Genomic DNA, 72089 nt, shown 5'->3' with positions numbered 1-72089 from the left:
CTCGCCAACATCCCGCTCTGACACCATGTCATGTTTGTTCCTTTAATAATGACAAACAGGGTGTAGGTTTATAACCTTTATTAACAAACGTAAACTAGCTAACCGGATACAACTCAGGATTACCATACCGAGCTCAGCTCCCAGGTTAGTAACATATCCATGTACGTCATTACCGCACTGCATACCGGGAACTGGAGTCCTTGTTATTAACACATAACAACACAACAGTGATTGTGACTGGTGCAGTATTTATAATCCGGGTTGGATGCTGGCTTGACAGCGACAGTTCCCGGTTGTTAGCCATCTACTAATTACAAAACAAACACTATTAATACAAAACAAAACACTCACAAAAACACGAATCCGTCTGTAACCATAACAAAAGGAACAGATTGCTTGGCCACGTCTCCACGTGGAAGGAACGTCTGACAAAACCTACCTTTTGAGGACACAGGCCAAGTCCTTGTTGTGTTTAAACAAATATTAAACAGTCATTATTGTTTTTTTAAAACAAACTAAAGCGGGCTCCTGAGTGGTGCATCCAGTAAACGCACAGCGAATCCAGGCAATGTCATTGCCGATCGTGACCGGGGGTTCCTAGGGGGCGGCGCACAATTGGCAGAGCGCCTCCGCGTAGGGAGGGATTATGTCAGCAGGGGAATCCACAGTCCAGCGCGCACCGGCGACCCCTGTGGCTGATAGGGCGCCTGTGGGTCTGCAGTGGAGTCACTCAGATCTGTGTGGTCCTCCGGCACTATACGTCTGGTGGCCTCGCTGTGGATCCGCAGTTCGAAAAATAACGGTTTGGCAGAAACACATTTCGGAGGACGCGTGTTTCAGCCTCCGTTTCCCGAGTCGCCGGGGGGTTGCAGCGGTGAACTGGGATAAAAACAATAATTGGGCATTCCAAATTGGGTAGAAAACCAGGGTAGAAAACCAGGGTAAAAACCATTGGCGATGTCTAAATTTATAAAACAAACTAAAAGTGCCCAAATATTTTGTTTGTTGTTGACTTTCACCCTGTGTGGAGTTTTGTTTGACTGGAGTTAGGAATAGTAAATAAAAATACAGTGAGTCAATGCAAAGTCCTCATAAACACTATAAACAAACGTGTGTGTGTACTCTTTAAAACATGTAGATATATTTTCCCCCAGACGAATGTACGCTAAACGTAAAGGGTTACCCACACAGATATAGAAACACGAGATAGGACATTAAGTCATTTTGGTATGTAAAGAGAGACGCCATCTTGCCTAGGTATAAGTGCAGTCATATATGAGTGCAGTTTTCAAAACCACTTCACATAAGAACATAAGAAAGTTTACAAACGAGAGGAGGCCATTCGGCCCATCTTGCTCGTTTGGTTGTTAATAGTTTATTGATCCCAGAATCTCATCAAGCAGTTTCTTGAAGGATCCCAGGGTGTCAGCTTCAACAACATTACTGGGGAGTTAGTTCCAGACCCTCACAATTCTCTGTGTAAAAAATGTTCTGTTCTGAATGCCCCTTTATCTAATCTCCATTTGTTACCCCTGGTCCTTGTTTCTTTTTTCAGGTCGAAAAGGTCCCCTGGGTCGACATTGTCAATACCTTTTAGGATTTTGAATGCTTGAATCAGATCGCCACGTAGTCTTCTTTGTTCAAGACTGAATAGATTAAATTCTTTTAGCCTGTCTGCATACGACATGCCTTTTAAACCCGGGATAATTCTGGTCGCTCTTCTTTGCACTCTTTCTAGAGCAGCAATATCCTTTTTGTAACGAGGTGACCAGAACTGAACACAATATTGTAGATGAGGTCTTACCAATGCATTGAAAAGTTTTAACATTACTTTCCTTGATTTAAATTCAACACTTGTCACAATATATCCAAGCATCTTGTTGGCCTTTTTATAGCTTCCCCACATTGTCTAGATGAAGACATTTCTGAGTCAACATAAACTCCTAGGTCATTTTCATAGATTCCTTCTTCAATTTCAGTATCTCCCATATGATATTTATAATATTGTGTGCGTGCAGTCCCTTACACTTTTCTCTATTAAATGTCATTTGCCATGTGTCTGCCCAGTTCTGAATGCTGTCTAGATCATTTTGAATGACTGTTGCTGCTGCAACAGTGTTTGCCACTCCTCCTATTTTTGTGTCGTCTGAAAATTTAACAAGTTTGCTTACTATACCAGAATCTAAATCATTAATGACCCATATTGATTCTGCGTTTTTGTTTTCTTCATCCAGATTTAACACCTGGGCTTCAAGACTATTTCTTATGTATAGCGCTACCCCTCCACCTCTTCTGTCCTGCCTGTCTTTCCTATACAGTGTATACCCACTAATATTATATTTGTCTCCACCACCCTCAGACAACCAAGTTTCTGTAACACCTATCATATTGTTACTTGTTAGTGCAGTAGCTTCAAGTTCTAACATTTTGTTTCTGAGACTTCTAGCTTTTAGATAAATACATTTAATGGCTGTCTTACCTGAGTTATTGCCCTTGTTTTGATGTGGTCTCCCTTCTGTTTTTTTTGTTTTCTCCCCCTTCCTTTCTAGTTTAGATGCTTCTGAACCTCCTCAAGGATCCTTTCTCTGAGTAGATCAGTTCCCTTTTTATTTAAGTGCAGTCCGCCCCACATATATAGATAGTCCTTGTTGCAGAATGCGCTCCAATGTTCAAGAAAGGTGAAGCCTTCCTGTGTGCATCACAATTTCAGCCATGCATTTTGATTATGTATTTCCAGCTGTCCGTATGCTCCTTTGCAAGGTGCCGGCAGTATCCCAGAAAATACCACAGTTTGGGTCCTTCCTAGCTCTCTGAATTTTTTTTGCAGGGATCTTGGCCTGTCTCTTCCAATGTTGTTTGTACCGATGTGGACGACTACTACCGGGTTGTCTCCTGTTTGTTCTAGGAGCCTGTCCACGTTCTCAGTGATGTGCGTGACAGAGGCTCCTGGAAGGCAGCACACTGTTGTAGTAAGGGGGTCCAGACTGCAAACTGAACTTGCTGTGTTTCTCAATATGGAGTCCCCAACAATCATGACCTCCCTTCTTTTTGCTGCCTGGCCAGCACTGTTTATAGGGTCCTGGATGTTGTTAATTTCGTTCTCTTGATGTTGGTTTTGATCATCTATATTTTGAAGTGGCTCAAATTTGTTGGATCTTTTGATTTCTGGTGGTTGTGTTTGACAAAGTTTTTTTTTTCCCTGCTTCTGCCTATCTGAACCCAGCTGTTTTGACCCTCTTCTATCACCCTGGTGGCTTTCAGTCTGCTATGGGTGCAGACTTCCATGAATTGTGGGTGTGCCAGCTCCTCAAGCTCATGTTTCTGTCTCATTTCCTGCAGCTCCATTTCTAGCATACTTACTAGTTTAAGGAAGTCCTGGATCGTGCAGCACTTTACATACACTTGGTTTAGCGCTGCTGGGTTTTCTCGGATTTCCCACATAATGCATGTGTCACAGTTTACTGGCTTGAAGAGCATGTTCATTTTTTTTTTTTTAAGTTTAGTTTAGCTTCTGCAGCTGTCAAGCTGCTTTCAAACTGCTTCTAACTGCTCTGTACTTTTCCACTACTATACTACTCCCACTCTGTCACTTCCACACGCTCCAGGTATGTAGGTCTTGTTTTTATTTTTAATTTTTGCATGTTATGTGTCTTCTAACGGTTAGGAGTGTGTTATGCCTCATAAAATACAAACCTTATTTACGTCGTTTTACTATGTGCAAGACATACACTACCGGTCAAAAGTTTTAGAACACCCCCATTTTTCCAGTTTTTATTGAAATTTAAGCAGTTCAAGTCCAGTGAATAACCTGAAATGGTACAAAGGTAAGCGGAAAACTGCCAGAGGTTAAAAAAAAAAGTTTAGGTTACCAAAAACTGAAAAATAATGTACAAATATAGTTATACAAAAAGGCCTTTTTCAGGGAACAAGTAATGGGTTAACAACTTACAGCTATTCTGCAGCAATGGAAGTAAATTAAGCCTTGAAAGTTGATGCTAACAATTCCTACAGGTGTCCCAACTTTTGTTGATTACTTACAAACCCTCTGTCTGTATAAAAGCAGTGTTGGAACAGACTGTGTTACTACACCCTCTTAAGCATTATTTGGACAGTATTGTACTGCAGGAAGTAGTATATTGCTCTCATAATGGCGAGAAAAAGGCAATTAACAAAGGAAGACAGACAGACCATTATAACCCTTAAAAGTGTAGGTCTTTCCTTTAGAGAAATTGCAAAGAAAGCCAAGGTGTCAGTGAGTACAGTTTCCTACACCATCAAAAGGCACTTGGAAACTGGAGGAAACTCTGACAGGAAGAGGTCTGGCAGACCCAAAGCCACAACAGAATTAGAAGACAAGTTTCTGAGAGTCAACAGCTTGTGTGATAGGCGGCTCACAGGACAACAGCTTCAAGCACAGCTTAACACTGGTCGAAGTAAGCAAGTCTCAGTTTCAACTGTGAAGAGAAGACTTCGAGCTGCAGGTTTGACAGGTCGAGTGGCAGTAAGAAAGCCATTGCTAAGATTGCAAAATAAGAAAAAGAGGCTTGCCTGGGCCATGAAGCACCGCCAGTGGACTACTGAAGACTGGAAGAAGGTCTTATGGACCGATGAATCAAAATTTGAAATCTTCGGTTCATCACGCAGGGTTTTTGTACGCCGTCGAGTAGGCGAAAGGATGGTTCCTCGGTGTGTGACGCCAACTGTCAAACATGGAGGAGGAAGCGTGATGGTCTGGGGCTCTTTTGCTGGATCCAGAGTCGGCGACTTGCACAGAGTGTGTGGCACCCTGAACCAAAACTGCTACCATAGCATTTTGCAGCGCCATGCAATACCCTCTGGTATACGCCTAGTTGGTCAGGGGTTCATCCTACAGCAAGATAATGACCCAAAACATACCTCCAGGCTATGTCAGAACTACCTTAGAAGAAAAGAACAAGACGGTAGGCTTCAAATCATGGAATGGCCAGCACAGTCTCCAGACTTAAACCCCATCGAGCTGGTTTGGGATGAACTGGACAGAAGGGTGAAAGCAAAGCAACCTACAAGTGCAACACATTTGTGGGAACTTCTGCAACAGTGTTGGGAAGAACTTTCCGAAGAATATTTGATTTCCATTGTAGAAAGAATGCCACGAGTGTGTTCGGCTGTTATATCTGCAAAAGGTGGCTACTTTGATTAGTCAAAAATTTAGATTAAATTGTGTTAAACAAAACGATTCCATGATTTCTTTTTTTTATCTCCAATTGTTTATTTGTTATATGCTTTAATTTCAGAGTACATTGAGACATTAAACTGCGTAAATTTCAATAAAAACTGGAAAAATTGAGGTGTTCTAAAACTTTTGACCGGTAGTGTATATTGTAGCGTTCTCGGTTAACGCAGGCAGGTGCATCACACAGGGTTAGGCAATCCACACACAGGCGGAGGACGGGCGCAAACCAGGGAGTTCTCGCACTAAAGCATAGCGCTGATACCGCTGTACAAAAGAGCCGGCTCCATTGCAAGGAGCATATAATGGGCTTATGGCTTTGTGTGTGATTACGTCACCTACCAGCCCTGCTGCTGCCTTCCCCCGTGCACGCTACACTCTCCCCTGCCAGCCTCAAGTCCAACTCGGACTTGCTCACCAGGCTACAGTCCGAATAGTGCGTGCCGGGGTACCTGCATCCCACTTCTAAAACCAATGTAGCGCTCTCGGTTAACGCAGACAGGAGCATCATACAGACCTAGGCAATCCACGGTGGAGGGCGGGCGTGAACCATGGACCTCTCGCACTAAAGCATAGCGCCGATACCGCTGTACAAAAGAGCCGGTTGCCTTGCAAGGAGCGTATATCAGGGTTATTTCTCCGTGTGTGATTATGTCACCTACCAGCCCTGCTGCTTCCTTCCCCTGTGCACGCTAAAGTATATATAGACAATTGAGTCAATTGAAATGTCTAGGCTACAACGCTATGCCATATTAAGAGTTAATAGTGTGAAAATTTATAAAAACAACAATATATGTTATTTTTTTTTGTTTTTGATGTGAAATGTTTTAATATTGTTAGGTTTCCGAATAATCCTTTTAAAAGAAATCAATGGAGAATCGCTGTCCGTCGACAGGCTTCTGACAAACAACTCTGGGAACCGACAAAATACAGTGTTTTGGGCAGCAAGCATTTCAAAGATCTGTTTGACAGAACTGGACACACAGTTCGACTGTACCCACGGAATTTTACTTTCGAGGAGTGAAGAATGTAGGTGTTGTTTTAATTTGCAATATAGCCTCTGTGCTGAAAATGACGACTCTAGCTAATGCATCTCAGCATTGTTTGCTTGGAGTCAGGCTTTTATGTTTTGATCACATCTAGAGTTTGCTGCAGAAGCCACGGAGGGTTCTCAAGCAGAGAGACTGTGAACTCACAGTAAAAGTGATTTATCTCTGACAAGGTAAAATAATAACAGGTAATGATGATGACAAGTACGACAATGCATATTTTTCATGTAATATAACTGGAAAATCCGATGTACACTTAATCGGATAATGATACAGTAATTAAAATGACAGCGTGTTTTTTTTATTTAACAATCAAAACAAATATGTTTTTGTAAATCAATATTTTCACGTAATATTTGTAGTTTTAATATATTACTGTTTTGAATAAAAGTTTAAACAACCATTAAACACCTATTTTGTATATCTCCGCTTCTATCTGTTGCCAAGGGAATGTACTTCCGTCCCTTGGCAATATGGCCGCCGGTTTGCATTTTGCCACTCAGAGAGCTTGTATAGGCCTGTCCTAGCTATTGTTTGTATATCTATGGTTATCCTCGTTCGGCGTATGTGACGTGACTGCTTTTGAGAATAACCCTTAACCTTTTAAACGGCGCCGAGCACCAGGGATGATGAGATATATAAAACTAACGATTTTTTTTTAAAGATATAGAGTAAGTTTTTAAATAAGATATAATAATCAATAGGACAATTTTTAAATATACATTTTTATTGTTTTAAAAAAAACTAATATTGGCAGATGCGCATTGCCGGTATAAGAGGCCGTGGGGGATTTGGCGGTAGTGAGAGTTTGGAGAAGAGGCAGACGGAAGAGGTGCTATTGTGTTAGTGGTTTTAAAGGTAAATATGCATCATAAAACTACTCAACGGGTAATTTACGAAAGATTTGAGGAGAAATAATACATTTTCTATGTCATGGTAAAACTAAAATATGTAATTATATTTCATACAATAATAGTGATCGCTAGCGAGCTGAATGCCGGTATGATTTCATAATAATAATGACGTTAAGAGTTTCTAATTCTTTATCAAACAAGTCCTGTTTCGACAAACTGTCTTATAAACTTTCAGCTTATGCTAACAACAATATCAGATATAAAGGAATTGTGTATTGAGAAGAGGCTAATAAAAATATGCAGGCTTCACAGTACAGGCTTTGGTCTGTGCATTGCGGCCGCGTATCGCTACATAGACTTGCTGAAATTTAAAATGAATGTAATAAAGGTTTTCTCTATAGTGCATTATGAGCTCAACTCTAAAAATAAACACTGTTAATTGAAAGTAAATATACTATGTTCGCGTTTTGTTTTTAGAAGGGGGTGAAACTATTTTAATATAACTGTTGGGGGAGGGGTGGTGAATTCGTGCTATATAGAAACCAACAGGGTGGCAAATACGAGCCGTGTGCTTGCATTTTGTTAACACTGCTGTTCTGTACGTTTTCCTAAGGGTACGGTTAGTCAGGTTTTGTTACTTTTATGTAACAGAGTAAGATTGGTTCGGTTGTTGCGCATGAATGTCCACATACAATATTTTCTTACGCATTTACATGGCAATGCAGTAATATAACTTAATGGTTTGGCGATCTGGAATCCTTTTTTCTCTGTCTCGTAATTGCTTAAGTAGATCTCGACTTGCTGAATTGCAAACACACAAAAGCACGCAGTCCTTGTAGCGCATCCCCAGTGTTTAACGTGCGTTTGGCTTTACGGTATGGAGAAGCCTCTGCGGGTTTTATGACGAAGTTGTTGTGTTTTTATGTAATGTTTACCTATGTGGCAGTCTTGTACAGTATACAGTTATTTTGACTTGACTATTACAATAGGTATTTGGGACTATATCTGGAATTTTAGTGGGCATTTTTAATTTCTAAAAACGTGTGTTTACTTAACTTGTCTTAATAACAGTACACCCTCGGTATAACGACACATTGGGGTAAATTAATCTGAGATGTAGAATTAAATGTACCTGTTAGTCTCGTGTATGCAGTATTCTGCCTTTTTATCCTATTCGTTAAATTAAAATGCAGTACAAAAATCAAGTCCCGAATTAAAACTGAACTTTTATTCAAACGCAGTGTGAAATGCATCGCTTCATATTGCACCAAATCTTAATCTAACATGCAAGAATCCCAAACTGATGTTTTATTCCAGATCGACCCGACATGGGAAGTTAATCTGGTCCTCGAGTTCTTTAATCAGTTTTGCTTTGCAGCATGGTTGCTGAAGAAGCCAAAAGAATGCTTTTTGACAACCTATATTTTCACGAGACATATATGCCTGCATTACACTTTTTTCCCCCCAAACGTCAACATTGTTTACAGCTGTTGCAAAATAAAATTATATTCGTTACGGAGGCATAGTTACACAGCGCGCGCGTTTTAAGACAAAAGAGTTGACTTCACTGCAGCGGTTGCATCCAGTGAGTACAGACCGGGATGGTGTTTGCATCAGTAATATCGGACTATGAATGTGTTTTAATGTTATATGGAGTGTGGTAAATAGCTGTGTATTAAATAAATAAGCAATTGTGACTTTTTTTTTTAAATATAAATATTACTCCTGTCACTGTTAAACAACGTGTGTGAATCTACTCATTTTTTGTCATTCACAGACTTAATGTCAAGGAAAAAGCTAGGTTTTGAGGCAGACAGAATGCAATTATCAGCCATTATGACACCTAAGCCACAAGGTAGTCAGAAATTGCCTGGAAGCAAACCTTCAAGTACTCAACAAAATGCGTCTTTTTCTCAGGTAGTGTTATGAAGTAAATATGGTGGTTTTCAACACATGTTTAGAAAGGAGCAGCCTTGTGAAATGTACTTGCACAGCCATAAGGATAACCCGATGGGGGAAATCGGAGATGGAGTTTACACAAATATTGATGCTTTTCCACTGTCATGGCTGAATGCATTTCAGTTAGGAGTAGTGGAACCAAATGAAGCTTGTCACGAGGTCTGACCATGCGCACTTATTTGTGCATTATGTAGTTTAATTTAAAAGGTGTCTCTTCTCCTTAGTATGACAAATTCTAGATTAATATAGTGGCAATAAAGTGGAGAGAACAAGATTCTAAGATGGTTTATAGGCAGGTGTATTTTTTTTTTTTTCTTTTAATATTTACATCCATACGCTCATCTGACAAGGCTTATTTTCCACATCAGTCCTGTCCAGGTCTGGGATTAATCTTGCCTACATTAGGAATCCTGAAAGATTGGGGTTAGGTACCCTCTTCCAAGTCAAGACATTACACTGCCAAGGTACTTTTTAGAGGCTGAGAGTTTGTTTTGCAGTGTCCATTCACTTGATTGAGGATAGTTTGTGGTTAAGCTGGCAAGGACAATATTCTTTAGTTGTAAGGTCTTTTGCAGTACCACTTTTTTTTTTTTTTCACTTAAGTTAACCGCTTTGAGAACTTTTCTCCTTGTCTTTTCAGGTCAAAATGGGAAAGAAGCAAAATGGAAAAAGCAAAAGGACAGAGGAAGAGAATGAGCCTGAGGAATTTGTTGTAGAAAAGGTCATTGATCGACGGGTTGTAAATGGCAAGGTTCAGTACTACCTGAAGTGGAAGGGCTTTGGAGAGTAAGTTTTCTGAAATTTTTTTTTTTTCTTGGGGGGGGGGGGGGGGGTAGTAATCAAATATTATATCAAGTAGTATTTTATTTACGTAATGTACTGACCATTTGGCCTCATGACTGCAAAGCTTATTGACAACTTGTAAAACTAAGTCTTAAACATCTTTCAATTAGACACATTTTATGCTATTTCTAGCTTCTGTGTTTGACTGTTAAGGCCTTTTTGATAAAATGTGATGCCCTTCTGGAAAAGTGTCATTTGCCTTAACATTTTAGAACAGGCAGTTGAGGTGGCATGCATTATTGTCTAGTTGCTAAATTTGACTACAGTTGCAAGGCTCCAACTGGACTGGATTCAGAGTAGGCTATCTGAGTGACTAGTGTGAAGAGGAAAAAGCTACCACCTATATGTTTACAGGCCACTTATGGAGCCCTAAACTGCAAGGCAATGTAACCTACCCATAGCTGTTTTGCAAACATGCATACAAAAAGACATGAAATTGCAGTACAATGACCATCCACATGCTGTGCAATTAACCATAGATTTTTATTGCAGTACTGACAACACATGGGAGCCAGAGGAAAACTTGGACTGCCCAGAATTAATTGAAGGTTTCCTTGCAAATCAAAAGGCTACTGTTGAGAAAACCGTTGAAAAAACAGATTCCAACAAGAGGAAGTCGGAAAGTGAATCGGAAGAAAGCAAAGCCAAGAAGAAAAAAGAAACTGTAAGTGATAATGACAGATGGCCTTAAAGTGGTTAAATATCTTTAGTGCATGCAGTATAGTATGTCTTATGGGTTAAGGTATTGTATCCCCCTTCAACCCCAGAGTGCATGCATACTGACTGCCTATACACTAATAGTTTGCCTACATTGGAAGATTCTAAAACTATTATATATATTACTTTGTTTCATTCAACTTTAAGTGTGTCTCCAGGTCAGATATAACTAGGGGATTAGGCTCCTTTTAACAATTCTTGCATTTTATTGCAGCCTGACAAGCCACGAGGTTTTGCTCGGAGTCTTGAACCAGAGAGAATTATCGGTGCCACAGACAGTAGTGGGGAGCTAATGTTCCTAATGAAATGGTAAGATTTTGAAATCAAATACAGAATGGTGATAATCCTCTGTTGCACCAGGTAGATAATCATGTTGTATTTTAATTCCCATATTCAGGAAAGAGTCGGATGAAGCAGACCTAGTGCCTGCAAAAGAAGCGAATGTGAAGTGTCCTCAGGTTGTTATTGCATTCTATGAAGAGCGACTTACCTGGCATTCGTGCCCAGAAGATGAACAGCAGTGATACTTTTGCAGAAGAACATGACAAGGTTATATCATGCAAGGCAGCTTTGAACTTGTAGTTACGTAGCATGTGGGTTTTTTTTTTTTTTAATTAAAGCTCTGTTAACCAGTAGACACTTAGGGGGAAAAATAGGGGAGGGGGGGGGGGGCTTTATGATTACCAGTGGGTGGCTATAAATGAAGCCCACATTAGTATTTGGGGGGGGGGGGGACCTGGGTAAGTTTTTTTTTTTTTGTAAAATAAAAGAAACGATTGGTCTATCTGGAGTATACATTTCTTCTTTTGTTGCACAAAACTGAAGTCTGTAAGGAATGGATTTTTACTTCCCTGTTAGGTTTTCTTTTCTGTTTGTGCGGTATGAACAGTTGATGCTGTGTATTTTTCACTTTTGTAAATATGTTTGAACTGTTCAATAAAGTTTATATGCTTTTAATTTATAGCATTTGTCATATATTAAAGTGTTGAATAATTAAGTTGTGAAGCACAATATTGGGTTCAAATCCCAAATTTGCTTGAGTGACGTGCTTGTTAAATACACAACTTCCACTGTTTTGGAACTTCACAATTGTGAAATCTGAAGTACTAGATGCAAATACATAAGGGGTAATATTTGGGCCCATGTTGGTCATATAAATATTGTAATACAAAGTTTGTGTCTACATTCAAAACTTGTCTCCTGCAACTGTGCTAACTTGTTATCTTACTATGACCTATATAAGCACATTCATAGTAAGTTGAAACAAATTCCAACGTTTTTAAATGTATTTAAATCTGTTTCAATTAGCATGTGTTCTCCTGAATATCCAAATATGTAGTGCAGCCATATTAAAAGGCCCCTTTTGAACAATTGAATAAAGCAATTTTATCTTTTTTTAATTTGAACAGTTTACAACATTTCATGGTTTGTGCTGCTCTCAGAATATTGGCAAAGGAACACTGAATTAATCAGTTCAACAATATTGTGTGTGTGCATATATATATATATATACACAACATAAATGGGTTGTATCAGAAAAGTAAAGGAAGAATTTGATTTTGCAGTATGAGCGCTGGGGAAATAAGTACACTGGGTTCCCCGTGTGTATAAGAAGCATTGATAGAGAACTTTCAAATTAAAATGTGTAACTTCTAAATGGAATGTGCATATATTTCACATATTTGCCCTGATGCCTACGAGCTTACCAAATATGTTGCATGTGAACAAACTAGGAAGTAAGGGTGTTTTTGTAGTGTCTGGGTCAATTGCAGCATACCAGATTTAGTCCATTTGATGCGCCCCACAGGGGGATTAAGTTAAACTACATCAAGCTTAGTACTGGTTATAGTGTACAAACCAGACCCTTGCGGGCACAAAAAATATCTAAATGAAGTTAGTCATGTGAAGTTGGAGTCTGCTGGTCTACTTGCTCTAATTATCTTTAGAGAGAGTTTAGCATAAAAATGCATAACCTATCCGGTCCGTGTACATTCCGGCCAATCGTTTTTGCATTCTAAATCGGAAAACCAGAAAACGACTCGTTTTTTTATTTCGGTATTTCATATAAACAAAAATCGACCGGTTTTTCATTTTCCAATTTCTGAGTTTAAAACACAAAAACTGATTCAGGCTTGTTTTCCCATTTTTCATATTGCTTTCTGCAACGAAGTATTCAAAATGGAATAATCTGTAATACAAAAATAAATAACAGACCATTAAAAAAAAAAAGTAGTAAGGTGTGCTCTACTCGTATCGAATGTGTCCCGGTGTTATGACGTTTTCTGCATCAATACTTTGATATCTAGGCTATATCTATGGATGCACCCCCCCAAGTGAAACAAATTGGGTACCCGTGAAAGGGCAGCTCTAAACATACGTGAGCGCCCTGGACAAATGTGCAATGATAATATAATCCAGTTAAATTTATAAAGTTAATTTATAAAGCCTGATATAAATATAAGAACCGTACGTGGATTGTTACCCCCCTTGTGTGTGAAGGCTTATTATTTTTTAGTATTATTATAATGCACTGTACCTGAGTGATACAAGGATGATTATTATACTAACTTAACGTAGACATACGGCTGTATTGTAATACAGTATGTTGTAACAATTGCTAAATTAATTAATAAACAATGTTGGTAAACAGACAGAACACTTCCACAATAAGCACAGGAGCAAAATTATTGCATCGTCATAACAGTGGGACACAGAGCTGGCCGTGTCTGATCTTTTTTTTTTTTTTTAAAGGTCTTGAAGGAACTAAATGATTTTTAAGGTATTAAATGTTGTGGGGTGTTTTCATGGTGTAGTGGGGGTTCTTTTTTTAAAGAATATGGTGAAGTTTCGCATTGTATCGCATTTCCTTCTTTTGTAAGAGCTGCAAACCGCAGGGAGAGAGGAAATGTTAGCCTCTTACAGAGCTTGCCATAGGATCACTAAAGGGGCTGGCACGCTTGGTTGAAATAGGTCTGTCCCTCTTCCGATACGTTAATATATATCGTTGTTTAAGTGTGTACCTTTTAGAGAAGCATTAACAGATTTTCTGTGAAGTGTTGTTTCTCCAGATATCTGCTTGAATAAATACTCTTTATCACCGACTGTTGGGAGATTGATTTTAATTTACGTCACAGTCTATTATTTATTTTTGTATTACAGATTATTCTATTTCAAATATTTTGTTGCAAAAAGCAATATGAAAAATGGGAATCCGTTTATGTATTTTAAACTCAGAAATTAGAAAATGAAAAACGAGTCGTTTTCTGGTTTTCCGATTTCCGATTCTGGAATGCAAAAACGATTGGCCGGAATGTACACGGACCCTAGCCATACATGTCTTACATCCTTTATGCACACATGTAAACATGTATCTGACAGACTTATGCATTAGATGGCTCCTTATACCACTACCACCATGACAGTTTCCTCACTACTGTGTAACTGCTTCTCTGGAAATGTAAAAATGAAAGGGTTACATTGGGGTTCTAATCTTAAAAGTTAACTGCATACACTATTACCATACCTTGATATAGCTATATTTTAAATTAGTTCCGTGAAGCTAGCAACAATAAGCAACAATAAGATGATTACTTCCGGTTTTCAAAACGGCTCAGCATCAAAATAAAAGCCCCGTATCCAGCACAAAAATATAGTTTATATACATATCGAAAGTGGGGTGCGATGTAATGTAAACACACTGGGGGTACAGAAAATAAAGTTACTTACTTAAGATTTACGTCACTGTAATAGCAACACTGCTTTTTATGTCAGGTGTCTAGTTAAAACAGCCGTTTTCCCTGCATTTTCGGGTGCTGGGCATTACCACCAAATAGCAATGCTTTTGCAAACAAACATACATATACTCCACAACTACTACTGTCAGACTGTTTTTGAAAACGGGAACGCCTATGACAAAATTCAAAAGAAAATGTTATGTTAGGAACAACACCATATAGTGCCAAGTATTGCATGGTGACGTATCTTTGGAATGAGGGAAGTAGATTTTGAATTTCCTTTTCATACCTCATTAATGAGTCGATTATATATAGAAGTACTGCCAAACCCCCCCAAAAAAAAATGATAGGAATTGCTGGTGCTTCAAAACTGTTCTTGTTCCTGTTAATATAAAGTCATCCCACTGGATACTTATTGCAATCGATATGAAGCATGATGCAAACAAGGGCAAACGGCTGTTTTAACTAGACACCTGACATAAAAAGTAGTGTTGCTATTACAGTGACGTAAATCTTAAGTAACTTTATTTTCTGTACCCCCGGTATGTCTACATTACATTTCACCCCACTTTCATAGATGTACATTCTGTGTACATTCTCAGGGAAAGCTGTCTTGTGGTAGTGGTTGGTGACTGCTGATCTTGGCCACATGTTGGTCTTGTGCCGTTTACCACAACCATACAGCTGATGAATATCCATAGCTAATAAAGTACAGAAAAAGTTAGTTCTTTATTAGTAGCATTAATTATACAGTGCAAAAATGGGTGGATAAAAAGAAAATAAATAATAAAATAAATTTGATGTACACAAAGTTTTATTTATGTATTTAATTAAATCATATTAATTGTACTGCGTTTTTTATTGCAGATACATATAATCACATACAATTAATACAATTTAAAGTAGATATTTAATGTAGATTACAATATATCAATGAAAATAACATTATATATATATATATATATATATATATATATATATATATATATATATATATATATATATATATATATATATATATATATATATAATATAAAAGGTCGTTTTAAAATATGTAATTACCTACGTATATTTATTGTAGACCTTCCACGTAGACTGATGACAGGAGTTAGAGACAACCGTTGTATCAGAGCAACGAGAGACTTATCTGGGGGAAAAAAACGTCGCTTCGGGAGTGAGATGCGGAAGTTAGTTTTACCGGAAGTTGCTGTTGTTGCTTATTGTTGCTAGCTTCACATTGCTTTTTAAAATTACAGTAGTTATTGAGCAATATCATATTTACTATTGTTAGATCCAACAAAAGACTGTCTAGTTTTATGAAAACACATGCTGAAACTATACATATTTACTTAGCACACATATTGTTTCTGTGTAAATATACCATGCAGAACCCAGCCTCAGAACAATTAACTTTGAATCAGAAAAAGAGGCTAATGTATGCAGTATTATTACTCGTATCGGTTTTATGAGTGTATCTGATCAGATACAGCAGTGTTTGTTTCCACTTCCTCCCTGTTTTCTTTGTTGTTCCTTTCTCAATTCTGGCTATACAGGCGACTTAAAATCTCCTCCCTCACTCTTCAAAATGTCCCTTCTCGATTTCCTTGCTTGACCTATTTCTTTGAAAGCACTTCCTCTGTGCATGTTCGGCCATGTTTTAATGCATATTATCCTTTCAGAAATAGCTGTGTATTCAACAACTTGTATCTTTAAACAAAAGTGTTTGTATAGATTTGCAGCTTTTTTCTTAGCACACTTGCACAATGGTTTACACTTAAGACTTATGGCGACAAAATTGATATACAGCATGATAGTATCATTGATACGTACGCGATTTTACTAGGCAGCAGTACACAAAAGATTGCAAATACGTAAACGCAATCGGGAATCATTTGTAAGTTCATATTTCCCACACTCACTCAGCTCCAGCAAACCGTACGGTAAATAACTATGTGTGAATGAATTGTGATGGAAATATTACTTTAAAAGTATTGTTATTATTTTTGGTTCCTTTTATTGTTTGTTTTGATACACCAAAGTGACAAAACGTATCTATTGCTGCCGTGTAATATATGAAATGTGTATATACGGTATATACACTATCCAGTATATTATTTTTTAAAAATCTAATAAACAATTGGGGATTGCATGCTTTGTCTGCTGTGTAGTTTAGCTGTTATATTTGAGTTATTCTGAGTTGCATAGCAAGAGACCTGTTTAAAGTAGAGCTTGTTTTTAATATAATACAGAGCCCGGGACGGGACAAGATATTATATATATATATATATATATATATATATATATATATATATATATATATATATATATATATATATATATAGTGTTATTAATTTGACATCATTTTAACATTGTCAACTAAAAATGTCTCCAATTGTGTACAACATTTCAATATTGTATCATTCTGTTGACGCTGTTTTTGTGTGTACAGTTTTTAACTTCCCATAGTAGATTCAAAAGTTTTATTTTTTGATGATGTTTGACGAATTGTTATGGCTCTGAATATATATCGAGATATATATATATATATATATATATATATATATATATATAAACATATAAACTATCTGTCACGACATTTCTGTGTAGGGACCTTGCTCCACAACAGACAATATCGTTTAGTTCAACGTTTTATCTGTAATACACATTTTGAAACCTTCGCCACCACATTTATCTGCAGTTATTAGATGATAATAATAATAATAATTTAATGATGAAGGAGGGGAGGGTAGTGGCGTCAAGTACCACAGATATGAAAGGGTGTGTGATCTAATAATTGTGAACCAGACCAAGTAGAGTTATCACCTGCAAAGACAATTACACACACACACACACACACACACACACACACACACACTTAACATGACTTATTTAAAGACATCATTTAATAACATTATGTCTGAAGGGTTATGGCCTTTGCCTATAACATCGTCTTTGTAGGATGTGAATGTTTACCTTCAGAACACGAGCAAGTGTTTACAGAAATATTTTAGCTGTCCACAGTTACCCCAAGTGTCAGTGTCCAGTCCATTAATGTTCTTTTCTGTGTGGTTCAGTGGTTAAAGAAAAGGGCTTGTAACCAGGAGGTCCCCGGTTCAAATCCCACCTCAGACACTGACTCATTGTGTGACCCTGAGCAAGTCACTTAACCTCCTTGTGCTCCGTCTTTCGGGTGAGACGTAATTGTAAGTGACTCTGCAGCTGATACATAGTTCATACACCCTAGTCTCTGTAAGTCGCCTTGGATAAAGGCGTCTGCTAAATAAACAAATAATAATATACAGTAGAAACTTTGCAAGAAAGAGCAGCTCTACTGGTGAGAGTGCACCTGACTGTACACACATTCTCTGGAAGAGAATGTTTTATTATTTCATGTTTGCTGAAACACGTGTATAAGAAAAGGCATTTGTGACTTCATACATAACTGCTCCATTTTCCTTCTAGAGTAACATGAGGAAGAAGCAGAATGTCAGGAACAGAAAATCTGAGGAGGCTCCTGTGGTTCAAGAATTTGTTGTGGAGAAGATCATAGAAAGGCGTGTTGTAGAGGGGAAAGTTGAATTCTACCTGAAGTGGAAGGGATTTACAGAGTAAGTACAGTAACCTTGTACATTGGCATGCTGTGCTGTAGCCCTATAGCAGAGAATGGCCATGTGTATAATTACATTGCCAACCCCTGGTAAGACAAGGTACTCTGCTTCATGCTAGGAGAAACACATAATTACATTGCCAACCCCTGGTAAGACAAGGTACTCTGCTTCATGTTAGGAGAAACAGAACCATCCCCTTTATGTTTCTTATGCCAGGTGTAGCTGACGGCAATAACTGAAGGTGTGCTCATTTATGGCTGTGAATAAATGCAAAATTGCAAAGGATACTGGTTTTCTGTATTTATTTTATACTTGCCCATTTAGGAATACATTGAAATTCATTTTTTAGTGCTGATAATACGTGGGAGCCTGAAGAAAATCTGGACTGCCCAGAACTCATTGAAGAATTCTTGAAGACCCTGAACATCTCGCCGGAGATAGACGAGACCAGTAACCAACTGCTGGTGGAGCAGAACGAAGTGGAAGAAAGCAGTAAGGAGTGCCAGGTACAACTTTCATTTGTGCATTTTAAAAAGAGAATAAATACTGGAAATCATTTTTTTAGCAGTGTTATAAGTGATATATATACACAGAAGTCCTCTAGGCTATACATTTTGAGAACGTAAACCAACTACATTGTCAGAAAGGGCTGATATAGTCCACGCTAGGTGTACTCAAAATATCAACACCATGAAAACAATAAAGAGAAGGTAAAATCAGCGGGGACATTCTACCAGTACTCACTGGTTTTCTGTACTGGGACTTTTAATTTTAATGCAGGTACTGGGTACCGGGACTTATTTAATCTGCATTCCATCCACTCACACAGTCTACTAGCGCAACATTTCTCAAATGCGCTTTCATTCAGCACAGTTCATGCTGCTTGCATTCTTTCCTCATAGTGCTACTGTTTCTGTTAGCTGCTATTGGCCAGCATTAACGTCAGTATAATCACTGCATGTTGATTGGCCAAGCTTTCATTCTGATCAGTTTCATTTTGGCATGCGTCACAAATCTCCACCCATTCTGCTTTGTGTCAGTGCTCATTGGTTGATCAATGAGAGAAGACTTTAGCCGTGTGACGTGAAAACAGCGGCAGTGGAGTAATTAATTTCTTAATTGGGGAGTGTGGCAAAGTGGTTTATTGTGTACAGGTGCAGGAGTGATGCGGTGCGTAATTAGCAGACAGAGATTTGTAATCCAGTTGGAAAAGTATTTTTTTTTTTTTAACAATCCAAGTCTGGTGACCAAATAATGATCCCTGGCAATACACAGCAATGTGTAGCACATGGGGTAAATAATAGCGGGTTTGCAATCCCAAATAATAAACACAAGTATCCTTCCCACAATGTACAAACACGGTCACCAGTCCTGGGTGTGTGCTCTAGTGCTCGTGGTGGGTGATACAGTTTATTGTGTGACAATAGCGCAGTGCTGTTCCGGGTTTTGTGCTGGCCCTTGGCGACAGCTCCAGAACATGTTAGCCGTCTACTAATACAACAAGCAACAATTATAGACAAACAAAACAAAACAAACACTCACAATACGTTATCACAATACTGCACAGGTCCTTCTGGGTTATTTTCTCGTAACCAAAGCAAAGGAACAGATTGCGTCTCTCCATCCCCTTTTATGCCATCACACATGACCCCTTGGTTAATGAGTGCAGCCGTCCCTCCAATCCAGGACTGCCACATTGTTTCCCTTCCGGGTCGATGAGTTAATGCACCGGAGTTCCGCCCCCTTTAAACCCTCTTTCCCTTGAACCCTGGGAAAGAACCATCAGGCCAGCCCGTCCAAGGTACTCTGTTCTCGCTGCTTAGCGCCCTCACAGATCGGGAGGGAGATTTACTATCAAGAATCATTGTATTTCTGTCACAGGGAGAAACATTGGTGAAGATGAAACTGAAGGCAAAAATCCACGTCTGTCCGCCATAAATTACATAGGTGATAAATATTAGAAATAATTATCATAATGCGTATTGCCTTGCACCTGTTTCCTTGCCAGAATTTGCGCGAATGTTTCTAAAATGGCAAGTGATATGTGTGACAGTAGGGACTAATATTTAAAAAAAAACAGGATCAACAAAGTGCTGCTTCAGATTTGGCGAGTCAGGGATACAGGTGCAGGTGTGCTTCACAATTTCCAAACACTGGCCCAATGTGCAAGGTAAATGTTAAGTGTACTGATCAAACTGTTTGTTTTTAGGATATCTTGAAACAAAACTCACTCTGTACAGCAGTTACTGCATAGTGTAATATTTCTTAATGCTTGTGTGACCGGGTCTTACGTCACGTGCGTGGATAGCCGTTGTTTACAACACAGAGAGACAACTGGGAGGTGGATTTGAAACGCCAGCACAGGCGCGCAGGTTTTATTCACAGACAAACAGAAATGAAAGTAAAGGTGGTCATGTGACGTTACCAGCGATGGTAACGCACAAAGGACACATACAGCAAGCTGTACAAAAGGCAAAATAAAACACAGTACAAAAACTACAAATAAAAGGTGCCCCAGAGGGCGAGCGCTAGCCTTTAAAATGAGGCGTCCAGCTCCAGGAACCTGCTACACTACGGAACCCTCTCCTCCCGAGTATACGCCGCTCCCCTCTGGCATGGCGTTGCAGTCACCTCGAACCATCTCCCGCAGATGCTTTTGAACTGACGGACACTCGATCAAGACCCGCCCACCTGCTGATTAAGGTCCAGCACAGCCAATCACTTGCTGCCCTTCCCCTCAACCAAGCCTAGCAGGCAGCAAGTCTCAATCGAGCGCCCGTCTGTAAAACAATAATTCAATTAAACAAATCAACTCCAAAACGACACACAATAAACCCATTTCCCCATACAAATTATACCAACACTAAATACACACGTGCAGGGCAATCACCCTGCTACAGCTTGTCATTTAAGGTTTAAAATAAGTGTTATGTTACAGTACATGACTGAGTAAAACATGCAGCGCGCACAAAGCTTTCAGTATTTTCAGCTTCTTTGTTTATGGTGAATTGGTTATATTTTATCAGTTTTATTTTTTAAGGCTTATTTTGTATTCATAAATGTATTGTGTACTGATATGTATACATTTTAAAAGTATTTATTAATTGTCACAGATTGTCTCAATTTGTTTAATGTTTGCACCTGGCTGTGCATACGAGTACCTGCACTTTTTTGTTGAGAATTTCACCCCTGGGTAAGATTATACAATGAGTAGTACTGGAAAGGTTGTTCTTATTTGTATATTTTTCTTCTGTGTGCTACAGTTTAAATGTATAAATATGTTAAAAAGTCAATAATTGGTATGCTGTGATATTTCAAAAGCCATGCACAAATAGTTTTCATTGAACACTTCTCTAATTTTCTGTTTCTTTTTGTATTGTCATGAGCATAATGGTTTTATTTCACACCAGTAGCAGCAGGAAATTCTGAGTTTAACCAGTTCCGCTGTTTAAAATGTAGTTCTGCATACTGTTTGTGCCTCTCGGGAAAGACAATACTCACACATTTTCCATGCCTGATTATTCTTCTTCATGGAATTTCCAGTCTGCAGTTTGGTTAATTATTTTCAAAATAGCGTGATCACTTATTTAGAACATATTTTAGTGGTTGTGTTTTTCTATGGGGGAAAAAAAAAAGATTTCCTCTATGGGTTACACAGATTTTATTTTAGCTCATAATTATCCTGTTTTTCCCATAGATCCAATGCTAAAGCTAGGTTACCTTACACAGTTTGAATGCTGCAAAATGAACTATAGACAAGCATTAACTGTTAAGAGCATATTGAATTTTATTTTTCAAGTCAGTCAATGGTCAAAAAATATGTTAGTGGCATTACTTTATGTAAAAATAATCATATAAGAAATAAAAATAATCATATAAAAATAATCATATAAGTGGACAATGAAAGCACTGCTACAGGATCTATGGTTAAAATGGTATGTAATAAATAATAAACAGAATCTAAATACAATTAAAGATACCATAAGGTGGAATCAATCAACATATACTCTCGATTTGCTGGTTGAATCCCCATATTGTAAAATGCTTATAAAAACCCTACTGTTTCTTCTCCCAGTGTGATATAGGTTGACCAAATAGCGTTTTGTCACTTTATTTTCCCCAGGTACCATAGACGCACTAAAATGTGCCCACCTTTCAGTACTTGGGCTTATGTTCCCATGCTGGGGTGGAAAAAAGGAGAGAATACTTCCAGTCTTCTGAGTTGGATACCTCTGCTAGAAATCTGTAATATCTTTAATGCAGAGAAATCTGTGTGTCATCTGCCCTAGTTAATGCAAGTTCCAGATATTACTTGATAGAGGAGATCATGGTAAAAACTTGGCCACAAGCAACCTAAATTAATTCCAAGACAATAATTGAATCATGCAGAATAAAAGAACATCAGTGATGAGTAGGGGAACAGAAACATCTAATTGTTTTTGTGATGCTACCACCAGTTGTTACTTTATGGTAAATAATGTAGAATTCTTACTGTGACATCAACAGGCAGACGAACCCCAGGAAGCCAATGAGAATGAAGAGGCCGACCAGCCAACAGGGTTTGCCAGTGGATTTGAACCAGAGCGCATCATTGGATCTACAGATAGCAAAGGGGAGTTAATGTTCCTGATGAAATGGTGAGGATTTCTTCATTATGCTGTTATTGCATTTAGGGTGTGAATAGATATCTGGCATTTTAATGCTTGCTTTAAGATCTTTGCAGCAACATTCAGTTGTGCTATTTAAATTACCATCTACACCTACACTTTAATCAAACCAACCATTTCGCGTTAACTCGTCACACTGCTTAAATATAATTAAAACACGCCTTGGAAAAATAACAACCTCTGATTGGTTAAACAGCATCACATGACCATGCGTGTGTGTGTATATATATATATATATATATATATATATATATATTATAGCGTATAGCATGGCTCGCATACTGATGAGCCGCTTCACACTGAATAAATCACTAAGCACCACTGCATTCTAAATTCCATGACAGACTGCCATTTTATTTGTTATTAGTTACAAAACCACTGCCAAAAATGAGTGACATTCCACCTATTTCCTTTAATATATTTGGGGATGAAACTCCAGATAACGGGTACAACACCAACTTTCTGAGTGAAGACAGCAGTCCACCTGAAAAAAAATACAAATAAAATAAGTGCACCAGCAACTGTCAAGAGCAGACACATAACAGTAGATGAGGAACAGCTAAATGAAATGGAACAAAAAAAAAGATTGAAAAAACTGCAGCATGGCCTGTTAATGTACTTAAAGACTGGTTTAAGAAAAAAAATATGGACATTCATGTTAAAGAAATAAGTATAAAAATAAAAAATAAAAAATAAAAAAAACAACGTAAGGTAATTTTATGCCAGTGCAAGAAGTTCATCTGGGGACCAGTATTCAATCTCCAGTTTTATAACGCTGAGCTGGACTAAATAGATATTTTAACAGTAGAAGTTTAAACATCTCTGCTGACAGCGAGTTTAAAACCAACAAGAACATATTCCTATCAGTCATGAAAACTCTTAGAAAAGCAGGTAACGACAAGGCCAGACACCACCCCCCGAATTACCGGCCTGGATTTGAAGCGCCTGCGGGAAAGTGAGGCACTGTCCCCTGACACCGCGGTCTGCTTGGTGCATAGAGTCTGGTTTGAACTTCAACTTAATCTGGCATGACTTGGACGCGAGGGTGTCCGACAACTAACAAAAACATCTTCCGTGGTCTGAAAGGATGAAAACAGACTTGAATAAGTGTGCCTCGCATATAACGAATACACAAACTCACCTGATACAGCTTCAGCATCCAAGGCAGCTTTTCCCTTTACTTCCTCAATGTAATTTGAAAAGTCCGGCCATCATCAAGCATGTGTTCAGACCTCTAGTAGTTTTCGATGCAGAAATTCACAATAAAACGGACATGTGCAATTTATTTTTAATAAGAGATCAATAAATGTAATTAAATGAAATTTGGGGCTATATTACACTGCAGATGTATACACAATAAAAAGTTTAAAATGTGTTTTAATTATTATTTTTCATCCCTCAAATGACAGTTAGTCGTGTTATAAGTGGTATAAACCACTTTGGGCTGTGCGTTTCCGATGATATATACCACTTCTGGTTATCACCACCCCAAGCGTGGTATATATCATGGGAACCGCACAGCCCGTCTTGGTTTATACCTTACATATACTACAGAAAGCTGTATTTAAATATTTTCAAAGAAAGTGCTCTATAATATGCAAGCAAGCCAGCACAACAAAATTAAACAGACAGTAATGCCTGTGATCTGTCTAATGACTACTATATATTAAAGGAAACTGATAAGAAAATATACAGTATAATTTGAAATGCATTAAGGTGAGTAATAATCTGACTCCATTGTGATTTAGCAGTTGGTTCAAACAATTTAACTGCAAATGCTGGAATTTTTCTGTAGAATTCTGTGTAAATAAAAATAAAACTATAAATAAATATAAATATAAAAAGGGGAAACAATATTAATCCAGAAATAGGACAACAGGTTTTTTTTGTATGATGGTAATTATTATTCTCAAGACTCAAGATCTAGTGGATAACATTGCAAAAAAATGAAATAGGGAGGGATTTATAACAAGCATACAAATAAAAGAAACTTGCTGGAACTGTATTTTAACAGCAGAGCGACAGATAGTGAAAGATTGTTGTAATGTGTAATAAATCTTGAATTCTGTACCGATGGCTGTGTGTTTCTTCGTCCCTGAGCAGTTATATGTCGGGCTGTTTGAAAGGACGAGCAGTAATCCAGAATCGTGGATTGATCGTTTCTTTTGTTTCTGTTTTTTGTTTTTTCTAAATTCAGGAAGGACTCGAAGGAGGTAGAGTTAGTGCCAGCCAGAGAAGCCAGTGTAAAGTGTCCTCAGGTTGTAATTGCTTTCTATGAGGATAAACTTACCTGGCATGCATGCCCTGAAGATGAACAGCAATAAAACTTTCTTGGCAGTGCTGAAAGGTTTCACAGGAGAACATTGCTTGATATATTCAAAATGAGGGCAGCTCTACTACTTTGACTGCTGCTTTGTATACTCTATGGCAGGCCTGGTCCTGGAGAGCCACAATCCAGCAGGTTTTATAGCTAACCCTTAATCGTCCATTTCTAAAGACTTGGAACAATTTCATTTTGACTAGTTAAGCAGGTAATTTGTTCAATTAAGTAATTTAGAAACAATTTGAAACAAAAGCCTACACACTGCAGCTCTCGTGGACCAGAGCTGACCACTCCTGATATAATTGAACACATTAACTTGGTGATTAAGGGTTACCTGTAAAACCTGCTGGATTATGGCTCTCCAGGACTAGGGTTGGCCTGCTCTATGGGATGTGCTGCTACAGTATACCTTGTTTAATATTGATTTTTTTAATTATTCCATTAGGATCCCTTACATTAAAGTAGCTGTCTCCTTGGCTGATGCATTCTCCTTAGTTAATATATCTCTTATTACAACAGAAGAATTGCTTGTCTAAAGATTGTTCTGTATTATTGATGATAACATTTTATTTTAGTCTTAATTTTAATTACTATTCTTTAGTAGTATCCAGCGTTATCTAAATTTGTAAATTATTATTATTAAAAAAAAAAAGTTGACAGTAAATCAAAGATTTATGTTTTATTAGTGAGGTTCATCTTTTTCAAAGGTATGTTAAATTGAATATTTCGTACCTAATTAATAATCACATTTCATGCTGCTGACATTTTTCCTCTTATTCTTTGTCTTACTTATCTGCATGTTTGCTGTATAATGTTCTGTATTATGTAATGCTACTCATAATTGAAAAAATTGCAATACAAACTCTTGTGTTTTTTTGGAATTAATTACATTTAATGAAGACCACTCCTCAGTGGTAATGCCCGCTTTGCTCACCCAGTGGCTCAAGAACGACACCTCCTGCCTCAGCAGCATGCACTTTTCGGGTTGGAGCTTGAGGCCCGCCGATCAGACCCAGTTCAGCAGGGGACCTGGCTGTTGAGTGGACCTGGGCTCGGTGTGCCACCATGCCTGAGCCTCTCTTTAGTGGTTTGCAGGCTTGTAGGCGAGGCCTGGCAGCGGCGTCGGATGTGCCCTGGCCATCCACAGTGCCAGCAGATGAGGGGCTCAGGCTCCCCCGGCTAGTCTGGATCATCTGCAGTCTGAGCGTCAGGTTTAATCCTTGTGTTTGCGGCAGTAGGACCTTGGGTGCGGTAAGCACTGAAGAGGGGCGGCTGCTTGAAGGGGGCTGAAGGCAGCTGCTGCTCTCCCAGGACCACTTCCACCAGTTTGGCCTGGGAGAGTGCAGTGTCCAGCGTCGTTGGAGTGGTGAGGCGAACATGGTGGCACAGGGCATCGGGGGTGAGGCCGCGGAGGAAAGCCTCAGTTGTCAGGTCTTCCTTTGCCGCAGCGGTGAAACCATTATACCCCTGGCGGGCTAGGTAGTGAACATTGGCAGCAAATTGGCCCAGCGGTTCTCTGGAACAGCGTAGGCAGGTGGCCAATTGTTGCCGCAAGATGAGGGCGGGTTCAGTTCCCCCAAAGTGGTAATCAAGAGCCAGGCTGACAGCCTTGTAGTCCAACAGTTCACTGTGGTTTACATTAAGCAGGGTTTTAAGTGCTTCTCCTTCTAAAGCTGCAATTAATTGAACTGCTTTCTGTTCCTCACTCCGTGCATTAGGCCGGGCTACCAACTCAACTTTCACCCGGAAGGCCTCCCAGGACGCTTTCATCCGCCCTCAACTACCAAAACTCCCGCAGTCATTTCCCCATTTAACCGCAAACACACACGCTCCTAACTATGCTCCCCAAACGATCTCCCCCACCTCGCATACACACTTTTAAAATAAAAAAATATATAACTTGCACATAGTAAAATGACATAAATAAGGTTTGTATTTTATGAGGCATAACACACTGCTAGTAAAATGACATAAATAAGGTTTGTATTTTATGAGGCATAACACACTGCTAACCGTTATAAGACACATAACATGCAAAATATAAAAATAAAAACGAGATATACCTGTAGATGTGAAGTGGTTTTGAAAACTGCACTCATAGATGACGGCACTTATACCTAGGCAAGATGGCGTCTCTCTTGGCATACCAAAATGACGTAATGTCCTATCTAGTGTTTCTATATCTATGTGCAAGATATTTCACAACACCGGAAAAGTACGGGTGGCATTTTAGTGACGTTTTTTGTGACGCTAAAAACTCCCGTTGAGTTTAGGTAAGCACCTAGCTTGGAGTAACGCACATGATTAGAAACAGGCTTAGACAAAGGACAAGAGATGTGTTGTTAATGGTCTACGGCTTGGCGATACAGTTTCATTCAGGAAACCTTAAGGTAAGGCCTAATTACCATAGTTATTATACAGTAAAAGCAGCCGTGCTAAGTATACCTTGTTGAAGTTTTATTGTGAATAGAATCGGAATCTGCAGTGTGTGTTTTCGTGCTATCAGTATGCCATAGCTAAGCGAGTGTAGACTGGAGACTACTACACTAGATCGAGTAAATGTTTTAACAATATATTAAAAAAACAAAACGTAGGACACAATTTATTGGTACTGTAGTCGCTGTGTTGGTTGTGCAGGAGGCTAACGAATGTACGCTTATTATTTTGTGTCGAATGGCGTTATTTCCATTCAAACGACATCCTTTCCTCAGCCAATGTGTTGCTTCACTTACCAGTACGCGATCAACGCCATTAAAAACAATTCTGCATGTTTACCACGTATTTTATGAATGCATGTTATGGTCGCTCTTTCTTGTTTACTGCAAATTAGGTTTTCACATTACTAAGTCTTCACACGTACAGTACTCAAGACGTGTTTTTAATTGCTGTTTTACTATGTATTATATTTAATGTTTAATATCCAATGGGGTTGAAATGCTGGAATAGGCTGTTACTATATGTATTTTAATTGCCATACAAATATACTGTATTTGGATTGGGAGTGATCACATCCACAGCTGAAATCATTAAGATGGAGGATTTGTGTCTATAAGGAGTGTAATTGCTAACAAACTTTCTCGTCTATATTTCATACATGTACTGTATAATTTACATGAACGACCGGTAATTCCAGTATATTGCAGTAGAATTGGTGACCTGACAGTTTGTGAAGCATGTGTTTTTTATTCCTGGTGGTATTTGTGCCCTGTTAGTTCTTTGCAATCTACAGTAAGCTTTTAGAAAATAAACAAATGCATAATGTTTTTGCTCCTCCCTTTTCAGCTCCTATTCTGTTGACATCAGTAGGCCTGCTTGCATCAGTTGCAAAGAACAATATAAGGTCTTTAAAAACCAAACAAAACTGTTTTTCTCACATTTTGTTGGTGGCATAGACAGTTTCAGCTTTCATTTTTGTTTTGAGTGTCATTTCTGTTGCTGTATGTTTAAAGTGTTTATGTCGCTGTGTTTCACTTAAGGCATGCCCATTTAATGTTTCATAACCATGGTTAAAGTATTTGGTACTTTTGTAAAGAAGTACATATCAAAGTGTTATTTTTCTGTATGTTGATAATGCCTAGGTTTTATTTATAAAAGGAAATGCAACTCATCTCATTACAACAATGTTATATTTTCTAAGTGTCCAGTTCAGTCATATACTGAAGTCATTTAGATAAATACATTAAAATAGGCTTATTATGAAATATTTTTTTGAAAATTAGACAGATGTAGTAGGGTAATGACTAGACCCATCCAGGACAAGTTAAATAGCACACTGCAGTCCTCTGACTTTTGTTAGTTCTTGCCTCTGGAATACGGTTCATCTCTCGTTTTCAAATTTAAGAACCTTTACAGTATAGGGATACTGTATTCATGAAAACATGTTGTGTCACACTTGGTGTATTTTATTGTACATTTCCTCACCCATACAAAACCCTGGAACACCTGTTAGTTCAAAACTGCCTTCCAGTCCTTACCTATCAACTAGTTGTCTGTGGTGATAGTTAAGTGTTTAATCAAAGATAATTCTGAAGGGTGAAGTCACTACTGAAGAGTATTATTGCTGCTACTGGAGCCACGGTCTTGTCAGTAATTATAGGTCAAGTGATTGAACAATTTAAAGTGACTGAACAAGACACATTATAATCAAAGCTGAACTCTGATTCTGTTCGGCTGAGACATTAGGCCTGTGTCAAACAAACAAACAAACAAACATGCTGAATTTTCCCAGTAAAGGAAATGGAAAGTAACCAATGGCTGCTTCCATTTGACTCGCATGTTTTCAATACTTTATTCCATCCTGTGACTATCGGAAGTGCAGCATTAAAATACATTCACTAATTACTGATGTACTTAAGGTAACTTTTGTGTTACGTGACGTGCATTTTACATAACTATTTCAGGGCTGGTTTTGCAACATTAGGTAATCCAAGATTAGCGCAAATCAATGTCTGTGAAACCAGCAAAGGTTTTTAGTTTCTTTAAATGATTTCATTTTTTTGGTAATATTGTGAACTAAAGAGCCACCTTGGTTCACTGAAAGCAGATATAGCTGATGTAATACCAGGCTGAGTTCAGGTTAGAACTGAATAAAAATCTGTTTCATAAGTTTTAAATGTATGAAGGGAGAAAGTCAGTCATTCTATTTCATCAGTTTTGGGAAAAGGCTGGCTGTGCGTTTTCTCAGACAAGCCAGACTGATTCATGTGAATTAGTGGTAATAAAGGTGATTGTATAGATTCTGATATCCTGATTCACCGCATTAGTAGTATTCTTGTTTAGATTAACTTTTCTTTCTGAGTTGTCACATGCCGGTGGACTTCTTCAAAGCCAGAAGTTTATAGCACCCATGTGGCCTCAGTATAGCTCCCAGAATCACTTCTAAAAGATAGGACTATCAGGTACATCCATTAACCTTCCCCCCTGCAAAACTGTGTGGATATGTTATTGGTAATTATATTATTCTACATAACACATTACTAGGATTTGATGACCTGAAACAGAAAATGATACACCATGAATCTAAACAAGAAGAATACATTAGAGTAACTCATAGCCATACCCAGTGCTAAATAACCCTAAACTAAAACAATTATGCCTAGTGAATCCTGTTTCTAGTCTGCAGGGTAAATCTTCACTTTTTTACATTTTTTTTTTCTTTTACAGAGCTATTTTGAATAATGGATGAAATCAACAAAAGAACAAAAAAGGTGTGTCAAGTGTTAGTCTTGAATATTGATTCAATGGTGTTTCACTGTGTGGTATTTCTACACTAGAGTGCCCATTTAAGGTAAACAACAAAGTGAGTTGTGATAATCAATGTGATGAAAGACCACATTCAAGTTTTCTGGTGGATTTCTAATATATACCCCCCATACCTATATGCACGTTCGCCTGTTTGGGCATTTATATGGAAATACTTTATTTTTTAGGTGAACCGGGAGGAGAAATCATGGGTTATGGTTGTTTGGTTACAGTATTGTAAGATTAAATGTAAAAAATCCAAACTTTACAAAAATAGGAGTTAATTAAAGACCAGAGAAAACCCCATCATTAAGAAGTACACTTCCCTGTTTTAAAAAGCACTGAAGAATATTGAACATGGCAGGTCTGTTAAACTGCAGAACGATTGAAGTCATCCATGGAATAAGGAAGTTATTCAGTAGATTTACTTAGGCATGTATGTCAGACAAAACAAGCTGTGACAAGTGAATCAGGGTAGTCATAATTAGGTCAGGTTGTTAAAATGCCTGATTTAATAGTATAAGTCTGTGTGAACTACTGTAACAGACGATACTTGACTGTTACGAATTACTCCGTTCTATTTTTTTTTTTTTTAGTAAAAAAATACTACATAAAGTATTATCAAATGCATAGATAAAGTACATGCTATCTTACCCTAAGCAGTGGGACAACTGCTGCTCAAATAGGTATCTCTGTTGCAAAATTCAGATATGCATGAATTACAGAAAAATGTAGAAATCCAGAGTATTTAGCTGTAGCGTTGCTAGTTTAAGCAACAGGTTAGGTGAGCTCCTGCATTCCTTAGCATGCCTGTTTACTCTTGGTATCTAATAATATCAGTATTGAGAGTTCAATGTAGGGTGAATGTACTGGCCTGTGCTCCTGACCTTTGAACTTCCAGCAGGGTTGTAATACAAGTTGTCCACAGAAATTCCAGACACAGACTGTTGGCCACAAAATGTGACTTTCTGTGAGTGTAAGGATTTATGGTAAACTCTGGGTTCAGTCTTCACATTCCCCAGTGGGTTTTGCCAGACATGTCTTATATATGTATATTTCTACCAGTATTCATATGTTCACTGTACATAAGATGGGAACTTCTCTAATTGCAATAAAAAAACCCCAGTGTTGATGCAGTGTTATTCGGTATGAGTCAGTGTTTTCACTTCCCCATTTTACCCATAAATAGGCTGAGATCTTAACTGCACAGACCAATGAACTACCACCTTCAGTCAGTGAAGACAAACCTTTTGTAGTTGCTTAAATAAACTGCTGTTATTTTTGTAATGCTTCTGCAGGAATTTGTAAGTGTTTGGGTTCGGGACCCAAGAATACAAAAAGAAGACTCCTGGCAGTCCTATGTCGATTATGAGATTTGTGTTCATGTAAGTATAACAAAATCTTTTTATTGTAATATGCTGAGCAACAGGGATGTGTTGAATACATACAGCATGCCTCTAAAAAGTGCACAAGTTGTGTTGATTTTCCAGTGGTTCTGGTAAAAGTACATATGAATTTGAAATGCAATAATTTGGTGACTTTTTTAAATTAACCTTGTTATGGTTTCTGTTCATATAGTGGAGGCTCTCTGTTATGAAGTTTCGTATCTAGTATCCAGAGAACGTTGCATCCATTTGTGATGAAACTAGTGCATTTTTAACACAAGCCATTGAGGAGTCACCAGCCTGTCTCTCTTGAGTCATGCATCCATGTCACACTTGCATTTTGTCTCATAGAAAACTTTTGCAGTTGTGATCAAACCTTGTTGGGACTTACCTCAGGTTATTTGAGAGTTTCACAATCTAAGGATTTATAGAGGAACCCATCTGTCCATGTCACACTTACATTTTTACATACATGCCGTGTGATGTAGCAGAAAGTAAATATAACATGATATATATATAAATTACCAAAGTGAGAAGCTTATCTAGAGAGAAATAATCTGTTGGATCTTTTGTTTGCGTATAATCATTAACAAGGAAATTATTCCTATTAAAGAACGTCATAAATATCCAAGAATAAACTGTGCCTGAAAGAAGTGATTCCACATTCCACACGTGCCTTTATGTTCCTTGGATTTCATTAATCACATGTTGTGCTGCTATTGTTAAAGTTAGCAGCAGCCACACCTCTTAGTTATCCTTGATACATGAGTAACGTACCATCTTTTAATTTGCATTTCATGTGTTTTTTGGCAGACAAATAGCATGTGTTTCAGGAAGAAGACCTCTTGTGTTAGAAGAAGATACAGAGAGTTTGTATGGCTAAGGCAAGCACTTCAAGATAATGCACTACTAATGTAAGTGTCAAACTTTGTTTATTTAATTTCTAACATTTCTGCTTTGACTTCTGTATTGGGAGGGGCGAGCAAGCTTTTTCACCTGAAGTAATTAGTTCTGAATGAATCAGGATTGTAAAATGTCTGTTAGTTTAATTGTCGAGTTGTAATTTATGTGATCAGTTGAGCAGTGTTGTCTCACTATTTATTTGCTCATCATACCTCCTGAACCTTAATGTTGTTGGAAATAGAGGCAACATAGAAATAGTTCAGAAGTTACTAAATCAAATACTTTTGAGATCAAGTAGAGTTAAGATTTGTAGACTGTGTGATTCTTCATAACAGAATACTATGTATTATTTAATAATACTGACGACATAGTGTTTGGATAAAATAACAACAACAAAACAGGAATAAGCACTGAAGTTATTTGTCTAACAATAAATAACTGGCACTTGGAATGTTAATAACATCTGTGATACATGATACAGTGCATGCTTGTGGACATTTTGCAAACTTGCCCTTATGAAAGTTTACTAAAGTGAAAGCATGGTGAAGTCGATATAGGTATTTAAAGCTTATCAAAAAGCATGGTAAACTATGGTAAATGCAAAATGACCATTGCATTACACTAGAAGTAGGTTAGTGTTGGGCACTCAAATACAACTGTACAGCTTGACAAAGGTATTCAACTCAAAATGTGAGACGTTAAATACTGTACTGTATTGATTCATTATACTGACCGTGTGTTCAGTCCGTTGATCCAGAATGAATTCTGTTAATAACACTACATACAATAGGCTGTTTATGTGCTGCTGTTTTGCTTCTAATTTTAGAGATGTACCTGTACTCCCTTCAAAAAACCCATTCTTCAGTATGAACAACACACAGCATGTAGAACAGAGGATGAAAGGGCTGCAAGAGTTCCTGGAAAAGTAAGTATTTTATTGCATAGCATCTGATACTTTGGAATATATTGACAGTTTTCGTTATTGGTGACTCGTCAGCGTGGCCTGTTGTAGCATTGCCACCTTGTGGCTGGTTGTGAGTGATGCAGGACACTGTGCACAGCTCCTGTGTTGACTATTAATACATCTGTATATGTATCAGTAACACTGTCAGTTATTTATATGGATGTTTCCATTTTGTGGATAACATTTTACATTTCTAAAATATAATTGCCAAGTCATAATGGAATTTAAAATATAAAGCTGTAGTACAAGGCTGAAAGATAAGCCTATTACAGTGAAATTGGTCTGTGCGACAAATGTTTACAAACTGTATGTATAGTGAACTAGTCATCAAATTGATGTGGACATTCTTTAGCAGAAGTTATTCATAGTATTAGAATGTGGGGACATGTGGAGGAGCCTCTGTCTGTATGTCACGCAGACATTTTGACTTGTATATACAGTGACTGTAGGAAATGGGGATGTGTAGTACTTGTGTGTGTATAGCATGGCAGGAAATGTACGTTACAAAAAGTAATTATGCAGACTAAAATCATCTATTATAGGTTTTCCCCTGAATTGTATGTTTCGATTACTACTGCATAGACGTTAAACTGCCGTATTAATACTTTGTACAATAGCTGCTAACTGTTTCATCGGTATTTGAATTTGATTTATGTGGTTGAAATGAAGGCTGCTTTAGCATAAAGGAATAAACTACCATGTATATACTGTAGATGTACTATTCTGATTACACTATACACACACTCAGTTTAAAATCAAAACATGTTAAATAATATTTGTAATATTGTTAACTGCCTTAAACACAAAGCAAAAAGTGCATTCTGCATGCATATAAAAAAAAAATAATGAGGTAAAAAAAAATAATAATTTGTGCCGGCTACAACTCCATTACCTTTTATCTAAATAAATGATACTGTGTGACCCCTAAGTGATGCTGGGCTTTCACGGAGTGGTGAGCTCAACAGTAGTTCAGTATCACGTGTTGGAAGGAAATGGGCAAAGGCATTCATTTTTCATTGAATTATTTTCATATTTCCTTCATTCTTTCCTACCAAGACGAGGGAGTTGTGAAGCTTGTTAAAGTGCTTCAAGGGGCCAGCCGTTAAAAAAATTGCTGTGGACATAAAATCAGGTTGAAATAAATGAATGTCCAGTATCATTTAGAGATTGTTATATGTATAATGGACTGCCTCAAACCATTTAAAATCTCTTTATAGATTAAATATTATTTCATAAAGAAAATAAATCTCATTTTAGAAAAGCAGTAACCTGATAAATGTGCAAACAGTTGAGCATAACTGCTTGCCATTTACTTGGGTGGTAGCAAATTGTAGTACAGCAAATGCAATGCAATTTCCTTGATTAATTTTGTTTCCAATTATTATTTTCTCAGCAGTAGTAGGGCTCTAGTACAGTATATAAACTGAATTTGAAATATTTGCCTGTCTAGTATATAAAAGTAAAATACAGCAATGTATAGCCTAATGAAAGTTATTTACAAAAAATGTCAACATTTTATGCTGCTGATTGAGCAATTCAATTACTCTGCATTTCTTTCTAGGCTCTTTTTTTATTTATTTTTTTAAGCACTGTGAGCAGCTACATACATTTCTCAGATTTTCTTGATTTGTGTTTTCATCAAAACAGATTGCACTGAAAACAAATTGCTTCTTAATATATTGATCATTGAATCCCCTTGGTCTGAATTTACACTATTGCATTTCACTATTATACCTTTTAATCTTTCAAGAGTAAGGCACAGTCAGCTCTATTTATTGTCTACTTCCCAATAATGTGTAGGGGTTTAAAGTGGCCTTTCTGGACATTGACACAAAAATTATCTGCTACTGTGTGAAGTAATAGAAGTGCTGTGTCAACTGTAACAATGCAGAAACAAAATTCATGCCCATTCTGAATGCTTTGCCTCATATAGGGGCATATTAAAGAGCAAATAGCGGGGTTCCAAAAAAAATAGTGTTACACGTCCTCACATGCTGCTACAACTGTTTAATTAACATACCTGTACTTTTTCTTTTCATTGTTAACATTGACAACTTTTCACACTTTTAACTTTTAAAGTCTGTTTCAAAGCTCTTTTTTCAAAATGTACACTCTAGTGTCAGGATTATTGCCCACATTGTCAAACAGGTAACACAGCAATAATGATCTATGATGTGGTACGGAACAGAAAAGCCAGAGCATGTAAAAAGTTGTCAGGATGTTCACAATGAAAAGAAAAACTACAGGTCCATTATTTAAAGTTGTAACAACATGTGGGGACGAATAACGCGTTATTTTTTCAATAGAGAATAAATACTAATTAGGCCTATGCTTTCTTATGGATGTTTGTCTCTGTGAAAGTTTGAGATCAGGATTTAACGGAACTGAATTCAATACCTTTTGACAATACAATAATTTATGAACGTTCCATTTGTTACATTTTCTACAAATGTATATATAAAAAATATCTAAAGGCCATTTAAAAATGTGTCTTTAAAAAGCATCATTTTAAATTATATCCATTCTCATGCATTGCATTGGATGATTTAAGTGTATTAGATCACCAAGAAAATAGAAAAAGATTTATATTCTTGGTGGTGCTAACACTCATTTCCATAGGCACATGTACAGAAACATTTTTGTGCTGGCTATTTCCAGTAACTTTAAAAAAATTCAGTTCAGATTATTTGAGGAATTGATTCAATTGATTCTTATCAAAATCGAATTATCCTTTAAAATTGTGTGTGTGTTTTATCCGCTTATCTGTTTCATCTGTCATATTAGGTACATAGGTCTACCCCACGGTAATCCCCCATGGGAGAATTGGGCTAGCTCCCCGAAAACAAATAAGTTGTGTTTTGTTCTACCGTGGGGAGGGGTGCCTGACCACTTTGTGGCAATGGCCACAGATCTAGTGGCACAGTGATGGTGCATGCCAGTACCTGGTGGTTGTTGGCAAAAAATATGCCATTATTGTACCGCTTGCACATACCCAGTGAATCACTAAACCCAGTGAATAAAAAAACCTGGAATGATTTTCTGAGAATATAAACTGGTAGTTTGAGTTTAGAGTGATGATACTATATATACTGGATTGTAGTTAGATGCTACCAGGGCTTAGGTCATTTGTGGTTGTTTTCACTAATATGCATTTTAAATCAAACATGTTGTTCCTATGTGCTTTTAGGTACAATGATTAACTTCCTAAGATTAGTATTAATAAAATATACTGTATTTTGAGATTTTTTTTTCTTCTAATATACAAAAATGGCTATATATTATAATATGTATTTGTTTTTGTTTTAAGAATTTTACAGAATACATCCCTGCTGTCAGATAGCAGACTGCACCTCTTTCTGCAGTCCAAGCTCAGCCCCACAAAGATTGAGGCTTGTGTTTCTGGGCAGACCAAGTACACTGTTGCAGAAGTAATACAGAGATACGCTTGTGCAAACAGCCGATTCCCTGTAGAAGAAAAACACAAAGAGAAAAGCCCAACTTACTCGGATTCTGACTCGGAGAGGTATTTTGTGTTTCAGCCTATCTAGTCAGTATTGTTTCTGTTTATCTGATATGAAGATAATGAAAAAATGAATTGACTGTTTTTTTTATTGAGCCATGACGGCTTATCATAGAAGCCTTTGCCCACACCTCTATGCTGAATTAATGAACTTGGAGGAAATTCAATTATCTGCATTATGATTATGTGAATTTCATTTAGTCAGACTTGAATTATTTCCTTTTAAATTATCTAGCTAAAAAAAAAAAAATCAGACTGCACTCCGAACAGCTAATTAAAAGTCCACATTTCCTGTCCCTCGTTGTGACTGGAGATAATTAAGGTTCTCCTCTGTTACTCAGGCTTTCAGTATGTTGTGGAAACCAATTTCATCGTGATTATTTTATTTTCCTCCTTGCAGTTCATCCTCAGTACTGGGACACGGCAGTGATGACAGTGCCCCACAAGACTGCAAAACAGAAGCAAGGGAGGGGGAACTCTTTAGATTGCTGTCTGCATCTCCGTCTGAAGAACACCAAGTACAGCCCTGAAAAGATGAGATTCAAGAGTTCAAGGAACTGTTCGGGAGGAAGGCATTGAAGCAGTGACCGTGCTGATGATCACTGGGGTCATCCGTGTCCAAATTCTGCATTACCAGGAAAGAACAGACACAATTCAACCCTGGTTTTAATTCATTTACATATCTGTCATCATATGTGATGTTTATTCATTTTATAATTGTGTTCTCACTCAATAAATCTACATATGACAGTAATTAAAAAAGGAAAAGAAAAGATGACCAAGTATTATTGTCAACATCATTGAACACACAGAAAAGTTAATTTTTCTAGATGCTGTAGAACTGTTTAATCTGTCTCTATGAAAAGTTGGATTATAACTGCCTTTTTACACTATTATTAAAGCATATCACAAATTGCATATAAATATAGATGTTGTTTAAAGTGTTAAAGCCAGACCCCTTATGTACCAAAGTTATGGATCTCTGAGTGCATTCCTGTGCATGTTTGTTTGTAAGTATGTTTAATACCAGAGTGGGTCCTGTTTTAATGGTTTTATCAGCATCTGTATTAAGAAGGCTGTGCTCTCTTAATATTTCCACACAGATCAGAGACGGCAGTGAGAAATGCTTCCAGTGCTTCACTGTGAATAGTAATTGCACGCCAGCATTCTTGTAATTATTTGCAAAAATCTCAAGTGACCTTATGGCGGAGGGGCAGCGGATGAAAATCGAGAATAATAAAGGAAATGTGCCTTGTGCTTGTTTCCTAACTTCTGTGAGTGACTCAAATAATTTGCCTCAGGAAACTTCAGCCCATTTAGTTTTTGGCCCAAGTGTGGCAAACATAAAACAGAATTTCCTGCCAGGCCTGTATTTGCATGGGCTTATTGTGGATATAATTAAGGAGTTTCATGTGATGTTGGTCCTTTAGTACTTGGAAATTTCTATGTCCATTTAGGCACACTCAGCTAGAAAAAAATAAATATATATATATCCTATATTGTGAATTTCAGTGTGTAATGGAAGATATTGTTTATGTTGATGGTTTTTCAAATAAACCGTTTATATAGTGTTACACAAAAGTCTTCTTTAAAACCAGTAAAGATGTCTGTAACTTATGTAATTATGGGAAATATATGTTGGGTTCAGTTTTTGTTGTTTAATCCTGCTGTTTATTTTGTCAAACTTTATATTGTTAATAAAAAATGTGTAAAGAAATTATTCATTTATGTTTTTTGCTTTAAATTTATAAACAAACACCCCTAGGTTAATTAAAAGTAATTCTTCGATCTTTTTAAAATGTGATTCGACAAAGTTAAAGATCCAAAGAGCCTGGATTTTTACAAGAAACTGAAATTATTTTTCTGCCACAGAATAGAATTTGATACTGTACAGCTATGGCCAAAAGTTTTGCATTACCTAGAACTGTAGGATTGAGACATGATTTTGAAAAAAATATATATATATATATGAACATAATTTAGATATTTTATTTAACACCATGTAATAATAAAAAAAAACCTACCGGAAGCCATAATAGTAGTACAGTATTTAATCTTAGATTTTGAAATGTCACATTTCTTTTTTTGTTTTTGTCACTGTCTCATTAAGTATGGTATAGAAAAACTAAAAAACGATAATTCAATTCAATATGTTAACATTATTCAGCAGGTTTCATTCCAATTTATGAAGCAAAATTAGTTAATTCTATAGGATAATACAAAACTTTTGACCATAGCTGTGTCATCTAAATTATGTAACAAACGTTGACAGTCTGTGTAAGAAGTACAAATATAAAATACATTATTTTGAAGATTATATATTGTTTATAGGATTTCAGAGCATCATGATTTAATCTGCCACCAAATGTGATGGTTCAAATAACAGAACAATGTGTCCTGTGAGTGCCCACTTAAGCAAGCAGTATTTAAAGAAGAGTCACTCAAATTTGAGTCCTTCAGTTTAATAGGTATCTGAACAAACCTTTTAAATGATGACCCAGTCAATTTATTGTACCTTTTATATCTGAGAGCAATATATCTATCTATCTATCTATCCATCTATATCTTTGAGCTAATATATATATATATATATATATATATATATATATATATATATATATATATATATATATATATACAGATTCAAAGATAGAAGTAGAGATGATGTCACAATATATAGAACACCATTACACCATGTAAGAATAAATCATGAATTTGAATGTAAACAATAACAAGTAGTTGTCATGCTGTCAAAAACCTATAAATACCTCCAATGTTTTGATTCAAACACAGGCTCCCTTGAGAAAGATATGTACAACATATCGAAACGTTGGGCAGCTATATAAATTAATATTCCACTAACTTAGCATTTCAGTACTTTTGTCTTTAACATGTCTTTCTTTGTTACATTTATTATTATAGACCTTTTCTTGCACAATATCAGACAGTATATATAAATAATGTCACAAAAATAACAAGTGAGTATAATAATTAAATTAAATAGCACATTTGGGGAAAAAAAAAGCTTTTTTATACATTAAAAATGTTTGGAAATAGAGCGGAAGATGAGTGTATTTAAAATAACATGCGCTAGCTATTATTGGGAGCAAAACACATTTGGTACACATTTAAAATACAGAATGCAATTGAGTTTGCCAAAACTACGCTACAGTACAATAACTTCAGTTGTTACAATGCTGAATTAAGACACAAACGGCATTTTGTTTTAATTGTTTTAATTAATAGCGTAACCAACTAATCGTTTTAAATGTAGCTATTTAATAATAATAATAATAATAATAATAATAATAATAATAATAATACACGTATTCAAGAGTCACTAACTTGTTCTGGAAGTCAAAGGAAACTCTTTTGCTCTTCATTCACAGAGAGAAGGTCCTCCTCCTTCAGTTTCTCACTTCCAATCCTGATCCTTGAAATCTCCCGTGCAAAGTTTGCGTTGAGGGTTGAGCCGAACGGAGAGAGAGGGATGGAAGGTTTTATTGTTATTTGCGGCTGTCTGGTCCCTTGCACTCCCATGTGCTGCAGGATGCTCCCGATTGTCAGGTAGGAACGAGGCGGCCTCACTCCTGTTACCCCTAGCAACGTTCCTGGTAACTCTGAAGAACGTCGTTCACTGTAACCAATAGCAACCAGACAGCCGGAGAGTGGGTCATTATTAGCCCTCCCCCACTACATTGTAGCCCCGGTCTGTCACGCAATTAACTGGGGGGAGGGTTAACCGGAGGAAAACAACAATCTCGATTTCACTATAAAATCCCACAACAACTATAATACTTTATTGAGAAAGATATGTACAACATAACGAAACGTTATGCACTGTGCCTTACAGATTAATATTATATTTATAAGGACATAATGCCATACCAATTCTGAGACAGAGTCCCAACCTTAAAGGATACATGGTCTTCCTGGTTCAGTTCATGGAGCTGTTTGCTGTTTTCGAATTTTCTGTACTTTCCTGATATCTGTTTGTTATTAATCTTTTATTATGTGCTTAAATAGTTTTGAAAAAAGTACCAAATACATTTTATAGCAATCCAGCGAGTCTGGCTAGCTGTAGTGGAGTTATACACATGACTCTAAGAAATGTATTCAGTGTTAATTTCACAGATTTATCAAACATTTTATCAGATATTTTGTTTGTGTGTTTGTTTTTTGTTTTGTTTTGTAGCTTTAAAACCTTCTTGTCACTGTGGTTACGATTTACTCCTGAAAATACATGGAAATCAAGGTTTAGATTGATCTCTGTATCCAAAGCTTTCCTTTAGTGAATCTCAGTCCTGTGTTAGTACACCTCATTAAGGGCAGAGGTGCTTAGTGGTCATTACCTTTGTTGCACACTGACATTAAATCAGGAATGTACAGCTGTGGCCAAAGGTTTTGCATCACCCTATATAGTTAATTAATTTTTCTTCATAACATTGAATGAAACCTGCTGAATAATGTTACAATAACATATTGAATTAAATACAGCTTTGTAGTTTTCTATATACATTACTTAACAAAAAAAACAAAAAAATGACAAAAATTGAAAAATGTGCCATTCCGAAATCTAACATGAAATACTGTACTACTGTTATGGCTTCTGGTAGACTTTTGCAGTATAATTTTGTAGTTTCTTTGATTACATGATGTTAAATAAAATATCTATCTATCTATCTATCTATCTATCTATCTATCTATCTATCTATCTATCTATCTATCTATCTATAGATATTTTGAGCTAATATATATATATATATATATATATATATATATATATATATATATATATATATATATATATATATATATAGAATTCAGCTTCATTGCAGCGATGACAGGTTTGTTACCTGTGACACAAAAACAAATATTGTTGAGGTATCCACTATATAGTTTTTGGTCAGTGTAAAGTTTGATATTAAGAATAAGGTTTATATTAACAATACAGGTAATTCAAAAGGTTTTTATTTTTTATATAAATAAAAAGGGGAGTTTAGTAAATATGACCATATAAGCTTTTTTTGAAGAACAATCCCAATTACAGCAAACATTTAGTGTAACTGTTTATGGCATGTATGTATATATATATATATATATATATATATATATATATATATATATATATATATATATATAATAAAAAAATGCACATTTATTGTAAGAAAACATAATATTCAATAATAACATAACCGATGAAAGATTATATATGGTTTCCCTTGCATATTATTAGATAATAATTACTGCTTCGGTCAATAGTTTTACATTTAAATGCAAGAGACCCATTACATAATTCAGCTTTCTTTTAAAGTGATTGTGTAAAGCACACATTTAATCCATTATAAGAAGTGCTTTGAACAAAACAACAAAAAGGTCTAATGTCACAAAGCAATGCAAGATATAATCTCAGCTGAGAATCACAAAACAATTGAGAAGGATTTATATAATTAATTGACCAGTCTTAAGTAGTTATCGTGATGTAAGGAATTTGGAACTCATTAATTTGGGCCCTGACAGATCTCATATTAGGGCTGGCAAATATGGATTGGCCCCCTTATTCATTGCAACAGCTAGAATTTACATGACAGAAAGAGTTAGTGAAAAAAGACCTATTGCTAAAGTCAAACTGCCTATTTTGTAATCAACAGCACTGCTTTGTAATACAGGGTAGTGAAAAAAGGGAAATAAATACCAGCACAGTGTAATTGGGAGGTGATTTTTTGAGCTGCTGCTGAGCAAACATACTGAGCAGAAGCATACTGCATGAATGTGAATACATCTTTCTTCCCACATATGTTTTAAATTGCATGCATTTTAATGAATCGCTTGTGATATTAAATCTTTAGAACACAAACTTTACTTGCTCTACACACTTCATCTCTACTGTTCAGTTAAACAGATAGCGTTTAATATACTCTCATAACGAGAGGAAGATATTTATGAAGACAGGTGAGGCATTACACATACAGATGGCACTGGGGTAACCTTGTTAGGTTTGATATAAGAAGACAAGTGGATGTGCTTGAACTTGAGCTTTGAATGTTTATGGCCAAGTGTCCAAGTCTAAATGTGAATGTAACAGTCACATTTCATTGGGGCTGTAATGGCACATCAGTGTCGCACCACTGAAACACAAGGTTGGTTAAAGCAAGTGGTTTGTGACAGCTACTGATAATAGGAATATGACAGGATTAGGAGGCCAAGGGGGAAAAAAGTGGAATGTAACTAACATTAACACTAACATTTTATTACACTCAACTTACTTCAGTATGAACTACTATGAAACTTAACCACAGTAGATTTGCATGGTATGTTTCCTATTTAGCATGCTTTTCCACACTTATACTATGCAATTACCACACTTTACCATGGTTAACTATAATTCTATGTGATTTATCATGTTTATTTAAATAATTGTTTTACTATTCTTTACTACACTTACCAAAGGTATAATCTCTATAATGGTCAACAAATGCTTTCTTATTGAATTACTGTTGAACTCATATGAGGTAAACAACAGTTAGCATCCATTTATCATATGAGTCGGCACATTGCTACTATTATCAAATGTAAAAGAAAAGTTTACTTAATCATTCTCATACTGTTGTGCTTGTACCACTCAGTCATGTACTGTAATATAACACTTCAGTTAAACCTTAAATGAGTTTTGTTTCAAGATATCCTAAAAAAGGGATGATGTTATAAAAAATGGTATAAAAAAACAACTGTGCTATGAACAGATAATGCAAAAAGGTCTAAGTCAAACAATGCACAATAGGGGCTGACATACCCCATTTTTTTTATGTAACCGGCACTACTACTACTAATGATGTACTTGACTTGGCCATTTTAATCTCCATAGTATTCTCAGCAATCATCCCCATAATTTACTTATTACTTTACCTACAATAATATATTCTGTGTTTCTCTGTTGTGTTTCTGCATAGATTAATTACCATGATCTATTCCATACAAAAATTTTCCAGACAGAAACAGTATAAATGTAGACTTTAAAAAAAACAAAAATTATCCCTGGTATTATGATTTCTGCACAATAAACAAAGTGGCAAAAGACACATTTTCATAAAGTAATATCATTACTGTGGTTTACTTATGCCTTTTTTTTTTTTTAGATGTACATGCAAGTGAAAACTCATGTTTACCTTAAATAAACTCTTCAAAATGTTTTAGAAAAGTGGGCATTGTACAACGAAAAAACACTGCACCCTTTTGTTTTTCATTTATTACAATCCACATAACAGAAAATACTAGAATCACAACAAAACAAAACATTGATCACTATACTTAACATGTACCTTGCAAGTTGGGCCTGTGTTTGAAAAGCGTGAAGCACACCTACATCTGTATCCCGATTCTGACCAAAATCTACCATCATCTGCCATTTTAGAAACTTTCATGCAAATTCTGGCAATGTGGTAAATCAGTGCAAGGCAAAACGCATTATGATAATTATTTCTAACATTTATCAACTATGTAATTTATGGCGAACACTGATGTGACTTTTTGCGTTCAAATTCATGTGCAGCAATGTTCGTTTTGAATATTTCAGATAGTTTCTCCACCGCACTAAAGAAAATAATTATTACTTCATAATAATCAAAATGACTCCATACTGCTGTTTTCATGCCAAAATGAAATCTGATCAGAATGAAAGCTCAGTCAATCAACATGCAGTGGTTATACTGACGTTAATGGTGGCCAATAGCAGCTAACAGAAACAGCAGCAGTATGAGGAAACAGAATGCAAGCAGCACGAACTGTGCTGAATGAAAGCGCATTTGAGAAATGTTGCGCTAGTGGACTGTGTAAGTGGATGGAATGCAGATTAAATAAATTCCGGTACCCAGTACCGGCATCAAAATAAGTCCCGGTACTGAGTACCAGTGACTACAGGCAGAATTTCACCATATTTACACACACATATATGTGATATATGGTGAAATTCTGCTGATACTCACTGGTGTGTTACTTCTTAAGTTAAGTTGTGTATTTTAATTTATATTGACCATAAGTATAAGTACAACACAAATAAAATAATCTCTAATTTTTTTTTGTAGACTTTGAATAAAATATTACTTATTTGCCTGCTGTTAATTATTACATAGAAGACACAGAAATTACAGAAACTGTAAAAAGAAATCTATCGCAAAAATAAATAAACACAAAAATAAAATAATGTTCCACCGAAAGACATCCAGTAATCATTTATTACAAGCCCGCTATTAGCATAGTGAAAGCATGGTAACACATACAGAAGTAGTTTCAAGCAGAGTATATGAATAGTTACACACAGCACATGCATGTACAGTTAACTGCAAAATGTATGTGCAAATTAACAATGGTAAGACCACGTGTTCATAAACTTTCTTTAACAAACAGCAGAGAGCATACTAATTCTGCATCTGTTAAAATAAAGTCTACCAGTAGAGGGCAGGTGTTGCATTTTAACTGGTGAAGTGAATGGTTGTTTTCTCGTGGTGTTGAAATCTTTCCCAGAAAAAAAAGTATCCCTGTTCAGAAATATAGATAAATAACTATAAAGGCACCTAAGGCCCCTTTAAACAATGTTTAGTTATAAACCCCCATAAAATATATAAAAAAACAACTCTTTGGGAGCCATTTAAAAACAATGATCGAGACACAGGGTCATTACTAAATAAAGGACATGTATTGCTTTATTTATTTGATTTGACATACATCTCAAGATGATAAAAACGAGTGTATATTTATGGAATAACACTGTTTAGTGTTCAGATGTGACTGTGTTCCCAGACACTCTAATATGTTTAAGTAAAAATACAATAATGTTGTATCAGCTTGCACATTATTCACTTGCTGTTTCTTCCCAACGAGTGATAAACAGGAGAGGCTCGCATTTAAAGATGATTAGCCGGTAGCAGCAACTTAATTTATAATGTGCCTGTGCATCAATAAGCAGCAAAAAATATTATTACTTTGGAATTAATATTATAGTAATGTGATATCTGTATAATGTGAAATAATGTAATATCTTGTAACAATTGTAAGTCGCCCTGGATAAGGGCGTCTGCTAAGAAATAAATAATAATAATAATAATAATAATAATAATAATAATAATAATAATAATAATAATAATAATATTATAGTAAAGCCATCATGTAGTTTCGAAAAACTGACAAAAATAAAAAAATGTGGCATTTCAAAATCTAATATGAAATACTGTACTACTATTATGGCTTCCAGTAGACTTTTGCAATATGCATTGTCTCTGATTACATGATGTTAAATAAAAGATCAAAATTATGTTCATATATATATGAACATAATTTAGAATAATAGATGGGCTTAGAATAGATGGGTTTATAGAATAATAGATGGACTTCAGTGCGTTACAGGAAAATAATTCCATCTAGGGTTTCTGTGACGTCATAAATTACGAGACCGAAGGAAACCCGAGATGCAGTTGAATTTTTTTAAATGTAGTGTTTCAGTTCTGTACAGACATTCTGTGTCGTTATCAGTTAGTGCTTCAGCTTTATTTGGATGATTGCCTTTACCTTGTTTTAATTTCCCCTTCCTCTCCAGTTTCTCTGAGATACGAATGTACCAGCTTCACATCATTTTTTTTTTTAATGTATTCTCATTTTGTTGATCATTAATGAACATTTGTGTTGTCGAGTGATTGAAAACGAGACATTTTATGTTTGAATTGAAATTGATGGTCTCGAGGAGTCGAATGGGTCAAAGTTCAAGTATATTTTCCTCTAGAGGAATCGTCACTTTTTGACGTCACTACTGTGGTATTATGCCTTTTTTTTCGAATGGCTCAGGGTGCAAATATAGTCTTCAACCATGTATTATATAAAATGAATGTCCTGTTGCCTATTAAATATTGACATATAAAATCAGTCATTATTTATAAATACAGGCACAGGTAACACTAATATAAAAGTATAACATTATTATAGTGCTTTAGGGCAAGATATGATTTCATAATAATTTTAATCATAATCTATAACAGTGAGAAAAATAATTAATACCATGTTTATAGATTGTATATAACCCTATAATCGATACCTAAGCTAAACTGTTTCTCATGTTTCTTCTCCAAGTTTTAAAATTAAACCTTATCCTTATTTTTTTGAGTAAACATTAGTTATGCATTCTTTGTGTATGCCTTCATTATTTAGTTTTTCTTGAATTATTTCGCAAATATCACTGCTGTATTTAAAAGCAGAGTCAATTGTATGCCCTGTCTAACTGATAGGTTAACAGCAGCTGTTTCAAAAATGGTTTAATTTTCCATAGGGCAGCTAGCAATTCACCTTTTAAATAACCCCCACAATGGCCAAGTCAACTTGAATATCCTTACAATTCTTCATCTTTCTGGAACACCTCTGCACTCCTCACAAGTTGATGTGTAAAGCCTCTCTTTTTCACACCGTTAATGTGGTATCTAGTATGCTTTTTTGTTTTTTGCATTTCCTTGAACTTTCCTTTCAGTGGTATTCCTGGGTAAATTGGGTAAAATAATACATTTTTCTACTTTTACCTAGTATGTATGATTTGATATTTATGATTTATGAAATACCGATAATGTAATCATTTGCCACAAGTGGATATAAATTGAAAGGTTTTTTTTTTATATGCTATTGAAGAAATACCATGTTTGTATTAAACACCACACAGTACCCTTTTTAGGAACAAAAATTGTACATGTACAGAATATAATGTACTATTCAACGTGTGTGTTCTTCATCCACATGCTATTGGAGGTTTTATATTTGTAGTTTTTTTTTATTGAGCTACATTTTATTCTCTTTATTCTCTTTGTGACACAATCATTTATTGGCAAGATATTTATCGCATGTCATGATATGGCCTAGATTGTTCCTAGAATTATCATGATTTAAGAAACAAGGGTCAAATTCACTGAACATTTAATCTACACTATTGTTTGTAAAATTGAAAAACAATTTTAAAAGACCCAGCAAGAACCAACTAATGCTTAAGAAGAAGCCTTTATATTGGTGTAAACTTGCACTGGAGCAGATTCTCAGTAAATCTAGGTCATTCTCTACACTATCTACCCTTATAAAGCACGGCTGTTTACCGTTGTCTCCTCATCAACATTTCCTGTCACAGACAAAGACTAAGCAACAGCTGTGGAATGTGGAGTGTTACGCCTTGCCTCCGCTGTGACCATTACAGTGGATAATTGTGCTGGAGATAGTTCTGTCAAAAGGGACCCATTCACAACCCATGATACCCAATCAGTTACATTTGTTTTACCCAGTGGCATAATTGAATTGCCCGTCTAATACAGAGTGGCGCCTGTGCTAGCATTCATTTTTGATTAAGACTTTTTTGTTTTTCAAAACTGTTTTATGTAAAACCTGAAGAACATACTGGGGTGTCGTGTGGCTTGTTGGTCTATAGAAACACAGCACTGTTTAACTAGTTTAAATACAACTTAATGTTGTGTTTGTTTCCTTGTAATACAATGGTATTCAAGTATATATATATATATATATATATATATATATATATATATATATATATATATATATATATATATATATATATACAATAGTATGGCTGCCACAGTATGAGAGCACTTGGTGTTACAATCTAAAAATGGCACTGTCTTCTTTCCCTTGTAATGATCATACATCCTTTGACTTTGCCTCTCTGTTGTAAGCTGGTCTCTCTCCAGCTTTAATTTCCCTTTTCACCCCTTTTAAGACTGCCTACTCTGCAGTTTTGTGAGGCAGCGTCTGTCTCTTAGTTGCCCCTACCTAGTGTGACTGCTCGCGCCATCCCTCCATTACAATACAAAGGAAAAACTGTTAGGAGCATTGTCATCTGCCTGACATGACATACTTTACAATGTATAAGGGAAATTTTAATAAGACCTCAGAGGGGTCTACTGCCACTGTAGAGGAAAGCTTTTCCAGTAGGGAAGTGTGTTGAGAAACTCCCTGGGGGTTGCTGTGGAATACACTCCCACAGAGATAAGCCAGTGTCATCCCAGTTTTATTGTCTTCATGTCAGTGCAGCCCTGGCATGATGGTGACAAGCTACTCCTTCCTGTTATACCGGGCACTGGTTAATGTCAGTTTCTTTATTGAATGTCTTCATTTACAGCTTAGTTGTTGAGACATGCTTTTGGCAGTTTATTCTTTTAATAGAGTTGAGTGACTGACTAAATTATTAGAAACAATAGCTCTACTGTTTTTTTTTTACAGTACAGTTTCAGAAACAGCATGTGTATATGTATATATATATATATATATATATATATATATATATATATATATATATATATATATATATATATATATATGTGTCTGTGTGTGTGAGAGAGAGAGTAGATATACACATATTGGATCACATATACATATTGGATCATATAGACAGTTGTACTGGTATACAACAGTAATTAAACCTATATCAAATATTTCAAAACACCAAACCACTCTGCATTTCAAAGCAATAAAAATGATTTAATTAATGCAAAATGTTTTCAGCTCAATCAAAACACATTCTAAACACAGGCTAATGAAAAATTGGGAAATGATCTCCACAGCTTTGATTATTATAACGAATAAACTGTTTCTTAAAGCAGTGTCAACATTTGAATTCTTAACAGCCTGGGATTGAATGCAAGTCCCATTCATTAGTTAGTGTGTCCTACTGTCTGCCTTCTGCCTGTACTTCAATGTCCCTTATCATGGTGATCACTACTAATCCACTCATAAACTATTCACACTACACATGTAGGTCAGAGAGGCACCTGCCATGTGAATCACTCCAGCGGATTCTGTCAAAGAATCAGGGTGATGCAGGTGGAAAGCACTTGTCAGCTTTATAGTCCTTCTACACCAGATTATGCCTTTTCCACACTCCCATTAACGTTACTTACTCAAGACAGATATTCATGAACCTTATTATTGTCTCGTACATGTGGATGTATAGTTTTGATTTAGGTTATAATATGTATGTAGTGCTGTATCCCACAGTAAGCATTGTTTCAAATTAGCCACAGGTCACAAAGTCCAATGAAATGCATAAGATGAAATATAGTACACATCTGATACCTATAAATAAAGTGAATGGATGTGCTGCAGTTTATTTGCAAATGTATCAGTATGTTGTCTGCACAGATACATTATTTCTGTGCATATTTCTACTGTATTGATTACTATTAGTAGTTATAGTGTTAATACCTGTACAATATTTTGGTAAATATACAGACATATTATGAAAAAAAACTAATCTGATATTTTGAGAAAATAAAGATTGTAACTTCTCATATAGTGTAGTTTTTCAAGACAGATACAAGGTATATATGAAATGTAAAGCATTGATAATTCTTAATTCTTCTATTAACAGAATAGGTATTTTTCTAAACCAATTCAGCATTACAGTCTGAAAAATATGTACCTGTACTAAATAAACAAATTTAAATTTACATTCAAATACTTTACATTCATATATATATATATATATATATATATATATATATATATATATATATATATATATATATATAGTATAATAATAATTAAAAAAAACATCATTTGAATGTATTTACTCTTTAGGTAGCTTGAGTACATCCAAGCTACATTTTCTTAATCTGTTTAATAAAAAAGAACCCTCTCTAAGTGTCAGAATATAGTGGTGATGTATAGATGGTATAGTCTCTGATGATATGCTACCTCCTACAAATAAAATCATCTGTGTTTTTGTCAAACTTCATCAGCAGCTGCTGGAGGAGCTAAACAAGTACTCTGCCTCCATCGCTAATATGTGAATGCAAAGGTGATAAATGCTATCAGCAGATTGATATGCGCTTGACATTTCTGTAATATTAATTAGATTACCATATCTCACTGAAGGAAATTTAGCATTCATTATAAATTCATAATACTGCAGACAAAGGCCTCACTCTGCCTTGACTGACAGACAGAGTCATCCGGGGAGCTCACCCCCTCAACATCTCTGAAAAGCTGGGGCGCTGGACTTCATCATAAATTGGGAGGAGGAGAGCTATTTCTTGAAGATGGCTTATTAAATTGGACAAAAGCTGTCTCCCTCTCAGTGATGTCTAGATGCCCTCTGTCTGCATGTGAAATATGCCTGTGACTGAGAGCCATTTGCATTACCCTGCAGTCATTTTTATACAGGCAGGTAATGAAGTTGTCAGTGGCGCCTCAGTGTGGCACAGCTTGATATTCAAATGGGCTGGTCCCCAGCTGATCTGTAAGCTTGCGTGTTGCCATCTGAATGATCCAATTATGCAGAGCAACTGCAGCTTTGTTTCAAGGTAGGAGGCAAGATATCCACCCTGGGATTTGAAAGCTGCAGATACAATTAATCCTTTGCCTGCTAATGAGTGTGGCTAGGTCGTTCCCTCTAAATAAACAGCATATGCTTTGTTTGTATATACTTGTGTAATGGCTTTGTAGCGAAACTTATTCCAGACGCATTATGAGAGCGTGTTCCGTTTGAAGAGGGTGACGCTAAACTCTCTGACATTGATCTTTTTAAAGATGTACCGTCTGTACATTCCATTAAGAATACATACATGATGTTGTCTTTTCTGTCCCACGAGTTACTGTTATGTGACTAAGCAGCAACGCCACTAAGAGAAATAAGAAAGGTGTCACTTCAGTTATGTTTTATCTAAATGTTGGTTTGGTTCTAGACAGATATAAAATACAGAGGTGTTGATATAGGAAGTTTGCCTTTATTTCACTCTGGAAGTGCCATACTTGGAAGACACAAAGTGTTAATACCCTAGCCTTTCACCTCTGGAGGCCTCGGGTTAAAAATCCTAGTCTGTTATTTTATAATTATTGTTTTTACACTTAGCTGGTCTTTGAATGACTGTAATAACACAGGTGGTACCAATTTACATGTTTATTTACAGAACATTTAAGGCAGTAATAACATCTATTGTTAATTTTGTTCTTAAACTATATTCATACACTGTGCATTTACTGTAGACCCTACTTTCTATATAATCAGACATGAAATAGTGTGATTAGTTACATTTCATGAACACTGTTACCATTTTTTAATACCTAGTACTTTGATATTTTATGACAAGGTGCTGATATGCAGCACAATTCCATTAATTATCATTGTAGAGTAATTACAATTTAACAGCCGTGTTGGTGAGATTACTGATGAGGAAGATATGTGTTATTTGCTGCTGCTTTTTAAAAGCCTCTTCATCCCAAAACCTCCTTCAGCTCTTACTGAAGGATTAGTTGTTTTTGAGCAATGCGTCCACTGAGGGCTAAATTGAGACCAAAAAACTCCTTGATTCTGTGACAAGGGTTCTAATATTTGAACCCAGACCAGAGGCTGCTGTATTATGCCACATTGTCGCTCAGCTTTAAGAACCACCAAACCCAGTCACAGTTGATACTTGTGACAACTGTAAGGAAAGCACTGAAGCATCTTTTCAGACAATGAAAAATAATAACTACTGATTTTAAAACTTTCGCTGGATAGAGATTATTTGACCTTTACAGTATACTGTACCCCCAGCCCCCCCCAAAGAATAAATGTAAGCCATGAACTTAGACAAGATGTAGTTGCCACCAAAATAAGACTGTGAATTTCTAAGCAGTTATCGGAACTGTTCACATTCAGACCGTATGTGTTTACTTTTGGCCTGCTCCCATGTACACAAATAATTAGACAAAGTGATGACGATATAGAATCCAATCAGAACAGGGAGGGAAAGATGAAGAGCTTAGCCAACGAGAAGTGAGTTTGCTGAAATGCCTCGCTCAATGGGTTTAGACAAAACTGAAAAATGTTGTTGATATCAGATCCATTGGCTGATTACTGAAGCGTTCGATTTTTCAGCGTGTCAATTCATCAACGTCTACCTTGTTGTATTTAACACTTTCTCCTGCTTCCAATTCATCTGCCAAGGTAGCCAATCTCTGTCACATGATATCTGCTTCACAGGAAGGTCAATAGACCATTGTGACGGGGGCCTGGTTTCCACCCCAGCTGGTTCACTGCTCTGTCTGATTCTGCTCACAGCAGATGGAGCCTGGGCGTCTTGCAGATTCTGAAATATTAATAAGAGGATGTTTATTTCTCATTGAAACAAGCCTCATATAATTCAGTACAGGATATGCAAAGCTGTTATCATTCTAGCCCATTTACATTTCTTTATTCTTGTTAAAAAAGTAATACTCCTAGGCCTTTAAGTACAACCCCCACCAGGCCTCTTTTCTTAATCACAGACATTTTGACAGTGGACTGTTACAGTGAGGACTTTTTTTGTTAGCAATGCCAATCCATCAGGCAGGTTAAGGCTGCTGTTTGTTGCCCTGAGCTACTGCCAGAGACAAATGGCCATAACAATTTTAAATCAATCATTAACGGATTAGCTGTTGGTCCAAAGTAAATAGCAATCAGCCTATTAGGCATCAGGAGGAGTGAGATAAAGGCAAAGAATTATTGGAAATGAGGATGTTTTGGTGCTGTGCTGAAAGGACAGAGCAGGCAAGGATGTCTCTTTGTTTCTATAATCACACCAGGAAAATGTTTGTCCTTAAATAACACAGGATGCTAGACCAGATAGCACAGAACGATGATTGTTTGCATTTATTTTGTTTGAAAAAAGCAGAAACAAATAAACAAATACATTACTGCCACACAGGTCTATTTTGTAAGCAGATTTACAGTTTGGAATCTGAAGCAGTCAAAATGTGTAAATTAGGAATTTGAATGCAAAATGTTGTTTTTCTTCTTCTTTAACCTTCTGTTGAAGCATTTCAATTGGTCTTGTAATAATAATACAGCCATGTACATACAGTACCTCTATCAGCATCATCAGAGTTATTAATATTACTGTGCAACACCTTAGATCTCATTTATATCCAGTTTGTTTCTGTATTTCAGTACAACTGAAAATCATTTTAATTGTTAGACTACAGATAGTGTAAATACATGCACTTAGGATATACATAATTGTAGTTAAAGTAAACAAAAGGGGGCAAATCATTTTCCGATTCCTCACAGGTCATATGCAATATGATCCCTTTAAATGAGAGATTAGGGTTATATTAATGTTGGATTTGTTTTTAATTGTGTGTTATGTATTTTATTCATTATTTGTACATATTTATAATAAACAACTGTAATATAAAATGGAGTCTGAAAACAATATAACATAATATTGTGTGCAATACAATATACATTTTATTTAAGATTTTACCTGCTATCAGCAGGGATGGTAATGGAAATAGGGGCCGACATTAACTAAGGCGCCACTTGAGAAATGCTTTGACTAATTTATTTGCATTTATTTGCTAACAGGCACAAAGACATTCAAACAACATTAACTGAAATGGTTTGATTAATTAAAACTCCACACTTTACCTGCCCTAGCGGTGACAGCTGATGGGAAGCCATCTCGAGAACCACTTCTTACAGGTTAAACTCTATACCAACCCCTACAAAATGGTGGGGACCATGTATGGATTAACAATGGATTTTTGAATCAGATGAAAAGGCTCTAGTGGATATTACATCCCAGCCCCAGGCAACCAAAAAAGGAGAACTCTAGCAGTGAGCTTAAAGAGCTGCTCCACTAAACCAGGTCAGCAGAGACTCAGTTAACTCCCACTGGACTCTTTACAACTGACTGGCATGTGTACATTCAAACTGAACCCAATGGAGAGTAACAGTAACTGATCTGCTTGCTGGCATTGCAGGCCAGCTTGGAAACCCTTTTGAAATGAGGTGCTGGAATGAGTTCATGTTAACAGACAGCATTGCTGGAGAGATAGTGGCTGTAGGTACGAGAGGAATCCTTTCCCAATGATGTCGTTTCGATCATTCCTTTAGAAATATAATTTAAAAACACTACACCACATAATTACTGTAGTGTAAGGGGATATAAACATAACTCAAGTATATGACGTGTATAATCACTATATCAAATACAATTAGCAATATATATGAATTTGTATCCAATTAGAACTTCAATAAATGATTACTGTATATGACCCCATAACTACATGGTTGATTAATTACTATGTAATATGTGCCCACATTTTGTTTCAATGTAGATTTTGGAGTTAATAACAATTTTGGGGAAAGCTGCATTGACAAACATAATAAATGTCTACTGTGTTTTTACAGTTTTTGTTAGTTGATTGTATTTTTGAACTACCCTGTTAATGTTGTTGTCTCTTAGTTGTCTAAAAAATGATTGTGTTATATCATATATCTTTATCTATGACTGAAGTCTATGATCCTTAAATGGTGTTTGACCTCTCCCTTTTCTGATAAAAAAAATACCCAACAATAGGTTAGGGCGAGGGTTAGGGCTTGAAAAAAAAAAAATGTGGTGACATTTTTTAGGAATGTTCATGTTTTAATGTACCTTTATTATACTAAGAATGCAGCACTGTTGAAGTACAACAAATGATATTAATACTACTACAAAATAAATAAATCAATTAATAATAATAATAATAATAATAATAATAATAATAATAATAATAATAATAATAATAATAATAAATGTTAGCAGTGGGAAAGTTGTCAAAAGGAAGTAAATATACCCTTGTATTCAACTATAGAAGTTAGTAACTGCTAATTCAAAGGAAGGTTAAATTTCTATTTGATAAAGACAATTTAACTTGATTAAATTGACCTTGTTTTGCACCATCCATGTGCCTCTAAACACATATGTCTAGGTTTGCCCTATCTGTTACCTCATTATTAAAATTCTCTTTGTTGAATGACTCCTAGTCAATTGAAATATTTGTGATTTACTTATAGAGCTTCATAAAACACCTTTGGACTTCTCAGATAATGTAAATAATGACAATGGATACTAGTAGAAATATTTGCAATCTTTTATTTGTAAATATTTACTTCTCAGGTACTGTATTCCCTTAAGTGGAATTGACTGTACTATAATTGCCTATTTCAATGGTCCATTGGCTGTTAACCTTGAAATGACTGGGGTAAAACAGGCGAGGCCTTCCCTGTCAGGCCTGACCTATCTCAATACTGGAAAGAGCGCTGCCATGACAACCACGACAGATGTCAGCTAAGCAATGTGCACTCTAGAAAGACTCCTGTATTGAGAAAATCGATCTTGTAACGGTACTACTGAGTGCATTCACTGAACTGCCAACTGTTCTAGGCTTAATCATTTATTTCATCTAGCGGTGAGAGGAAAACATATAAGAAATGAAATGAATTTGACCTATGTCTCTGAGTGACTTTAGTGCTACACTGAAGTCAAGGAACCGCCTGTTATGAATAAAAAATGACATCAGGAATAAGATTTTGAAATGAAATGGCTCTTGTAATGTCAAATCTTTGGAAATATGTCCTGCAAATGTCACTAGTCTAGTACTTATTTGTTGTGTGTTGTACACACTCTTCATTTCAGCGTATTTATAAATGAGAAAAACAAGATCTTGGGATGCCTGCATCTTGTACATATTTATTACAAGCAGATTGTTTTTTATTGTCCGATGCAGAAATTCATTTCAGTTGAACAGTAATACTGGAAGAACATTCAGGGACAATTTATGTTTCTATTACTTTAGCAAGTGTGTCTATACAACAGGAGGGCATCATTTGCCTTTGGCAACATGACGGCTGTACATTTTGTTCCTTCACAAGTCGCATAACCTTTTTGAGAACTAGAAAGATGTTTCAGCAACTTTTCCAGATATGCATAAGCATATGTTGCCTTGATTGTACTTTTATTTCCCCCTAGAGACACTTTCCCCTTATCTTAGAAACAGGTGGAACCATTCAGAGTGCACTCAATGATGTCATATTGCATATGACATCATAAAAAGATGTTCTTGAAGTCATAAACTTACAGTTTCACCTCAGAATTGATGATAAAGGTGCCATATTAGATGTCCTTAGCTACTGAAAATAAAACTTTCCAATGGAAAATACTCTGAAAGGTTTGATCTTTCTGCTTTTGTTTACTGTAAATGCTTCCATCTTGAAATGTGTGTAGTTTTATTTATTTATTATTTTAATTTTTTTCTGGGCTGCATTCCAAAACGGAGTGGGGTTGAACTTTCTCCCTTAATCTGGCTATGATTGCGATCCTTATAAGACAAGGTTCCCTGAGCCAAGGGCCCCGTTACTGAGTACCTTAAAGAAACATATCCGTGTCACACGTCTTTGGTCAGATCCTATATAGAAACACCAGAGTTCCTGCTCTTTCTCACAGCAGCTCTGTCCAAATACTAGAAAGCCAAATTTACTCACTGTTCTAAAAATAATAGACCATATTCATAATGCATGTTTATCTCTTAGACCAGGGGTTTTCAACCTTGACACAAAGTCACCAAAACCAGGGACCCCCACTCAAAGCGGACCCCCGATTGAAAAACAATGTCTTAGATGTGTGTAAAAAATTAAGCTGCACCTAAATCCTGTGGTTCTTTTCAGTTGCTTATTCATAGTCTACATTTTCAGTATTATCTTCTAGTGGGTTTGAAAAACTTTGAGCCTGTGTTATTAGTTCCTATCTAGACTGACGTAGTAGCACCATTATCTATATAACTAAATACAATTTCAATACTCTGACCCAACTGAGTATATTTTCACACATTATACACGATCAGTCTGCTAGTATCAAGACCAATGTTATACCACCTTGCCTTCCACTGAACTCTTTCTTCAATATTTTTATTTAAAGATCATGGCAGCAGCTATGACAGAGAAGACACAGATACTTTTGGTAGGTGGCAATATCATTGAGTGTGCTTTTTACAGATGTGGGCTGTTGAGTTTAGGTAAACCAGATGCTTGGCGGTTTACTGTACGGTGGCCCACAGGATAATTTCTGTTTAAAGACCATTTCTGGTTTATTGTTTTGTTTGTTCCTTATTTGTTTGTGTTTTTTGTAATTTCTATGTGTTTTTTTTTTTGTTTGCGAAGAAATGTACAATTTTTATAACATAGTTTAAAAGTTAATTTACAAAAGTTAAACTGTAAAAGTATGTTTTTAATTTAATCATGAACCCATTAACTGATATATCACTTCTGATATGAGGTGGCCGTGCATTCCACAATGTGGGAGCACAGTAACTAAAAGCTCTCTCTTCTTTCCTTTTTGTGTATACCTGTGGGAGTCAAAAGTACAATTTTAAAATCAACTCTAAATTTCACAGGGAGCCAGTGCAGTGAGGCCAGCACAGGGGTTATATGTTCTTTTGTTTTTGTTCAACTGAGAAGACCTAGCAGCTGTGTTCTGTACAAGCTGCAGGTGAGTTATGGCATGATCCAGCAGCCCAGCAAGTAGAGCATTGCAGTCGTCCAAACATTAGTCACTGAATTTCTTTCACAGATACACGTGAGACCCAAACAGCAAATAGAAGTGCATGACAGGTAAGGTTTTTATGTAATTATTTAATCAGCTATGACTCTTTAAATGCTTCTGCATACTCTCATAAAAAAAGATAGCTGTTGCTTTTCATTCCCCAGCATATTATGATTTAATACATTTTGATTTTGAATGATAACCCTAAATTGAAGTCTATGTACCGGTCTGTAAGTGTGTTGTTCCAAGAAAAACCTGTTTAGTCTATATTTGAATGAATTCAACTGGGTGGAATAGAAACTAGACAACTACATTAAGGAGACTAAAAACTATGTCAATTAAGCTGCCTGCCTGATTTTCTCCCAATTTGGAATACCCAATTATTCAACCCGGCTTACTGCTGCAATCCCTGCACTAACTTGGGACAGATGAAGATAAGCACTTGCCTCCTCCGAAATGTGTGCCGTTAGCCATCTGCTTTTTTTCACACTGCAAGCCCACTGTGAAGCCATTACAGAACTAAAGCGTCGGAGGACCACGCAGTTCTGAATTGCACACAGGCAGGCCTGCAGATGCCCGGCCAGCCACAGGAGTCACTGGCGCGCGGTGAGCCAAGGATTCCCCAGCCGACCTAAAACCTCCCTGCCCATGCAACGCTTGGCCATTTGTGCGCCGCCCCCTGGGAACTCCCGACCATGGTCGGCAGTGGCATAGCATGGATTCGAACTGGCGATCTCTAAGGTATAGGGCGCATCCTGCACTCTGCCTTTACCGGATGCTGCACTCGGGAGCCCTTTGAGATTTTTTTATTGAATTTTTGGCCTTATGGAACCCAGTGACAACCAGCCCTTGTAATTTAAATCAATAAAAGCCTTTTACCAGGGCTATAAAATACTTGGCTAAACCTTTGAAGTGGTCACACCTGAATGCACAGTAAGCACATTGTAAATGTACCTGAAGACATACTGTGCTGGAATACAGCTGAAATACTGCAGAATCAATGGTTAGGCACCTCCAGTGAGTGATATGAGAATGGCAGAGACCTCTCTTTGGAGCACGTGAACCCCAGTCACGCATGCCTGTGCTCCTCCTGTAAACAGCCACACTAATTGTCATATCAGAGCATCTACTGATGTAAGGCTTCCATGTCAGGTGTTTCAACTCTCTCCAGAACATCTGAGGGAATCTACATCCACAGATAATCCAATAATATCTCACCAGTGTTTACTACCACTTGTTCATAACACAGCTTGCGAGGGAGCAGCTACTGAATCATGCTGTTAGAATTGGCTTGACATTGTAAAATGATATAATGATAAGACAGAGGAGGAAAGATGCCAGCACCAGTCTGTAAATAAATATCTGTGGACAACATATACCATAAGCAGCTATGTTGCATTTTGAATAATGAATGATAGATTATATGTAGTGTCTGAAAAGCTAATATTAATAAACACAACCTAGACTGCATTATGTTTGTATTCAATCCAGTTAGTAATTGTTAATACTCATTTAGAGTCATCCTCCTCTTATTATAATCACATTGAAATGTCCTGATCAGCATCATTCATTTCTTGGTATTGCATGGCTTGTAATGCAAGGAAATTGTATCACATTAATGTTCCAGATAAGAGTTTTCTCTATACACAATACATTAGGGTGCTGCATACTGTACAAGCTAGTTCACCCCTTGAGGACAGAACAGCCCTCTGTGTTTCAAAAGTTATGAAACCCGTTACTTCAATCATAATGACTTTTTTTTTTGCAAATTAAATACATTTATTTATTCATAAATTATTATTCAGAAGGTGTCAGTGGATGCACAGAAACTAAAGGCAGATATTTGATTTTCAAGAGTGCATGTTTTCATTTATATTTATTCAGTCTCATCAGACTGGAGACAGTCACTGCAATCTTAGCTTCCTCGGGTTTGGAGTGAAGCAATCATTCATTTAGTCTGTGTCGGTTTCCCTTACTTTCTGTCCCCACAGGGCACCCTCTCACCTCAGGACTCTGTATCCCCAGCCAATGATTCATGACTGAGAGGGAGAGGTGGGTTCATGATGACCTGCAGAAGACAGATTCAACACACTGGTGGTTTGGGGGTGTGCCACTGAATGTATGCCTGCTCTAAACCTGTGTTAAACTGACTTTACTATTGAGGTTGTTATATATCATTGAAATAATTTGCTTCTTAAAATCATACAAAATATTTTACTTAAATGCTAATGACGTTAAGAAGGTCCTTTATAGTAGTTTAATGACCCGTGGGGGTGGTTGGGCCCGAAGCCACCTCTAGGACCTGTGAAGATGCTATTGTTGAATCATTTTGAAATCCACACTTTGGGCAGCCTGATTGTAGATGAAATGCCTGTGAACTGTAGCCATACATGACAACATTGTATTTTTCAATAATTGTATCATGACATTCCTACTTTTTTTTTCCATTTATATAAATAATGTGGCTCAGGTAATAGGCAGCAATTTTATCCATCTTTATGTAGATGACACAATTTTATATTCAGCAGGCTCTTCCATGTCCTCAGTAGTGTCTGATCTGCAGTGTAGCTTCGATAGTGTCCAACAGGCCTTTTCTGATTTTCGTCTTTTGTTGAACACTAGGAAAACGAAATTTATTATTATTATTATTAGTTTATTTTAGCAGACGCCTTTATCCAAGGCGACTTACAGAGACTAGGGTGTGTGAACTATGCATCAGCTGCAGAGTCACTTACAATTACGTCTCACCCGAAAGACGGAGCACAAGGAGGTTAAGTGACTTGCTCAGGGTCACACAATGAGTCAGTGGCTGAGGTGGGATTTGAACTGGGGACCTCCTGGTTACAAGCCCGTTTCTTTAACCACTGGACTGATGTAAATAGAAAAAAAAATGGTGTTTGTAATGGTGACTATAAAATTCTAACTCTTAATAAGATTGAACTGGAACAAGTTACAACTTATAAATATCTTGGTATATGGCTGGATAGTGCATTAACTTTTAACACACATATTGACAATCTACAAGTTAAAGTTAAGTCTAGACATGTTTTGTTATATCGGAACCAATCTTGTTTTGCTCATTCTACGAAGTACATTCTAGTTCAGACGTCGGTTCTCCCCGTTCTTGATTATGGTGATGTCATTTATAAAATGGCCTCCAGAATCACTCTTAGGAGGCTTGACGTCTTTTACCATTCAACAATCAGATTTGTGACTGGTGCTCCTTATCATACTCACCACTGCCATCTTTATTCTTTAATTAAATGGCCCTCTTGACATACGAGGCATCTGACCCATTGGGATTTATTAATTTACACATCTTTGCTTGGTATAACCCCTATTTATTTGCATCATTTGTTACAATTTTCATTGTCATCTTATAATTTAAGATCAGATGAATTTATTAAACTAGTCCTACCTAAGGTTTCTACAGTCTTTGGTCGTAGCTCATTTCAGATTGCTGCAGCTAATGTTTGGAGTGGGTTACAACTTAGACTAAAGTCTTACTGTGGATGCCTTTAGCCGCAGGGTTAAATCCCTGCTGACTGATATCTGTGCCTGCTAATACTGATTTTTATTGTTTTAAATGTTATATATTTCCATGATTATTTCCTTGATTATTTTACCCTTTGCTGTAAAGTATTATTAATATCCTTGATACCCCACCTCAAATGTTGAAAAGGCATTAAAAAGCAATTTAACATTGTATGTATGCCCAATGCTTTGCTCTCCATGCAAGTTACTTCCACCTGCAAAATGTTAAAAAAAAATGTTCTTCAGAAATAAAATTGGAGTGGGAGAAATCAATTTCCCCCAAGTGTAATAGTAATGTTTATTACCTTTATTTAACCAGATGAGTCAATTGAGAACAGATTCTCATTTTCAATAACAACCTGGCCAAGAGGCTCACACCATAGCAGCACAAATACACAACACAATACAATTCATACAAACAAACATATATATATATATAGATAGATAGATAGATAGATAGTAGTGGTTAGGGCTCTGGACTCTTGACCGGAGGGTTGTGGGTTCAATCCCCAGTGGGGGACACTGCTGTTGTACCCTTGAGCAAGGTACTTTACCTAGATTGCTCCAGTAAAAACCCAACTGTATAAATGGGTAATTGTATGTAAAATAATGTGATATCTGTATAATGTGAAATAATGTATAATGTGATATCTTGTAACAATTGTAAGTCGCCCTGGATAAGGGCGTCTGCTAAGAAATAAATAATAAATAACAATAATAATAATAAATAATATATATATATATATATATATATATATATATATATATATATATATATATATATATATATATACATACAGTCACCTCCAAAATTATTGGCACCTTTGATAAAGATGAGCAAAAAAGGCTGTATAAAATAAAGAACACAGGTAATGAGCTATATTTTATGCTAAAATATATGGGAAAATCATATTCTTTTATTCTAATACAATTGCTCAGAGAAAAAAAAAATATTAACAAGTAATACATTTTATTCTCAAAAATATAGGTGTCAGAATTATTGGCACCCCTAAAGATTCTTATAAATAAAATCAAACAAAATTAAATCTGCATTAACATTCTACTTCTTTAAGTTCATCTCAGTCTTAAGGAACTGTATTGTGGCCTTCCATGGCTTCCTGTTTCACTGGGGTATAAAAATGAGGTAACACGCATATGGAATCCATTTGTCATCCATCACCATGGGGAAAGGCAAATAACTCACAAATGAAAAGAGACAAATTGTTGTTGACCTTCATAAATCAGGCAGTGGGTACAAAACAATAGCTAAAAAACTAAATATACCACTTACCACTATTAGGGCAATAATTAAGAAGTTCAAAACCACTGGAACAGTGCTAAACTTGCCTGGTAGAGGACGCAAGTGTATCTTGGAGTTTGCTAAACAGCATTGGCACTTCGATTGGAAGCGGGTGCTATGGTCAGATGATACGAAAATAGAGCTCTTTGGCCACACACACCTACTGTAAAATATGGTGGTGGATCTTTGATGTTATGGGGCTGTTTTGCTTCCACTGGTCCTGAGGCCCTTGTTAAGGTCAACGGCATCATGAACTCTACCCAGTACCAGGACATTTAGCCAAAAACCTGGTTGCCTCTGCCAGGAGGCTGAAACTTGGCCGCAAGTGGATCTTTCAGCAAGACAATGACCCCAAGCACACATCAAAATCCACAAAGAAATGGTTAATTGACCATAAAATCAACATTTTGCAATGGCCATCTCAGTCTCCGGACTTGAACCCCATTGAAAACTTGTGGTTTCAATTGAAGAGGGCAGTCCATAAACGCAGACCGAAGGATATCTGCTAAGAAATAAATAATAATAATAATAATAATAATAATAATAATCAAGGATATGGAAAGATTCTGTATGGAGGAATGGTCTGAGATCCCTCCCAATGTGTTCTCCAATCTCATTAAACATTATAGAAAAAGACTCAGTGCCGTTATCCATGCAAGGGGAGGGTGCACAACGTACTGAAAACAAGGGTGCCAATAATTGTGACACTTCATTTTTTTTGGAAATAAATTTATAATTTGAGAAATGTGTAATTTTGGTCGATTCCACTGAATCATTAATAAAGTCAAATATATTCCACATGTTGGAAAATTACAATATAGCTCAGTACTGGTATTATTTATTTTATACAGTCTTTTTTGCTCATCTTTATCAAGGGTGCCAATTGAAGTGCCAATGACGTTTAGCAAACTCCAGGCGCTTACCTTTGTTGGTTGCTCTCAATAAAAGCTTTTTTCTGGCAACCCTTCCAAATAGCCTATTGGCATGGAGGTGGTGTCTAATTGTAGATTTGGAGACTTGGTGACCCCAAGATGCAACCAGTTCTGTAATTCTCCAACTGTGGCCCTTGGATTCCCCTTTGCCTCCCGAACCATCTGCCTCACTGTGCATGGGGGCAAGATACACTTGTGTCCTCTACCACGCAAGTTTAGCACTGTTACCTCATTTTTATACCCCAGTGAAACAGAAAGCCATGGAAGGCCACAATACAGTTCCGTAAGACTGCGATGAACTTAAAGAAGTAGAATGTTAATGCAGATTTAATTTTGTTTGATTTTATTTAGAAGAATCTTTAGGGGTGCCAATAATTCTGACACCGAATCTTTTTGAGAAAAAAAAATGATTACTTGTTAATAAAAAAACTTTTTCTCTGAGCAATTGTATTAGAATAAAAGAATATGGTTTTCCCATATATTTGAGCATAAAATATAGCTCATTACCTGTGTTGTTTATTTTATACAGTCTTTTTTGCTCATCTTTATCAAGGGTGCCAATAATTTTGGATGTGACTGTATATATATATATATATATATATATATATATATATATATATATATATATTTTTGTATGTTTGTTTGTATGAATTGTATTGTGTTGTGTATTTGTGCTGCTATGGTGTGAGCCTCTTGGCCAGTTTGTTATTGAAAATGAGAATCTATTCTCAATTGACTCATCTGGTTAAATAAAGGTAATAAACATTAATATTACACTTGGGGAAAATTAATTTCTCCTACTTATTTCTGAAGAACATTTTTTTTTTAACATTTTGCAGGTGGAAGTAACTTGCATGGAGAGCAAAGCATTGGGCTTACATACAATATTAAATTGCTTTTTAATGCCTTTTCAACATCTGAGGTGGGGTATCAAGGATATTAATAATACTTTACAGCAAAGGGTAAAATAATCATGGAAATATATGTGTGAATAGCTAATAAAAATAAGCTGCCTGTAACGATGTACATGCAGTAACTGGTAGAATTATTGCGAAGAGCAAGTCAGTGTGATAATGGCATTAGAATAAGGCTTATACGCAGTGGGTGTTAAATTAGTTGTCTGGTTTCTCTCACAGCTGAAGTAAATTACACTGGGGCAGGAGAAATATAGGTCCTAATTACCCCTCAAGGTGGGGACATATCCTGCTGTGTAGCTGTCCCCCAAACTGGGATGGCAAAGATAAATAATGGCCTTCTACCTCCTGAAGATGCACTGACAGTCTGGGCTCAGGAGCCCTTTACATGCTGCATAACTCCCTTACAAGACAAAGGTCTTTTAACATGTAATGGTAGTGGTGATTATATATATATATATATATATATATATATATATATATATATATATATATATATATATATATATATATATATATATAAAGCTTTGTAACTTCACTTGCTTCTCGTTTTTTTTTTAACCATTTTACAACTAAACCCAAGTCTTTCTTTATTCTGCAAAATAACATATTTTTTGCTGACAATTTCTTCAGATGAAAGCCCCTGACTGTGTCTCTCAGTATCACATACAGGCACAGCAGAATCTATAAAAGTGTGAGCGACTGCAGAATTGTTCCCCTAATAGATTCCAAAGATTCCAATTTCTATTGTGCCACAGAAGACTGAAAATCCTCTGGTGTTCAATTATCTGTAGCTGTGCTTCTTCCGCCAACTGCTAAAAAAAAAAAAAAGAAGAAAAGATCAGGTTCATTCTTAGGTTAAGAACATTTGACTTAGGAGTACTGAACTTATTAAATATCTATACAATTAACATCACCACATAAATAAGAATTACCATCAAGCCGTGCCAATCACAAGGCAGCTTTGGCTGCAGGAAACAAAACCATTGAAATTGTAGCAAGCTCTCTTTTCCCCTTGCCTCCTTTTAGATTGGATAATTATGGGACTTTTCATTAGGTTTCTTGTGAAGTAATATATCACAATATTCACCCCTGACCCTAGTGATGAATGTCTCTGGTGAAAACGTGTGACAACCAGTCTGTCCTGGTGAGGCTAAAAACACAACAACCAACTAGGAATTTACCAACCAGATTCATATTAAACCCACACAGAATGTGTGTGTGTGTGTGTGTGCATATATCTTTCTTTGCTGGTTTATTCATTATCCACCTCTTCTATCAGATATTTTTAATTGCTATGAATGACATCTAGATGAATGGTTACAGACTGAAAGGAAAGATAAGTAAGATGTCAAATGAGTTTTAATGGTCCTTCAGTACAATATAATATTTACCACTCTGCAGAGGTAGTATCGCTAAAGCAGCTTGCCAGTGAAAGCAGTCTCAGGATTAAATGTTTGCTAGGTGACCTATTGATTATAATGGGGTGCATGCACCAATAGCTTTAATGGTTCATTGCATGGCGAAGGGACATGACATTTTTATTTAGGGAATAAAGGTATCCAATCAACATTCTTTATTAGTCTAATTTAAATAACTAATGAGAATATAGATTGATATGAAATTTGATAAAAAAATAACTAGATTCCTAAGTGTTTCATGAACCTTATTTAGGAAGAACATAAATTACAGGAACACATTATTATTACATTTCTTAGCAGACGCCCTTATCCAGGGCGACTTACACTTGTTACAAGATATCACATTATTTTTATATACAATTACCCATTTATACAGTTGGGTTTTTACTGGAGCAATCTAGGTACAGTACCTTGCTCAAGGGTACAGCAGCAGTGTCCCCCCACCTGGGATTGAACCCACGACCCTCCGGTCAGGAGTCCAGAGCCCTAACCACTACTCCACACTGCTGCCCGTGTTTTCAAAAATGCAATTGGAGGGATTTTTTTTTTTCTTTATGAAAAAGATATATCCTTTAATGGACTACAATAACATAGAAATTATACATGTGACATTATTTGTTATTATACATTTTTTTTCCCCCATCAGTTAATATATTTTATATCTTGTAATGCCAACAAACAAACAAACAAACTTCTTAATTGTTCTACCAATATTTTTGGGGCATCACTTTTGAGAATTATTGGGATACACCAACCCTTGCTCAACTACTGTGGAAGTACTGTAGTAAATCAAAATTCAAAAGCACCTAGCACCGAAAAGAATAATACTGAAACACAGTCTACATAGTCTGTCAATGAAAACTAAAAAACCTGCTAACATACATATCACAGATCAAAGAACCATGGTAAATTCCCATATACAAGTGTCCACCACTTCACATGCAAAATGGTGGCAGACCGACTGTAGAATAGGCCACTGAGGATATGACAGGTCAGTTTATACCATACACCAAACACTATGTGTATCCATTGTGGAGACATGGGTGCACATGCACTCTTGAACACAATGCCTGTTGGGCTCCAAGGCTACCAGAACGCAGCCCTGCTCAGGGCACCACCAGCACTCGTTAGCATAAGGATGACAAAGAGGTGTAGCAATATATCTGGAGCGTTATTGGTTTGCCACTCAATTAGAGGCTGCTGGGATGACATGAATGGAAATAAGATGATTTTCAGTATATTACAATCCATTACAGGGTAAAGTGGAACACAGCAGACCATCAGATTGAATATATTAGAATACATTTTTGAATTCCTCTGGTTTAGACCAGTGATGAGAACTTCAAGATTCTGTCCCTGATCAATGGTTGTTGGGCATCCTGCTTTGAAATGTACTGTAGCGTTTAATCAGGCTGGATAATGATGCAGTTCAGTCACAGGAGAAGCAAGAACATCAGGGTGGAGTAAGTGAATGGGATAGAACAGCCTTCAGTGTGGAACAATTCCAGCATGTGATTTATATAATGGAAAAACAATACACTCAGGGACATCTTTTAATATACATTTTCTTACTATGGTCAACATTAATAGTCACATTCATATAGTATTTACAGTAACTGGAATTAATTCTGAACCTGTGACCATTTTTATTTTAAATGTTTTAAAAGTAAAACCAGAAAATCCATTGGAAAATAACTGCAAAACATAAGGTATTCAGATGTGCACTCCTATGAAACTCATGCGAATTTGCATTATTTCAAGATGTTGCCATTTATTCTCAAAGAGTAAGGATAATTATTTTTTTTTCTTTAGCTTATCAACAAAAGAGAAAGCATAACACATCATACTGCACTGCTACAAATACAGTTTCAGACAAAATGTATTGGCACCCTACACTTAATATAAGATAATTCAAGAAAACATGTTAAATACAAGCATTTAGTGAACATTAGCCACTAACAAACAATCTTTATAAAATAAAAAAACACTTTAGCAAGGTGAGTTTTGTGATTAAGACATACCATTTATAGCACAACGTGTTTATTGGTCCACAGGGGCTAATATTGAATGTTTTGAAATTACCTTAAATGTACAAATCTGGGTTTAGCTAACATTATTCTGTAAAGAACACATGCACACACACACATATATATTATTACAAATACATTTCTTCTGACACAAAAGTCCACCAATATACAATATTACATTTAAATATGGCAATAGAATTACAATATGATAACATAATTACAGTGATGGAATTCAATAAAAAAATTAATACAGCACTAGGGACAGATGAAAGAGGTCTGTAAGTGCTCTAAAAGCCAACACTTTGCATCAAGTCTTCAATGGAATTGGTGCTGAAACCAGCTATATAATTATCAAACTAGAGACAATAAGTGGATCAGGCAATTAGAATTAGAGTGTTGAGTCATACACAAAGAATCCTGGTTGATATTACACTGTAAAGTGAAGGACAGACATGGTTGCTTGTACTGCTACACTTCTCAATCATCACATTAGGTGTGGCCTCTTTGTTGAAAGATGTTGGTCAAGTTCATCATACAGACACTCAATCAAATTGAGATCTGGTGATTGTGCTGCCCAGGGGAGATGCCGGTGTTCCCCCACTGTGCTTTTTAAAATCATCCCTAACCTCCCTGGATTGATGGACAGGGCCAGTTATTGCCCTTTATAGTACCCATTCCTGTCAGGAAAGTAATGATGTATTGAGGGCAAAAGTGCATCTGCCATGATATTCAGGTATGACTGTCAGGTAACCTTGGCCTTTTCCATTGCTGGATCTCAACACAATGAGACCTTTTGGAATGAACCTGACTGACATCCCGTCCAGGCAAACCCTGCCTCCTGTCCTACAAACCCTGCCTGCTGTCCTACAAGCCCTGCCTGCTGTCATACAAGCCCTGCCTCCTGTCCTACAAGCCCTGCCTGCTATCCTACAACTCCTGCCTGCTGTCCTACAAGCCCAGCCTCCTGTCCTACAAGCCCTTCTTCCTGTCCTGCAAGCCCTGCCTCCTGTCCTACAACTCCTGCCTCCTGTCCTACAACTCCTGCCTCCTGTCCTACAAGCCCTGCCTCCTGTCCTACAAGCCCTGCCTCCTGTCCTACAAACCCTGCCTCCTGTCCTACAACTCCTGCCTCCTGTCCTACAAGCCCTGCCTCCTCTCTGACAAGCCCTGCCTCCTGTCCTACAACTCCTGCCTCCTGTCCTACAAGCCCTGCCTCCTGTCCTATAACTCCTGCCTCCTGTCCTACAACTCCTGCCTCCTGTCCTACAACTCCTGCCTCCTGTCCTACAAGCCCTGCCTCCTGTCCTATAACTCCTGCCTCCTGTGCTACAAGCCCTGCCTCCTGTCCTACAACTCCTGCCTCCTGTCCTACAAGCCCTGCCTCCTGTCCTACAAGCTCTGCCTCCTGTCCTACAAGGTTGGCCAGGGTGTCCTTGGCTGACTGCGCACCAGCGACCCCTGTAGTCTGGCTGGGCATCTGCAGGCTTGCCTGTAAGCTGCCCAGAGCTGCGTTGTCCTCTGATGCTGTAGCTATGAGGTGGCTGCATGGTGAGTCTGCAGTGTGAAAAGAAGTGGTCGGCTGATGGCACACGCTTCGGAGGACAGCGTGTGTTTGTCTTCGCCGCTCCCGAGTCAGCACAGGGGTGGTAGCGGTGAGCTGAGCCTAAAAATAACTGGATATTCTAAGTTGTGGGAAAATACAAAAAATAATTGGCGACTACTAAATTAAAGAAAAAAAAAAAATTAAAATAATTAAGAAATCCAAAAATATTTTCTTGAAAATAAAATGTAGTGTATTAAACTGTGGAAAATCCGTTTTGAGCAGAAATGTGTCAGTATGGAATAAATGTATATGTATTGATGTATTTATTTATGCCATTCATGAGAAAATATACACCCACTGTGTCTAATTCAAAATGCTTACTTTCAATTATCTTTTGTTTTAAACCCCTCATTTTGGCTATGAATTCTCAGAAAAAAAGCAGCTTATGAAGTAAAAGGGGGTGAAATGTCCCTTTAAATGTTTAATAATCCAGTTAAATAGAAACTCTACATTTATACGTACTATTCCTAAATTGTCATCAACTGATTTAGAGACTACCAGAGAGTCTGAAATGGCAGAAAAGGGGACTTAATCACTTTGTTTTTGTATCTTTCCAAAAGAGAGCCAAAATGGGGAAAAAATATACCATTGTCTCTCATCACTGGTGTTTAACTTTTACACAGTCTGCTTTATCTTGAAAGCACTTAGAGGCTTAAAACTGCACTCAGCTTTACCTAGTAACATCTTTCTTTGTCATTCACTTGTCAAACTGAAAATTCATCGTGCATTCATCAAAGATGACAGGCCGTCTTTGCTTGGTTCTACTTGGTTAAGCTTGTTTTTTCAATTGTTAAAACTGAGACACTGGCAGCAAATTCTAGTGGAGATATACCAATTACTGGCTACAAGCAGAGTCACTGTACTAGAGCATGTAGCTTCCCCTTCATCTGCAGCGACAATGCCTCCCAATAATGTATAGCAATTCCTTTGGAAACTATGCCCTGCAGCACACAGAGGAAAACGAAAAAGAAATAGAGTGCATTTTGTATTGTGTCATAATTCCAACCTTACAATAATACTATGCACACAAAAATGATATAAAATACAAGAAGATTTAAGGGGGCTTTCTTTTATGGTAGTGCTGGTGGGGATGGTGGAAGACTGTGGCTTTTGATACAGTTTGAATCAAAGGAAACACATAATTATTAGAATCTATTTATGCATGTTTTCAGACAATGCTGGAGGTAATTTATAGATGACATTTTGCTCAGTGGGATTGCAATAAATTTGAAACTGCAACGTTGGGAAGCAGTTTCTGCATTTTTACTTCCAGACTAAAAAAACTTGCATTCTTTAATAAGTCAAATATACAAATCTGAGCATAAGTGTAAAATGTATTTGATATTTGACAAGCAGATATTCTTATCTACCATGACTACATTACCTGCCTTTGGAATTAATAGGATAGTAATATATATATATATATATATATATATATATATATATATATATATACACATACATATGTACATGCCTCCACTTCAATGTTTAAGAGGTACTGTTTAAACAACTTTAAAAAATATGTCAACGTATCATATTCACAAAGTTACGAACAGATTAATTTTTTACTAGGTCGTAGTTAAGACTGGAGGCCTTTACTATACAGGACCAATTTCAATTGAAATAGTCCATTTTTTATGATCAAAAAATAAAATGGTGTTCATGCTACATTTTAAGCACAATCACTTGTTTTGTATCAGTGTGGTTCACAAACACATATTTTAAGATGATGTGATTAGAATCCTGCTTTGTGAATGTCAGGCACAGTCTGTATGGTGCTTCTATCCAGGGTTGTCAGTCCTTCAGGCTAGCTGTTATGAAAACGGATGTGAGAACTTGGAGCTCCACTGAAGCGCTTGTCAGTCTGAGCTCTGTCGTGTGTGTTTTTGCAAGACACTCTTCATCTCATCTTCTTTATCCTCCATTGAAAGGACTGTCAAGCCCTGTGAGAACATGTTTGTTTAAATGAAATCAAAAGCCTGTTCTTGTTTTTTTTTTTTTTTTTTGACAGTTGGTATTCTTTTAGTTT

The 72089-nt window shown here is 36.5% G+C and overlaps 3 protein-coding genes across 7 annotated transcripts; all 3 read left to right on the top strand.

The window, feature by feature from the left end:
* Nucleotides 1–6083: 6083 nt before the first annotated feature.
* LOC117399725 (chromobox protein homolog 3-like) lies at nt 6084–11588 on the top strand. 3 transcript variants are annotated; one of them, XM_033999074.3, is made up of 6 exons: nt 6840–7116; nt 8890–9029; nt 9712–9857; nt 10407–10578; nt 10846–10940; nt 11029–11588. In XM_033999074.3, exons 2-6 carry the CDS (start codon nt 8895–8897, stop codon nt 11153–11155), a joined length of 675 nt encoding a protein of 224 aa, XP_033854965.1. In that variant the 5' UTR covers nt 6840–7116; nt 8890–8894; the 3' UTR covers nt 11156–11588. The 3 variants fall into 3 exon arrangements, with proteins under 3 accessions (XP_058877771.1, XP_033854965.1, XP_033854966.1); XM_059021788.1 differs by lacking the exons at nt 6840–7116; nt 8890–9029 and adding an exon at nt 6084–6238; XM_033999075.3 differs by lacking the exon at nt 8890–9029 and having other exon boundaries at nt 6849–7116.
* Nucleotides 11589–15993: 4405 nt separating this feature from the next.
* Nucleotides 15994–25825, top strand: LOC117400148 (chromobox protein homolog 3-like). 2 transcript variants are annotated; one of them, XM_033999606.3, is made up of 5 exons: nt 15994–16259; nt 17828–17973; nt 18323–18479; nt 22480–22610; nt 24838–25825. In XM_033999606.3, exons 2-5 carry the CDS (start codon nt 17834–17836, stop codon nt 24962–24964), a joined length of 555 nt encoding a protein of 184 aa, XP_033855497.1. In that variant the 5' UTR covers nt 15994–16259; nt 17828–17833; the 3' UTR covers nt 24965–25825. The 2 variants fall into 2 exon arrangements, with proteins under 2 accessions (XP_033855497.1, XP_033855496.1); XM_033999605.3 differs by having other exon boundaries at nt 15996–16305.
* Nucleotides 25826–27107: 1282 nt separating this feature from the next.
* On the top strand, nt 27108–38696 carry LOC117400146 (sorting nexin-10-like). 2 transcript variants are annotated; one of them, XM_033999603.3, is made up of 8 exons: nt 27108–27353; nt 28246–28303; nt 30127–30170; nt 31503–31589; nt 32403–32503; nt 33319–33417; nt 36764–36979; nt 37377–38696. In XM_033999603.3, exons 3-8 carry the CDS (start codon nt 30141–30143, stop codon nt 37504–37506), a joined length of 663 nt encoding a protein of 220 aa, XP_033855494.1. In that variant the 5' UTR covers nt 27108–27353; nt 28246–28303; nt 30127–30140; the 3' UTR covers nt 37507–38696. The 2 variants fall into 2 exon arrangements, with proteins under 2 accessions (XP_033855494.1, XP_033855493.1); XM_033999602.3 differs by lacking the exon at nt 28246–28303.
* The last annotated feature ends 33393 nt before the right edge of the window (nt 38697–72089 follow it).

The sequence above is a fragment of the Acipenser ruthenus genome, chromosome 4, assembly GCF_902713425.1.
Source record: "Acipenser ruthenus chromosome 4, fAciRut3.2 maternal haplotype, whole genome shotgun sequence".
In the NCBI taxonomy this organism is placed as follows: Eukaryota; Metazoa; Chordata; class Actinopteri; order Acipenseriformes; family Acipenseridae; genus Acipenser; species Acipenser ruthenus.
The sequence above is the reverse complement of the archived record's forward strand: the minus strand, read 5'-3'. Positions and strand labels throughout refer to the sequence as shown.

Coding starts and splice junctions, on each gene's coding strand:
- LOC117399725 (XM_033999074.3), top strand. CDS start 8,895: ATGTCAAGGAAAAAGCTAGGTTTTGAGGCAGACAGAATGCAATTATCA. Junction 9,858..10,406: donor AAGTGGAAGGGCTTTGGAGA/GTAAGTTTTCTG, acceptor TTTTTATTGCAG/TACTGACAACACATGGGAGC. Junction 10,579..10,845: donor CCAAGAAGAAAAAAGAAACT/GTAAGTGATAAT, acceptor ATTTTATTGCAG/CCTGACAAGCCACGAGGTTT.
- LOC117400148 (XM_033999606.3), top strand. CDS start 17,834: ATGAGGAAGAAGCAGAATGTCAGGAACAGAAAATCTGAGGAGGCTCCT. Junction 18,480..22,479: donor AAAGCAGTAAGGAGTGCCAG/GTACAACTTTCA, acceptor TGACATCAACAG/GCAGACGAACCCCAGGAAGC. Junction 22,611..24,837: donor TTAATGTTCCTGATGAAATG/GTGAGGATTTCT, acceptor TTCTAAATTCAG/GAAGGACTCGAAGGAGGTAG.
- LOC117400146 (XM_033999602.3), top strand. CDS start 30,141: ATGGATGAAATCAACAAAAGAACAAAAAAG. Junction 31,590..32,402: donor ATTATGAGATTTGTGTTCAT/GTAAGTATAACA, acceptor GTTTTTTGGCAG/ACAAATAGCATGTGTTTCAG. Junction 33,418..36,763: donor CTGCAAGAGTTCCTGGAAAA/GTAAGTATTTTA, acceptor TTTTGTTTTAAG/AATTTTACAGAATACATCCC.